Below are 60,948 nucleotides of genomic sequence, written 5' to 3' on the forward strand. Positions count from 1 at the left end.
ACAAAAAGTATGTTTTTTACAGTCTTATTTCAAAGCTGAGTATTATGATGTATATTTTTACTTATTCTCTGAGATATCTCAGTATCTACTGAACAGACTGGCACAAAATCATTCTTGGTTATTAGATGATGAATCGAAAAATTTTCCCTTTCAAGGTTCTGAAGCAAATTTTTTTCAATAATTGTAGACTAGATTGTCATTCAATCTGTCAAACTCATTGAAGCCCCTCTGAGAATACATTCCATCACTTTTAATGTTCCTCTGAATCGCTCCATTCATCACCAAATACCAGCAAAACTAACAAGAATCCAATGAACTTCAGCCAGGTTTTGTTTTTAGAGTTGAATTGAAGATGTAAGCACAGTAAGACGCCTACTGAGATGCTGAACAATGTCCAGATAGAATATCCTGTGTTAGGAGGGCGATTAGCTCAAAGTGCAGCCTTACAGCATCTAAAAATTGGTAGACTAAAAGAAAAAAAAAATCCTCTTTTTAAGTGCAAATATATTGAAATTCACGACGTCACAAAAATACCAGTTTCACCTTTTTGACAAGGCAACAGAATGTAGTTAAACATAGTTTTTTAAAAAAACTGCCGCAGTGATGACAGTTGCAAACGAAGCCACTTTGCTTTGAGAGTGTGGGTGGATATGTGCCTACAGCTAAACAAGGGGAAATGACAAGTGAAAATGGCACATTTCAATGTCCTGGATAAGCAGTTGTTTCTGCTACCAGAGTTATGCTGTGCTTGGCTGTGGGTAGCGAAACATGTGGAGGAGGAGCCGAGTTGAAGGCTGCGGGTCAAAGAGGTGAGAGCGAGAAAACAAAGGAGGTGGGGAGGAGGGGGCTGCACAAATGAGGACAAGGAGAAAACAAGAAAGAGCAAGAGATGGAGTACTGCATGTGGATAACATGATGAGAAAAACAAATGGAAAGGGACTTTTAAAGGAACAGACACAGCCGAGCTGTATTAGACTGAAGGCCGAGGAGTATTGACGAACATCGACAAACGCTGTTTGAACAGAGGATGCTTTCAAAATCAACATTAGACAATTAACAGAGTTCCAGAGAACAAAAAGAAATCATCAATGCCCAAATGACCAAGGATTGATTAATGAAACTGCAAAACCATCCAGCGTGGAGAAGGAGCTGCCTTGACTTCTCAAATGTGCAAATACTGTGACCATGACGACACGAAGAAAATTGCATTAGCAAAGAGGAACAACGATCGGTGACAAATTGCATAATGCCCGCAAAATTGATCCACATTCATCTCTAGCAGCATTTGTGCAAACTGCACTGTACTTGAAGCTCATTTGATTGACGACAAAGTGGTAAGGGGGAAATTATTGGTATCCAAGTTCAGTGCATGCAGGTTCAAAACTAAAATAATCTGATGTCCTGTAAAAGAAAATGATATTTCAAGGGAAACCCGGCGCTGGATCTAGAGTATGTCTAAAATATGTGAGTAGTATGAAGTAAAATGGCTGAGGTGCTTCCTCTAAATTCCTCTCTTCAACACCACCAAATCAAACCTTGCAAAGTTGGACGCTGGCATGGTACCAGGGCTCAGCGGGGTGAACACGATTTGATTACCTTAGCTAATACAGACAGGTCCTGGATTTCTATATGTGCTGTGTTTCTGTCCTGCCGTGTGTTACCGTCTATTTTTTTAAAAACGTGAAGCTGAGAACATCTTTTTGCAGGTAGGGGGATGCAATCACAACAGTGAGTGAGCTAATGCAGCCTTACAGAGTTAATACAGTCAGCTCGAGCTAACTTGGAGTCATGTATGTGGCCACGTGATGAATAAGTCTCCCTTTAACGCTGGTTTAGTCTCCAATAATTCCTGTAAACAAATGTTAGCCAACAAACTTTATCTGCGTTTATCACAAAGACAGTTGCAGACACTGATAGTTTGAAATAATTATTTCTGGCTTAAGCACTACAACCAATCTCAGAGCTGTTAACGAACGCTTTAAAAATACCAAAAACAAAAATGTCTGTCAGGACTTTTTGATTTCCCAGATCTATGTGAGGATCTTATGGTGTTTATGTATACAGCAGCATAATAGTGTATGTGGAACTGACCACAATGAATATGAAAGATAGTAATGCAACAACTGAATGGCTCACATACCCACGATACCTACAACAGTTCATTAGATTGCTTCTAATATATTCATGGACAAAAGGAAATGAAATCATTACTAAGAGAAAACACTCGAGGCTCTCTGATTCATTTTAGAGACCTTGTTAACAAGGATCTTGTTGACCCTGTGCTGCTCTTGTCCATGCCAAAAGGTTCTCTCCTGACAAATACATAATAAATGGACATGTAAGGTGATTAAGATTACGAGTATAATACATTGTTAGTCTCTATACAACCAAAAAGAAATATTTGGGCTTTTAGGCTTATTCTTGTGTGAAAAACAGATTTTTCTGTTATTTTGTCTGTCTACTGTAGATGCACTTACACACACAGCAAGACAGGTTATGTGATTTCAGAAGCTTTTGCCAGACTTGAAGGACAAACAAGCATCAAACTGTGAGGATGGCAGGGGAAAGAGTCAAGCACAGCTATTATTACACACACAAAGAGCGATGAAAGATGTGCATGCCTGTCCATTGGCAATGACAGTGTGAGCCCCACCAGTATGTATGATTCTTCATCCCTTTCGCTCTCTCTGCACACAGGTGTGGAGGGAAATAGACAAATAGAAATAAATTCCTTTTTCATAAATAACTCCCAATGTCAAGTGGCCGCTGTTCACTGATTATCAAAGAGAAATGCTTATTGCAGCAGCAGAGCTACGCTCGCATGCTCTTTGTGGATTACAGCTCAGCGTTCAACACAATCATCCCGGACATTCTCACCACCAAACTGCACACCCTGGGCCTCCCCCCTCTCACATGTTCCTGGATCAAGGACTTCTTAACCAACCGGCCCCAGACTGTGAGACTTGGCCCCCATCTCTCCTCCACCCGCACACTGAGCACTGGCTCCCCACAGGGCTGTGTGCTGAGCCCCCTCCTGTACTGCCTCTACACCCATGACTGCAGTCCGGCCCACAATAACAACCTCATCGTCAAATTTGCTGACGACACCACAGTGGTCGGACTCATCTCAAAGGGAGATGAGGCAGCTTACAGAGAGGAGGTCCTGAAGTTGACAGCCTGGTGTTCAGAGAACAACCTGGTACTGAACACCATCAAAACCAAAGAGATCATCATCGACTTCAGGAAGCACAGGACTGACCCAGCTCCCCTCTACATCAACGGCAAGCGTGTGGAGAGGGTCCACACCTTCAGGTTTCTTGGTGTCCTCATCTCTGCTGATCTCTCTTGGTCAGATAACATCACAGCTGTTATCAAGAAGGCTCAGCAGCGACTTCACTTCCTGAGGGTCCTCAGGAAGAACAACTTGGACTCAAACCTGCTGCTGACCTTCTACCGCTCATCCATTGAGAGCCTGCTGACGTACTGTATCACAGTATGGTACGGCAGCTGCACTGAGGCAGACAGGGTCAGGCTTCAGAGGGTAGTCAAGACAGCACAAAGAATCGTTGGCTGCCCTCTCCCCTCCCTGATGGACATCTACACCTCCCGCTGCATCAGCAGAGCCAGGAACATCATCAAGGACAGCTCACACCCTGGCTTTGACCTGTTTGACCTGCTGCCCTCTGGCAGGTGCTACAGGTGCATCAAAGCCAGAACAAACAGACTCAAGAACAGTTTCTTCGCCAGAGCAATCACCACCCTGAACTCTCACACTCACCCACCGTAACTGTGCAATATTATATTATTCATACTGAACAATATCTAACATTCCTATATTGTGTAATATCCAGTATTCATTCACTAGTGCAATATTCATTCACCAAGTGCAATATTCATCATCTTCATTATTATATGTATACACATATTTACTTTTCTTACAATGTACAGATGCACCAATGTATGTATATATTTTTATACATTCTATTTTTTGTATATTTTACACATTGTTTATTTCTGTATATCTCTTGATTATATTGATCATACTAGATTATAATATTTTTATAATATTTTTATTTTAGAGAGTTTGATTTTCTGTTACATGGCACTGAACAGGAGTGGCCCTCCAATCTCATTGTACATCCTGTATAATGACAATAAAGGCATTCTATTCTATCTATTCTATTCTATTCTATTATTTTTGTCCGGGAACAGTAATCACAGTGTATTTTATCTTACCGCCAGGTGTTCTCCTGAATGTAACCAAACACTTTTGTCTAAACTCCTGTGGGATGGTTATTGATCGATGAAGTGAAGGCTTAATCTAAATTGCAGTTATTGCTTCTTTTTCAAGACCCTGAAAACAGGGCCTTGAAAAAGCATCTTTTTTTTTTTCAAGGATGCTTTTATGTACATCAATCAGCCACAACATAAAAAATACTCAAAGGAGGTGTGAATAACAGCATTGATCATTTTGTTAAAATAAAATGGCTGGCATTCATTTGGATGTAATTTTGACGAGTACCACCGACAGCATTGCAGACCAAGAGTGTGGCAGGGACGCTTCCCAAAGGCAGCGGCCTCCCCGGCAGGACAACGCGCTCCATGAAACCACTACAACTGAGCCGAGCTGCCAAGATCTCGATCTGAGTGCACATCCGTAGGATGCTTGGGGAAAAGCACGATCCACGAAGGACCTACCCCGCAACTCACTGCGGCCATAGGATCTGCCAATATTCCAGTGCCAGACTCCACAGTACATCCCCAGAAGTCCTATGTCACTGTGCCGATGAGTCAGAGCTGTTTTGGTGGCATAAGGAAGACCAACACAATATTAGGCAGGTGGTTACATAAACATAAAAATAGAAAAGCAGAGTTTAAAGCTAAAACTCATGTTAGCATTCTAGCATGCTCAAAGTTACAATGTTAATACGCTGATGCTGTTTATGCCTGACTTCATCATGGTTCAGCAGGTTAGCACGTTAGCAACAGTTTAGGCTGATGGGAATGATACTTAAACAAAAAGACAAACAACAAAACTGGAGAGTGAAATTTTGGCCTGACAATTCTCATGATGTTGCATCATTACAGAAACGCCCACCTGGGGAGCAAAACAAGGCTTTCCTCTGCAGCCTGACAGTTATTTCAGATTTGTTTAGCCAAAATGCTAGATAGCTGTTAAATTGGATGCACTAACAAGCCACTTACTTTGCTCACAAGCAAAGTATGGAGGAAATGGTGCACACAGCTCGCCTAGTCCTGTCATAAAATGCCATCTCCATCCTTTTCCTCAGCAAGCCAGGCTGTTAGTGGTTCTTTAAACTGACTTTGATTAGATTTACAGATGAGGACAAAATTATTAGCCCACCTATGAAATTTAAAGGTTTTTTTTTTCAGCACAGAATTTATAAGCATATTAGTCTTCATTAGAAAAGATAAATTATTTCTATTTGCACATAATAATATAATTATTTCCAGGGAAAAAATGACCAGGAACAATATTATGACCTTGAAAAACTGACCTTTTTAATGAGCACAAACCGCTGCCGTTGAGTGATGTCCTTTCACTTTGTAATGCCCAAAGCTTGTTCAAACTGTCAAGTTCAAACTGAGGGCTATCTTCCAATACACACAGCATAAAAACTTCAGCACAGTTTTGAGCTGTCACTTGAGAAAGCATCATGCCAAAATCAAAAGAGAAAACAAATTGTTGCTGCTCACAAAGCAGGAGATGGCTATGCAAAGTTATCACAGCATTTACAAGTGTCAAGAACTGAAGTGAGAAGTATCATCAAGAAATTCAAAGGGAGCCAAACAGTACAGAACAAGCCTGGCAGAGGTAGGAAGAAAAGGATTTCAAAGACTCTGGAAAGAGAACTAGTGAGAGATGTGTCTGCAGACCCCAGGACTCCTGCCAAGACAGTAGTGAATTAGCCAAATTGGGAATTGTAGTCTCAAAGAAGACAATCACTAGAAGAAAAACTCCACTTGTGCAAAAGAGACATCTTCAAGCCAGACTGAATTATGCTAAGGACAGCCGGGAGAAAGATTATGCATACTGGAAGTACGTCCTTTGGTCAGATGAGACAAAACTAGAGCTCTTTGGGGACAGATGTGCTGCTTATGTTTGGAGAGAGAAGGGAGAGGCGTACAACCCAAAGAAAACACAGCACTGGGAGTATTATGCTGTGGGGACGCTTCAGTGCATCTGGAACTGAGAATCTTGTCAAGGTGGAAGAAATCATGGAGAAAAAAAAGGATATCTGAAGATTCTGAAAGAAAACCTCAAGCAGCAGCAAAACTGGATCTATCTACGCTTTTTTTGGTCAACCTAAAACATACGTCGCTCCTGATGAAGAACTACCGACTGGACTGCACGCAGCCCTGACTTGAATCCCACTGAAATTTTTTTGAGGTAAACTGAAGATAAAGGTTCATGCCAGAAGACTATCAACTCTGGAGAAGCTCGAGAGAGTCGGCAAAGAAGAACGGGCCAAGATTGCTCAGGAGACCTGCATGAGGTGTGTTAAAAACTACAAATGATTTTTGGAAAAGCGACTTTATTAATCTATCGGAACCAAAAATAGAGATGGGAACCAATGGGTAATGTCACTCTGGCTACATCCATCTTTTATATGCAGTCTATGATTGTACCTAATGTCGGTGTAACAATGTAAAGTGTTTAATAAACGGTCCACAAAATTTTCCCCAGCATCCAAGCATCCAATAACTAAATCAAAGATTCAGCTCCTTGCTGAGATTTCTCTGAAATCTTTCATAATGAAGATGGGCTAAGTGAGGAGCATCTTGAAAGCATTCTCTAAATATTTCTGAATACAGACCCTGTTCACACCACTTTAGCAGAAATAAGGAAGAAAAATAGAGCCATGTTCATAGTTGCACTTATTCTTCCACACACAATAAAGTAGAAGGTGGAGTTCATGGTCTTAAATTTACTTCTTAATGGGTTTAGTGAACATACGAGAATAAAAGTTGAAGAATGAAAAACACATCAAACTGCTTTTATGAAACATGAATCATGCTGTGAATCGGGCACACTAGCCTTGCAACATGGCAGCATCCACAGTGCACTCCTTAGCCTGTAAAACACTGAATATTGAAATGATTTGACACAGAAGAGAAAAGATTTTTCTATTTTAATATATAACCATCAGTTCAGCTATGAAGAAGAATTATTAGGTCCAGTCAAACACTACTACTGTTATTGTAACTGTGTAATGTGAGTGACAGTTCCCTTAATATTAGGAATTTTAGACTGGAAAAAAAAACAGAAATTCTTTGTCTTCTTTTTCACACCTTCTTCTGGGATCCTTTCTTGTCTGCTTTTTTTCCTATTTCCTTTGTCTCTGCCTGCTTTGGGAGACATTAACAGGCTCAAGGTAATGAAAGGCTGTAGCTAAAAAACACTCAACAGTGCTGAGTTGCACATGTTACAATTAGCATCATATTAAAAACAGTGGGAGATCGAAAGGCAAGACCAATACAAGACTCGATTGGGAAGCAATATAGTAGAGGCTTCGGTGTGTTTTTGACTTAAATAAAAGGCTCTAAAAAGTGTATTTTATGGTGGAGGTGGCATAGCTTTTCTGGGAAAGCATGAAAGGTTCCTTGGCCTATTGATTTTGTATGATTCAGTATAAAAAAAATTTTTTTTTTTATAAAATTATTTTTTTAAGGAAAGATTAAACAGTTATACCTAAATAAATAAATGGAGATGCATTTTTGCTATAACCTACACCTGGTTCACTTACATGACTATTATGACCTTTTTTTAAGCAGCTCAAAAACTTCATTTTTTGACAACTTAGACATCAAAATACACACTATGCCCTCCAATTGTTCTTTGTCCAAACAGACCCACAATCAACTGAGTGATCATTTATCGGTTCTTGAAAGCCACAAAAAGATCAGATTAGCCAAGCTGCATTCAATCATCCAAGATGCCTGCACACTCGTGGTCACAGACGAGAGGAAACATGGAAACATCAGCAACTCTGGGTTTGCAGTAATGACAAATGGAAGGGCCTAAAGCTTACAGCCGTACAACAGGGGTACAAGTCATTTTACATAGATGCTCTGTACGACTGATTAAATCACAAAAGCAGTAAAACAAAAAACAAAAACAAAAAAGAGTGTTATAAACACTGGCTGGGCAATTATAACTAAAAATGTGCAAGAGAAAAAAAACCTATTACAAGAAATGTTAGGTAACAGTCTATTGCAGCAGAAAAGTTAGTCATATAAAGTGAAGTACAATAATAACATCAAAAAGTACGAGAAATTGAGAAAAACACTCTTTCAAAAACAGAAAGAAATGAAAAGTGACTGATTTGTGTCCTTTACAGTTGAGACAACCTGCAGCAAACTTTGACCACTGCTGTAAAAAGCTTATCATTTTGTGCTCTCGCCATTTATTCATTATTATTTACACAAAGTAGCAGCACACCAAGGCCATGAAAACAAAAATTTAAATACAGAAATATTATTCAAACAGTAGCGAAAACAGTTACTGGAGACTGCAGCACGACTAAAATTGTAACAGCAGGGACCGGGTCTGCGACCACCTGCCTACCACCAGGGGGCCCAGAGGCTGAACAAGTGGCACACTCAACTTCTGAGCTGGTTGTTGCAACTACTTGCGATCGGTTGCCAAGTGCAAAAAGGGGGGTCCCATCCCAGCTATCATAGGGTGAGAGGCAGCAAGAAATCTTGCAGTGTAATTAATTTTGTTCTTAAGCATTTAAAGGCAGGAGATCCCACATTTTTTCCTATATGTGATGTCATTAAATCTTGAGAATTATTCCCTCCCAACTGAAGCACACAAAAAGACCATGACAATATCATCTAATATTGTTTCCACTTGAATGTTCTAAGTGTTAATACTATTATTATTAAAATAAACACTTTTTTTTTTAAATCCAAAGTCATCTTGACAGGATGAGAAAATTTGCTGCAAAAAAAAAAAATCACTCAGTCTTATGATGTCACAGTGCTAGTACAAATAAAGATTTGGTTATAGTTTCAGGTGGTACTTCTTATGTTTAGAGAAACATAATGGTCTCTTCTAACCCTGCGACAGACTGGTGAGATTTCTACCCCACCTCTCCCTGTGACTGCTGGGAAATGCTCCAGCTTCCCCACAACCTTGAATTGGATAAGCAGTTAAGAAAATGGATGAATAGATAATGGTTTGTTTTAAAGTTGCTACTTCATTAAGGTTAGTGAACATTTCCCACCAAAACAAGTGTGGTCATGCTTTAAAAAATTTAAAAAAAAGAGATTTTCCAATATCTCATGGATATCCTGTTAGTACAATTAATCACTCAGCAAGCTTCATCAACTGTCCAATTATTATATTAAAAATACTCCAAAAGGAACCAAAAGCACAAACTGGGGGGCTGGAAGGTCCAGTTCAGTGATTCCTGTCAGCTGAAGTGAAGCTTAGCACACAGCAAGCAGTTACAGCCACCTGTGTCAGCTCCCACTTGTCCCTCAGAGAGTCAACATCCCTAATAATGCAAACCTTAAGCCTTAAAAAAACATATGCAGCTGAAAAGTGGGAAATTAAGTAGCTACAAAGACAAAAAACAGAACTTTTTAAGTGGCTGTAAACATATTTATTTCTGCTGTCAAGTTGGCAGTTTTAACATGGAAACTGATGGGAAAGCCTTATGAGAATCACTCGTTTTTGACGCTAGCCTCAGGCTAGCTTAAGGAACTGAAGGAACTAGTTTGTCACTTTTGCATTGGCTTCATTATTGAGCCCTGGAGGTCATTTGGTGGAGGTTTAGTATCTTTCTTAGCAATACTTTGTACAAGCCTGTAACAAAAAGCTCTGAGTATTCCATGACTGTTCAGAGCTATTCACTCTCTTTCCTTTTATAACCCCCCATAAAAGGCCTTTGTAGGGGTGATTGCGCATATATTATTTCTGACCACTGGATAAACAAAAATGTACTTTATGCTTGAATAAATGAAATACCACTTAACAAAGGTGGTTTAAAAAATATTGGATTACAATTCTTGTGATTTTTTCTTTGGCTCAGAGCAAAACTTCTGTGGAAGGGTGCCAAAATTTCATCTTTCCCAGTATGCTTTCATTTTTAAACCAAATCATGCTTAACAGCATCGGCTCGACGTGGCTTTCTGATGTTGCCAAAGAAAAAGTCAGACAGAGCTACCTTGCACATAGAAAAACAGCCTCCTATTTCTCATAATGCTACCGACTTAGTGAGGCTTATGATTCCCTGAAGGGCCCAGAAAGAGTCTCAAAAGAAGAGGAAAAGTGTCCAAATCAAAGTGGAAAAGAGAACAGGAAACTAAAATTAACATGGCATTGTAGACTTTGTGTGTTTGCTTTTTTTAGTAAACAAACATCTTCAGAAAAAAATGCTTACATCAATTCAATTAAAACAAAACGATGACTCATACAAGACTGACATGCACAGGCAGGAGGTAAATCTTTGCCCAATGTATACAGCAGTGTTTATATATACGGAGCATCCCACACATTAAACAGACTAGTTTCACAATCCCCTTCAAAAGGCAACCACTATCTATTATGCTCACTGCAGATTCAGCTAAGTAAGTATTTCTCAATTACACCTCATAGATAACTTCTCTTGTTATTGGGTTCAAACATCAAAAAGGAAAGATATCATCTGTAGAAAGAAGCACTGCTTTAATCCATATCTTCTCTCTCCGCGCGCGCGCGCGCACGCACGCACACACACACACACACACACACACACACACACACCAGTTCGCACAGAGAAAGAGTTCAGCCTCTGCTAGCTTTTTCCTCACCTTGAAAATAAGATTAAAATGTTATCGGCTGTGCCACCTGCACAGTGCTGCTCTGACTTCACAGATACAACACATCAAGCCTAATCCTGGGCGTAAGATATGTAACACACACAGGCCTGGGCACACAGATCAGCTAAAACAGTGCTTACAGACACTTGTTACCACAGACTGTTACTCTAATGGAGGGGTTTTCTTTAAGAGCACCTCTCTGTTCCATTATTACATTAGAAGCGAGAGAAGAGGACACGAAATCATAAATAAATAAATAAATCCTCATAGCCACAATAAGTTAGGTGAAAGGATGACACCAAGTGTTCAATTAAGATACTACATTATTGTTTAAAAACTTAAAATCAGGGTATTTTTTCAAGCTTTTTTAAAACTTAAATAGATGCACTGAATGAATAATTGTAATCTTGTTGTCACTCAAGACACAAAAGAAACACTTTTCAAACCACCGGCGGAGAAATCTATGCATCTTTAAATAAATCCAATCAGATCATCAATCGCTGCAAAAGCAAAATGGACTCATCTACATTAAAACTGTTGTTACGAGGAGTAACTTCCTAGGTCACATGACCTGGGCCTATATTTATCAAAATTCATAGCAAAACACCGAGCCAAGTTTTTAAGAACAAAACACATTTATCAGGCTACTTAGAAGGCAGTAAACTTATATTTAAAAAAGAAATGTGAAAATTAATCAAATATTTTTCTCTTCTAGATCATGGCAACTGTTTTCTTTATGATGTAATCCATATTGCAGTGGTTAACACATTTCCCTAATATGAAATATCCCTGGTTCAAGACTGGGAGAGGGTTGTGTCAGGAACAGCATCCGGCATAAAAATCAGTGCCAAATCAAATGTGTGGATCCATCCGCTGTGGAAGCCCCTTATAAATAAGGAAGCAGCAAAAAAAATAACCTTTCTTTCTGATGTAAGTTTCCTCTTTTTTTTAAAAAAAAAACTGAGATAAGTGACCAGTATTTGTTTTATATAAAGTTAGTATAACAAGATCTATGCTCACCTCATCTGATGTTGCAAGTATTAGCTACTGCAGCTACTCTTAACCAACTTAAGTGATCTCTGTTTAAAGTTTTACTATTTTGCAAGGGAAAATATATTTTAAAAATTTTATATTTTTAGAAGTATGTTTGCCAGTTTGAATAAATGTTACAGCTGATAAATATAGGCTCTGCCCCATGGCTGACACATGCTTGTGTGCTCACAGGTAAACTGCAGTTGACATACGATAATATGCATATTCACTGATCCAACATATCAATTAATCTATCATTGCAGATGGTAAATGTCACAACACATTCTTGCTTTTCATCCTTTAATAACACTAAAACACCTTTTACATGTTAATAACCTTTCTGGAATGCACAGAATAATTTGGGACGATCACTTTAAAAGACAAATATACAAAAAAGAAGTCTTGCAAAGCCTCACAAATTGTATTGCAACACAACATAACTCTGTAGCATCTTAATTTTAAAGAAATACACATATTTAAGCTGTCTTTTTATGGAGATGTATGTTGGGTGTCTATCAACATACATCCAGGTGGATCCTCTGGTGGCGTTTGAGGTTACATTTCTGGGTGAAGCGCTTGCCACAGGCCAAGCAGCAGTACGGTCTCTCTCCAGTGTGGACGCGTCGGTGAGCTTTAAGGTTGCTCAGCTTAGTGAAACTACGGCCACAGAGCGAACAGCAGAAAGGCCGCTCACCTGTGTGAGTCTGCAGGTGGGCCTTCAGGTTACTGGGATGGGGGAAGCACTTCCCACACTGCCCACAGCGCAAGAGGTGCCTTGTAGCAGCGTGAGACTGAGAGTCTGGATGGGAGGCAGGGCTGATGTGATGAGAGTTAGCAGGATGGTGCTGGGACCCGTTGCTGACCCAGGAGTCTCCAGCTCGGTTAAGTGTTGAAGTCTGTTTGTCACCCAGGTGAACTCGCTGGGCCGAGGATATAGGAGGTGGTGCTTTGGATGTGGAGGGAATTCTGTGAAGGTTACTTAAGTTTATAACCTGAGAGTGAGCGACAGACAGTGCCGCAGCGGTACTGTTCGAGAGAATATGAGAGGGCTTTTTCATTGGTCGGTGGAGATGTTGTAAAGCAGCTTGCAATCTCAGACCTGCACCAGCTTTGGAATGCAGCTTCATAACCTCTTGCACAGCAGCTTTTTGAGAAATATGGTTTGGCCTGTGTGCTTCTGAACTCACCCTGTGTTGTTTTACTGAACATGAAAAAGATGACATACCTGAGTTTATTTTCTTTTCTATATTCTTGCTTCCCTCGCACCCATCAGAATCAAGAATGACTTCCTTCTTGATAGTCAGGCCTAAAATATCACTGTGTTTTAGTCTTGCCTTAGGGGACCCTGAGGATGAAATCTTATCTCTGCCTGGGGTAGCCTGAATGTCTGCTCTGACAGAGTCGGACAGCTCATGTTCTGCTTTAGTTTTGACTGGATCATGTTCCTTTTCAGCTCCAAGTCTCTGATTCTGCAACAACTCAGCGGCTGCAACAGTCAGACCTGCCCAACTAGTATCTATGTCCAAAGTTGAAACATGTGGCCGATCTGTAGACAGGTGCGTTTCCTCCCTGTCTTCAGGAAATCCATACCCAGCAGTTATCTGCGGGTCTTTCTTCACAACATTTCTCAATAATTCCTCACTGTTTTCTTCAGTCTGTTTTGGTTGTACCTCAACTGTCCCACTCTCGTCTGATCCAGGTCCATCTACAAAATAAATTGAATTATTTTATTAAACAAAAGAAAAAAAAATATCAGGGTGTATCTGCTAAAAAAAGGGCCTTTTGGAAATTAAAAAAAAAAAAAATGTATAAACTTCTTGCGTAACATTGCCGGAGCTGACTGACAAATTTGATTGTTTCTTTCTGAGCCTGAATTCATTTTAGACGCACTGAGGTGAAATGTCACGTGGACTGACCAACCAAAATTCTAAATTCTTTTCGAAGATCATGGACATTGCATCATCCAAGCTGCAGAGAAGAGACCCCAGCCACTTTAATGCCATCTGATATTTGCTTTGGCATTTGCTTTGTTTTTGTGCACTTTTCTAAATGTGAAAAATAATTTTATTATGTTTCAATTTATTTTATTTATTGAGCCACCTTATTGTATTATAGTCAACTTTTTGCATGACAGTGAATTGCATTTTATTTAGATTTTTACTGTATTGACCTATATTCTTTTATCATATTACATGTTATTTTATTGAGGTATAATACTTTAAGCTATTTTGTTATAGGTTATGTTTAATGTTTTGCCTGCTGTAACACAGGAATATCCCAACTTTTCAGATAAATACAGTATATTTTATCTTATCTTAACATGCACATCAGTGAAGATACCATTAATGCTGAACAGCATGAACAACACACACTAATCCAGATGACATCTTTTTTAGGGAACATCTTGCTTAATTCAACATTCTGCATGTATTGCCAAAGCTATTACATAGAATGGTTCTGTTTTTTCACAGTTGTGACATGAATCATTTAAAGGGGTCAAGGGTCAGCAATTAATTTTTCCCTGTGGCCACATGGGAAACTTGTGGAGAGCCACACCAATAGGCTTATAAAGAGATAAAATGAATATTGAGCAGAACTGAGCTCAGCTTAGCAAGTCAAGCTCCCGTCAACCATGAGTATAAAAAAGCAACGGTAAAGCAATGTGTCATAAATAACACCTGTTCAAAGGGGAAGGCACTTTACTCGAGCTGATGACAAATAATTTACAGTGGGTAAAATAATTATTTGATCACCGCTGAATTTGTAAGTTTGCTCACAAAGAAATGAAGTCTCTAATTTTTATAGTAGTTTCATTTTAATTGACAGAGAAAGAATATCAACCAAAAATTCAGAAAAAATAACATTACATGAAAATTACATTTTCATTGAGTGAAATAAGTATTGGATGTCAAAGGATGCCAGGGACAAGATTGAAGACCTGCACAAGGCTGTAATGGGCTACAAGACCATCATCAGCAAGTTTGGTGAAAAAGGTGACATCTGTGGGTGCAATTATTCAGAAGTTATTTTGGAAGAAATATAAAATAAGCATCAGTCACCCTGAGTCTGGAGCTCCATGCAAGATCTTGCCTCATGGGGTCAAGATGATCATGAGAAAGGTGGTGGATCAGTCCAAAACTACACAGGCAGAGCTTGTTAATGATCTCAAGGCAGTTGGGACCACAGTCACTGAAAACACCATTGGTAACACACTACCCCATAATGGACTGAAATCTTGCAGCGCCCACAAGGTCCCCCTGCTCAAGAAGGCACATGTCCCGTATTTTTCGGACTATAAGGCGCACTGCAGCGATATGGCCTCCGATCTGGCAGATCAGTTCAAAGACCTCATTGAATTCTCTAAAACAGTCCATCATCGATTCACAAAATGACTCTACTGACGATATTAGACAGGAACAAGCTGTGAGTGCATCGCAGCAGGTGTGGGAAGCAACCAAAGCCGCCAGAGATAAATTCAACAAGAAGTGGAAGCATTGTTCCAAAAATAGAAACCATACGCAGTAAACCGCAGAAAATGATGATGGATTTGGCCTATTTTCATCTATGCTGGCCGGTATATTTGTGCGTAATCTGGTGATTGGCGGCCGGCACTGTTGCCAGCTTTTGTGCAACAAAACTGTGGGCTGTCTCAAAAATCACTAGAATTTGCTAAAGGCCAAATCGAGGTCCGGGGGTGTGTGCGCGGTCCGCCTCGGTGCCAAAGAGAGGTCCGGGCGATGTCTCAGCTTATGAAGGGACGCAGTACGAGTGCTGAATATTTTCTTTGCTTATATCGGTAAATATACAGGTGCACAGGATTTATGACGGGCTTATATGAAGAAAGGACTCTCATTAATAAAGAATATATTGTAGGGTCTGTTAAGATGTTGAAGAAGATGGCGAAAGATTGCCAGCAAAAGTTGCCCTTTTATTAACAATTAAATGGATGCTGTGGGCCGCAACCAAAACAAAACAGTAACAACAACGAGACTGACTCGGATGATGACGAGAGGGAACCCGGCATGCTTGATGCCGAAATCGCCCAACTGTTCAACTCAGACACTGAAGATGAGGAATTTGATGGATTTGTGGAAGATGAATGATTTAAAATGTGAGTGTATTTTTCTATATTTGTTACAACTGAACAATATTCTGAGTTATTGTGAATGAGTTGAATAAAGTTCGATTTACCTGACGCTTTTGTTTCGTTCTACATAATGTTTTATCATGCGCCTTATAACCCGGTGCGCCTTATGTATGAAAATAGACCGGTTCATTGATAGTGCGCCTTATAATGCGGTGCGCCTGATGGTCCACAAAATACTGTACAGGCCCGTCTTAAGTTTGCCAGCGAACATCTAAATGATTCAAAGAAGGCTTGGGAGAAAGTGTCGTGGTCAGATGAAACCAAACTCGAGCTCTTTGGCATAAACTCCACCCGCCATGTTTAAAGGAACAGAAATGAATGACGCAAAGAACACCATCCCCACAGTTAACCACGGTGGTGGAAACAGTATGCTTGAGGCTGCTTTCTGCTAAGGGGACAGGACGACTTCATCTTGGACAAGGACCTCCTTCCCTCAGCCAGATTATTGAAGGTGGGTCATGGATGGGTCGTCTAGCATGATAAAGACTCAAAAAATACCACCAAGGCAACAAAAGAGTAGCTAAGAAGAAGCACATTAAGGATACGGAGTGGCCTAGCCAGTCTCCAGACATCAGTCCTATACTAAATCTGTGAAGGAAAGGATTTAGAGAGTTTCTAAAGAAGATTTGGCCACAATCCCTCTTGAGATGTGTGCAAACCTGGTGACCAGCTACAAGAAGCATCTTCCTGCTGTGCTTGCTAACAAGGGTTTCTCCACCAAGTATTAAGTCATGTTTTGCTTGGGGATCAAATACTTATTTCACTCAATGACATGCAATCAATTTATAATTTTTATGTAATGTGTTTTTTCTGGGTTTTTGGTTGATATTCTGCCTCTCGCCATTAAAGAATAAGAATAAGAATAACTTTATCGATGCCAGACAGAAATTCATATGTCTGACATGGCTCATCTGCTTTTTGTATGAGAATTAAAAAGCCTAATGGCTGTGGGTGCAAATGATTTTCTGAGAGGAGTCTTCCAGTACTGACGTTCTCTTGTTCCATAAAGATGTTATAAAGTGGGTGATCAGAGTTGCTCAGGATGGCTTCTAGCGTCTTTAGTGTGCTTTTTTTTTCCACCACCTTTCCCAGTGTGTCCATACTTGCTTCAATTACAGATCCAGCTTTCCTCACTAGTTTTTCCAGTATACATATATATTTATTAGGGATGTTCCTGGCACCTAATTCCTTAGTTGACTAAACAAGGAAAAAAATTATACTAATCAACTAGTGTAAAACTAAGAAACACTTGGATATTAAGTTAAATTTTAGGACTATTTAATGGACAATGTCAAAAATTGTCTAAACAAAGTCATTTGAAACCACTAATCGCATTCTTCAATGATGAATCGCACTTTAAATGTTGCACCACGCACACTGCACATTATACTCCAAACAGACAATGAAAAAAAACAACTTAAAACAATGATATTAACTATATGAAAATGCATTACTGTAAACGATGTTTACGCATGATTAAAAAAATGAGAAAATAACATCCAAAAAATGCATAAATTGGGACTTAAAAATGTGGCCATAAAAAAAATTTGAGATTGTTCATTTCTTTGTGAGTGAGGCAACTTACAAGTTCAGGAGGGGATCTGATCTTTATTCCCCAACTGTATGTGCAATAAATAATGCTCAGTGTTCCTTTACTATGGACAGACTGACAGATAAGATACTTAACAATACTTACCATCAAGACTACAGTTCCACCCTCCCATATGCACAGAAGAACAAGACGGCTTACTCAGTTCTTCCTCCTTCGTAGCAACAGCTAACCTCACATCCTTTTCTTGTGCTGCCTGAAGACATACAGTACATAACATACTGTGAATTTCACCGTTTTAAAGAGACATTTTCTGAATTTTTGCCTCTCTTAGAACAATACAGATCTTATAGCACTTGAAAGGTTTCCAGCAACATCCAATAGAATATGAATGCATAAAGAAGATGATGATTTCATGTCAGTGCAACATATTTTTGCTCTGGTAGACATGTATTGTGGCTCACCTCTGACTCCTTTTCAGGACTCTGTGCAGCTGCAGCATTGCTGTCTGTCTCTTGTGGTGGCTCTGATGTGATTTCTGGTCTGCAGCTTGCTGTCCATCTTTCAAAAGTGTCACTTTCTCTCTTCACATTAAGGCCCCTCACTTGTTCTTGGAAAATAGAGAAACACCACAGTGTTTAAAATGTAGTGCATCATGTGACCTACATTTAAACTCATCTTATGCCTGTTTCTTCTTACCATCCTGATGGTCTTCAGGCCTTTCTTCTGTAGTGTCAGTGGACAGTTCCACACCATGCCTTGCACAGTCAACACACATTCCAGTCTGTCCTCCTTCTTTCCCTGCTTGGTCACTGAATTTCCTCTCAGTCCACTGCAGCTGCATCCTCAGGGACTCTATCTCCTGGTTCCTGCGCTTCACCTCCACCAAAAACACGTCTTCCACCAACCTGGTGACCTCAAACATAGCTGTTTTAACCACAGTCTCCATCACATCTGAAAGCTGGGTCTGAAAGGTGACTATGAGGGTGTCCATGTCCGACACAGTGTAACTCTGACAGCCTCCCGTGTCTATAAACTGTTGCTCTTCGGACTTCTGTTCGTTTGTGAAGGAATACAAAGGAGAGTGACGATGTTTCTTAAACACTGTATTTGGAAAATTCGGCTACATGTTGTAAACTGAAGGCCATAATCGCACTCTCTATTCAACAATGTACCAATTTGCCGCTGTCGGTATCGCTGGTAAGGAGGAATAAGCCGTTATTAATAGCATTATTAATGATAAAAAGCTGCCTTAACGCGATGTTTACTGATGTGAAATGTCAATCACAACTGTTAGCTAGCTGATGCTTAGCGGTAGCATTCGTATGCTATCGTATCAGATACTTCGTACTACGACACTATGAACGAAGTGGAATCTAAATTGTCGAGGTATGTCACGCGCGGTTTTTGCTTTCGAGTCTACCGACTGTTTTGATAAGGAAATGAATCTGACCTAAACGGAGCTAGCTACTCATCACTCGTCTGTGGTCCTTGTTTTTGCTCGTGGCGTCACACACAACGCAATACGGTGGCCTGGTGACGAGTGAAAAAACCAAACGCGTTTTACTAAAGTGAAACCAGCAGGCTGCGCCCAGCAGTCGTTTTCAACTTCCATCGTTGTTCAGAATTTTTTTTTTAAAAAGCTGTATGGTCCTACATATGTACCACGCAACCCTGCGAGTTTATTTATAAAAAAAAAAAAAAAGGATGCAAAAGAGTGTCAGTGCTTGATTTTCCTATTTTTTAATATTTAACTTTTTTTTTTTTTAACTTTCCACTTAAAGCTGGGCTAATTTTATACTTGCTTAAGATCACATACACACACACACACACTTTAATTTTATTATCTGATGTGTGAGAGAAAACCTATAAATGAAGCAAACTTCCTGAGCAATGTGCAGTCAGAGCATGATATCAGGAGACAAACTTCCATTCTCAGGTCATAATCTTAACTTGGAAAAAAGCATTTGACAAAGAGGAACAGGCATACTTTTCTTTTACTAAGATCCGTGATAAGAGATAATTCCATGTTAAAGTCTCTTTAGGCCCGTCCCTGAGTCCAGATCTTTGATTGCACTTCACTGAGTTTCTGAGCATCAGAAACTTCATTTCCAGCATTCTTGTGAAGATTATATGCACCAATTTGTATATTTTCTGTAGAATGAATATGTTTTCTTAAGAAGGAAAAAAAAACAGCTCCCAGCATACATTGGATTACAAGTTTCTCTTGTAACTCTTTATATTGCTTTCAAACAATATTTTAATACATCAGGACTTCCATTTTCTTAGCAAACTGGCAACAGGACTTCTAAACTAGAAAAATAGTATCTCAACTTGTTTTGAGGGAAACTGTCCTATTAGGTAGCCTCCTCCTTTTCCAGCTTGCCTGTGTTCACAGACACTGTCAAAATCACAATGCTGTTTGGTGCACATGTGCAGCAGGGATGGTTATGTTTACAATGAAAGATTCATAAGTTGTATGAATGCAATTTATATTCATATATCAGGAGCAAAATGCCCCCATTAGAAGCAAATTTTTTTGAGTTATCTGCTTCTTTTATGCTTTTATTGGAGGAGACAAATGCATGTATTCTACAAAACTTTATTTTTTTAAAAAGTCTTATTTTATCATGCAGGATTCACTTTACAGACTTGCTTTAGAATTTTAAAAATTAAAACCCACACAAAGGCATTGCATCTTTTCCTATTTCAACCTTTTCTCTACTCTCTGTGCATGTAGAAGCTCTTACTGACATTTCCAATCAATGCCATATCTTTCGGTGTTAAGTGTTCATAGAAGCTGAGGTCAGGCTTATGCCAGGTTTAAACTGCAAACTGATATACCTGACTTGATATAAATCTTTGCTTTGAATAGACCAAGACAAGCACAACAAAGTACACATTGGTACCCAAAGCAATACAAGCTTTCGGTCTTCTTTCTTTTACTTCCTGTGTGATGTCACTAGAAAGTGTGTGCCAAGAACGAACTTCAGGAAACAAGAATATAAACAATGGCATCTGAAGCCAGTTTTATTTTGAATCAGCTGTGTAATCACAAGGATATTGTCACTCAAGTTTTTCAGTTATACTCAAAGGCAGTATATTTTGTTCAGTATAAAATATGCAGCAGTAATAGAGTAAAAATAAGACTTACTTAACTGAACATGACAGATATGACATTACGTGCTATTTTGTCCCCTTAGAATTATAAGGTTCTATCTGCATTCTGACCAGTTTTGAGATATTAAGCTTTAAATGTTTTGCACTCTGTATAGCAAAAATGACACATGGAATAAGTCTTGTTCACACATGATTATGAAACACAACCTGTATGTATTCTAAATCAGTAATATCAAAATCCTATTAAATGTGCAAATGTTTTTTTTTTGGTTTTTTTTTTGAACAAGTGAAATGCAGATAGAACCTTATAATTCTAAAAACTCGTTTTTTGTTTGGAATTAGGTTCTATCTGCAAAATGTGACAACTACTACTGATTTTCAAGGAATGAAAAATACTTAACTTATAATATGTATTAAACTATAAGCAGACAACCATTCACATCTATGGGCAATTTAGAGTGACCAAATACCCTAACCCCAGTAAGTGCATGTCTTTGGACTGTGGGAGGAACCGGAGTACCCAGAAAAAACCCACACAAACACAGGGAAAACATGCAAATTCCACACAGAGAGAGGCCTGGGCCAAGGTGGAATCGAACCCAGACCTAGATGTCAATCTAGCTGTGAGGCAGTAGTGCTAACCACCATGCTGTACAACATCTATTACACAATTTTAAAATTGTACAATTTAGAAAAAAATAAATAAATAAAAAAAATAAAAAATCAAATATTTCATTAAACCCATGTTGGCAGACTGAGCCCTCTTTTTTTTTCCTCCATCCTTTCTTTTTCCCAAGTTTTCTTAACATAACTCAACATAGAATTATATGAAAACAAACAAGTAAAAAAATAAAAGTAAGATAAAAAAAGGTGAAATAGAATAAACATTTGATGAAAAATTTCAGAGGCGTATACTTTGACATATAAATAAACTCAAATTTCAGTAAAATTTGTACAGAGTCAATTCTGGATGTTTTGCCACAAAGATTTTCTCCCCATTTAGCCCAGATCTTTTTAAATTTTACAAGCTACAATCTACCTGAAAAAGTCAATTTTTTCATTCTTTAAAACACCAAATAAACATTAAGACTCTGAGTTCATGTCGACTGAGTACAAAAATCCAACTCAAAACTCATCCCACTTAAAAGGTAGACTTTTAGACTTGGATCTTCAATAAAAATCATTCTGCTATAAAAAATGTCAGTGACAGCTATAAAAAATGTCAGTGACAATCGCCCAGGCCTTCCAGATGGTATTCTAACTGTGAGGCAGCAATGCTAACCACTGCGCCAACGTGCTGAATTTTTGTTTTGGTTCTATTTATTCAGGAAAAATGTAACAGTTTGTTTGCTGTCCCTTTTCTGGAGTTTTTTTTCCGTTTAATTGCTCTTCTGGCGTTTGATGACAGAAATAAAAATAGACAGAGCTCATTAACATGGTAGCACTGCTAAGTCATAAAATGTATTAAAATCTAAAGTCACTCTTCAATCAATAATATTTTATACATGAGGTAACTTATATTACAACCTTTGACTATTCAATATGGCCAACTACATTGTTTGTTTCTTTATGTTAGCACTGACCACAGACAGACAATACAAAACTAGTTTTAGCTCACTAGCTTGATAGTTAACAGTGCAATAAAACAGCTCAGTGTGATCTAAAATTATTAAAAGTTGAGAACTTGCCTGCCATTAGTACTTCTGTCCGTTTTCAATTCATTTTTGAAATCCTCAACCTTTTGATGTCTTGTAAACAGCCCCAGCTTCCCACAAAACATTTTCTCTTGCATCTCCTCTGCTCCTTTGCTTGACATTGTGCCAGGCACCAATATTACAAAAAAAGAAGCAACCTGATTGGCTCTCTTGTCAACATTTCAAGTGCCTATTGGTTTACAGATAAAACCTTATAATGCCAAGTTAAAGCTTGATTTTGCAGATAGAACCTTTTTGTTTTGTGAATAAAATGGCCAAAGTTGTATATAATTGAAAAAATCTCTTACATATTGTTGATAAGTGGTCAGAGAATATGACAACGTCAATTTCGTCAAAAATGTCAGATAAAACCTTATAATTCTAAGGGGATGATTTATGTCCGAGGAGACTATCTATCCATGGCTCATAAATATATTCACTTAAACATTCTGATACCAAAAACAATAATAAATAATTTTACACTTCTTCCCTTTAAGAATTACAGATCTGTCATGTGCTTGCGTTGATGGGATTTCAGATGATCCAGGCGTTTGAAGCTGAGGCCACACACAGTGCAGCAATATGGTCTTTCCCCTGTATGGGTACGCTGGTGTACCTTCAGTATGTCTGCCCTTGTGAAGCTCTTGTCGCACATGGTGCACCGATGAGGTTTTTCCTGTGTGTGAATTCTCTGGTGCAGCTTGAGATTCCATAGACGACTGAACTTATTCCCACATACAGTGCAGCAATATGGTTTGTCCCCCATCTGACCACATTTGTGTGCCTTTAGGTCAGAAAATGAAGGGAAACCTTTACCACAATGGCTGCAGAGGTGGAGTCCCTGCCCCAAATGAATCCTCTGGTGGACTTTGAGGTTACAAGCTTGAGTGAAGGTCTTTCCACACTGGTTGCAGGAATATGGGGGCCCTTGTCCAGTGCCTTTGTGTGTCTGTTTGTGGGCTTTGAGGGAAACAGAATCAGGGAAGGACATGGAGCACTGGTTACAGCTGTGTCTCCTCACTCCTCTCACTGCTGCCTGATACTGCAACTGTTCTCCCAAGTTTAATGTATCACTGTATGCATCTGAGGGCTCATACATATCCTCAGTGCTGTCTAGAGCATGGCCAATACGAATACCCTGGCCCCGGAAGCTGAATCTACTACCTGAATCACCGGACACTTGTTCAGGGTACAAGACATTTGGTTCCTGCAGATACCCCTCCTCATTAATTAGTAAACAGCTGAACTCTCCACTTACATCAATGTTAGTCCTAGAGGGTGAACCTGCAGGAGAACCCTCCTGATCCTTTCTATTCTGCGGCGTGCCTGTTTGGTAAGTATGATGATCAGCTCCTTTTGGTGCTTCTGAATCGCCATCATAGTGGGCCACATAGCTCAGATCTTTGCCCAGGTGAGATGGTGAACTGTGTATCCCATCAAAGTTGCCCACACCCATCATACCAGTGTCTCCATAGCCAGACTTGTCAATGCCACCCAAGTCTTCCATTCCATACCTGTTTGGGAACAGAGGTTCAGATGGTTCCCCCGAATGTCCATCCTGATTTGATTCTGGTCTTTGCTCAAATCCTGTTTCCCAATTTACTTGGCACTTTGGGATCTTTTGGTCATTGAAACGTTTACTGGGCCCTGGCAGAGCTGACACTTCTGTTTCTGAGACACGAGTGGTGAGAAACAGAATAGTGAATTGCATCCAATGTACACCATACATTGTCTTGTCTCTATATGTACATCAGATGAAAAATTAACAAGAATTGAATATGATAAATAGTTTTCTATATCAGCTTGCATAGAGACTTACCATTTAAACTGATGCCCCACCCTTGGGACTCATCATTTTCTGGTGGGATCTGAAGAGCTTCTTCCTTGAACAGTCCATCACCTGGAACACCTGATGACTGGCAAAAAAGCAGAAAGGCATTCTTGGCATTGCCCACATCAAAAGCCACAAAGAGCTCATGCCCCACACGCCACAAAACTTGGTTTATGACAATGTATAATGTAACAAAACTACCATACCTGTGTTGCTTTTGTGGTATTGTGGGGCTCTGTTTTTTCCTCTCCTTCCATCTCATGCCTTGATGCATATCCATCAGTGCCCTGGGAACTATTTATCTCTTCGTGCAGCACATTCTCCTGCTTCAGGCTTTTCTCTGTTGTCGAAAATAGTAAAAAAATATTATTTTCATATTTTTAAACCTTAGAGGACATGGCTCTTCTTGAATTTCTTGAAAGATTTAGAAACCAAAGTGGGGCAAAGGTCAGCTGGGTCACTCAATGTCTCTGCACTATCATTTTGAGATATTTAAATACAAGCTTGCCATCTTCTGTAAGCAGCAAAAAAAGAGAAAAAAATTAAATTAATAGTAATAAGCAATCTTTTGTTTACTGTCTCACATCAGGGATACAAATCCATAAGCCATATCTTGTTGTGCTTGGCCTTCTACCATATTGGAGTGACTGGAAGAGGTTACAGTGCTGTGAAATTAGTATTTGTATTTGCCCCCTTCCTGATTTGTTAGGTTTTTTTTTGCATATTTGTCACACCTAAATATTTCAGATGATCAAACAAATTTTAATATTAGACAAAGATAACCCAAGGAAATACAAAAGTTTTTAAATGATAATTTTATTTATTAAGGGGAAAAAAGCTATCCAAACCTACATGGCCCTGTGTGAAAAAAATCATTGCCCCCTAAACCTAATAACTGGTTGTGCCACCCTTGGCAACAAGAACTGCAATCAAGCAATTCTGATAACTGGCAATCAGTCTTTCAAATCACTGTGGAGAACTTTTGGCCCACTGTTCTTTGCATAATTGGTCTAATTCAGCCACATTGGAGGGTTTTCAAACATGAATGTGGTGAAAAAAATAAGTTGAGCTCTGATATTTATTGAAAGAAACCTTTGCAAAGGGATCAATACAGCACAAACAGTCTTCGTGCCAGCACTGAACAAAGAACAAAATAATAACAGCTCTTTTATACTCATTGTGTGGTGTTACGCCCCTCTGCAATCCCTACTCTCTTTGTAGTGGCAGTGAGATAGTTTCAGGTGCTGCCTCTGCTAATTGCTGATTGACTACACCTGATCAGGTGTGGATTAAGGCATGCCTGAGGTCAGCTTTGCAGACTGGCCACTACTGTTTTGCTCTTCTGCATTGCAACTGTTTTTAGCAGTGTTTATCAAGGACTTTAAAATAAAACTCATTTTTCCTCAAAACTCTGGCGTCAGTCTCCACCTTATGTTGTGTTTTTTGAGCCAGGTCGTAACATGTGGATACAATCTTGTTCTGTTATCTTTGGGGGGTTCCAGTTTCCACCACCATGTAGGCATCAGCATGATGACCTAGGACACAGCTTACATTTTAGCTGTTTTCTGATCTGAATACACTCAGTCTTTGTACAAGAAAGTTACAATTACATATCCAAGAGGTACACAGAGGTTATTGGAAAAACAAATTTACCATTACAATGAACAGCCTGTTTAAGCTTGTGCCAAAGTATGTCAATAGCATTTGAATCTGGAGTTTGACTAGGCCTGAATCAGGATAGCTGAGGGAATACACCACACACACACACACAGACACCACTCACCATTCACTGACTCTCCCACTGATCTGGACATCATGTCATGCTATTTGCACTGCATTATTTTGCACATGCAGTTGCACCTTACAATCCCTCCCACAACACACCCTGTTTTAGTGTATTTTTTAAATTACATTTTGATGTATTTCATATTATATTTTTGATTATATTTTGTAAATTATTCTATTTCTTTTTATATCTCCCTTTTATATTTTTCATCTTTGTGTTAATGTGTAAGAGAAATCGTCAGAGCATTTCACTAGTAGTTGTACCTTGCATCACCATGTATGTGACAAACTTTGCATTGAACTGAATTGAATCAGGTCTGGGTGAAATTGAACTCAGTTTTGCTTTTGTTATTGCTTTTTCTAAAATAACTGTGTATTTTAGCAGTCTGAGCAACAAGGGGGAAAATGGTAAAACTGGTACAAAAAGGCCAACAGTTTACCAAGAAAATATCCCCTACCCCATTACACCACTACCACCAGTCTGAACAGCTGATATAAGGCAGGATGGAGCCAAGCTTTCACATTGCTTATGCTAAATTCTGACCCTACTATCCAAATGTTGCAGCAGAAACTGAGACTCATCAGATGAGACAACATTCTTCAAATCTTCTATTGTCCAATTTTGGTGAGCCTGTGCAAATTGTGGCCTGCTCTGCCACAGACGTGGCACCTGGTGAGGTCTTCTTCTCCTGTAGCCCATCTGCTTCAGTGTTCAACATGTTCTCCATTCAGAAATGCTCTTTTACATACATACTAGGGCTGCAACCAACGACTATCAAAATAGTCATTAGTTGCATCCCTAATACATACCCAGTCTCTGTAAACCCTATAGATGATTATACAGGAAAATCACAGTAGATCAGCAGTCTCTGAAATACAGACCAGCCCATCTGGCATCAACAAACATGACAGGTCTGTGACTTAAATGACCTTTCTTCCCCATTCTGGTGCGTGGTTTGAATTCCAGCATGTCATCTTGACCATATGTACACACCTAAATGCACAGAGCCATGTTATTGGCTGATTAGATATTTGTGTATATGAGCAGCTGAGCTGGGGTAGCTAAGGATGTGACCGGGGCAACCGTGAACCCTCCCTTAATTGTGCTGTCTCTCTGTGTTTATAAACCACTCTGCATTTAATCATTAGTCATTATTAATCTCTGGCTCTCTTCCACAGCATGTCTTATGTCCTGTCTCTCTTCCCTCAGCCCCAACCGGTCACGACAGGTGTCTGCCCCTCCCTGAGCCTGGTTCTGCTGAAGATTTCTTCCTGTTAAAAGTGAGTTTTTCCTTCCCACTGTCGCCAAATGCTTGCTCATAGGGGGGGGTCGTCTGATTGTTGGGGTTTTCTCTGTATTATTGTATTGTATAAAGTGCCTGAGGTGACTGTTGTTGTGATTTGGTGTAATATAAATAAAACTGAATTTTCAAGCCTGGCTTTATAGTTAACAGCTACTCAAGTGAGATATACAAAAGTCCAGCATCACAGTGTGAATAATGCTGATTAAAGAATATGTAATGCAGGAATATGCATTACACTTTAAAGTACAAAATTACCATATATACTGCATTTAGACTGCTGTGGCCTGACATTGTGTATTCTAACCCTGAATATGTAAATAATGTAACATTTTATTAACTCATTAACAGAAATTTCTATCATTTATATACATCACTTTGGTCTTAATGGAAATTGTACAAGTAATGTTATTTTTAACAAAACAATACATTTTGAGTAGCCTTAACAAAATGAGTCCAGGCACAATGTGAATAAGTAACCTCAGACAGACCCACCTGAGGCTCTGGGTTGGTCTTCACCGGCTGCTCCGACTCTTCCACAGTCGGTGCATCTTCCCCTCCAATCTCCCTCTCGTTCTTTGCGTCGACTCTCCGACCACTTCAGTCGCCTCTTTAGGGACTCAACCTGCTCCCGGCACCGTGTTACCTCTTCCAAAAAGCTGTCCTCCACCAAGCGGGTGATCTCATACATAGCAGCCTTGAACACAGTCTCCATAACGCCAGAAAGCTGTGACTGAAACGTTATTATAGTCTCCGCCATTATAACAGTGATGTAGGTTGAAGTATTTTAAGTAAACTGAAAGAGGGGGGGCCAAAATGACTGGCACTTCACAGCCTGAAGTTGAGCAACCACAGCTAACTAACGTCGGTGTCTCTGAGGTCGATGTGTCGCTTTCTTACACGTGTTTTTTTTTTGTGTGTACTTAATTTTTTATGGGCTGTCCGCGTTTACAGTTTGGATGTTTCCATCCCCGTTATTTACACAAAGTGTCGTGCTAACATTAGCTGCAACTAGCTTGCTGCATTAGTTCTGATTTAAGTTTGACGTTACAGATGATGGCCACTATTTAATAAAAACAAACGTAAGCTCGCTTGAAATCTTGAGCATAAAGTGTCGCATTCATTACGCACATATCGTCTATTTACTGATAAATCGGATTCGTAGAAAAAGTAATTCAGTAGCTTAGCTGTACTCCAGCGTTATGACAGTCGCCCTGATTCCGTAAACAACGACACTTCCGGTACTTAAATACAAGTCGTAGTTCGGGACAATCTTCAAACTGCGGAAGAAAGAAAAACGAAAATGGGCATCAATGCGAAATGTGCTGAAAAAGCACAAAATGACAGCACTGGAGGAAGTATTGTCATGTTAGGAAGAAATAGACGATTAGTGGGTATGATTAAAAAAATGATATGCAGTAGGAAACATGTTTGGACGATAATGATTCACATGCATAATTAAGAACAATGGACACACACTGGCATAAAGGAACATTAAATTACAAAGTACAGAAAACGTTATTGAGCAAAACGTGGAAATTAAAGGAACATTAGCCAAAAATAGTGAAACACTTGAGAGTGGGTGACTGTGGAAATACAGCTAATGGCACTTTTCTTCAATCTTTTATTAATAAACCTGTCAAAATACAAAAAAATGGGGCGCTTTCATTATTCACTGAATTAGAATAGGTAGGTAGTTTCAGCTGCTCCCTTATTTCCTAACAGCTCACTACAGAGGATGGATTTGGATTTGGTACACTGGATGTCCTTCCTGATGTAACTCTCCCGTTTATTTTGGACACTATGGCTACAGTTTCTTCTGTGCAGAGCTGAGAAATCTTAAAATACAAGATATCTTCTATAACCACAAGTTTCAAAGAGGCTGGTATATAATCAACAGGATGCTACACGTAAATGTGAACAGGAAGTGGAGCACACTTTTATACACCCCTAAATTCAGAGTATTTACTTAAGCAACAGAGAAAAAAAATACAGAGGAGTTTGACTGATAGAGAGGGCTATTTTAGAATTTTTTTTTAGACAGCAAAGGGATCAGAAAAATGAATTACTATACTGGCATATAAATATATGGTATGGGGGCCAGAACCAGTCCATCAAAGGGTCCAGTTTGGCTTGATGAAAGGCTTCGCAAAATTTGAAAATTGCAGTGCAGTCAACAATATTTTTTTTTTTCCTTTTTTTGTCAATGTTCCTGGTCTGGTGAGACTGACACAGGAGTAAAATATCTAGAGAATTTAATAGTATTCATTAATTAATCATACAGAACCGGGAAGTGTAATCCTAGCCTGTCCCACACCCAGATAAATGGGGAGGGTTGTGCCCACAGACTGAGGAGGAGCAAAGAGCGAAGTCATGTTTGGGGCAGCAAAAAAGAAAGAAGGAAAAGTGGCAAGAGTATAGGGACTTTAAATGTAGAGACTATGACTGGTAAAGGGAGAGAGCTGGTGGAAGGAGGGTTTGGACATGTACAGAGGAGGGATAGTGAATATACTGGACAAAAGATGTTGAATATAGAGCTGCCAGACAGGAAGACCACAGAGATGGTACCTGAATGTAGTGAAGCAGGACACCCAGAGGGTTGGTATGACAGAAGAGGATGCTACAGATAGGGTGAATGGAGGCAGATGATCCGCTGTGGCGACCAGTTTAAAGGAGAAAAAGAATAAATAAGTAATAAGATTTTTAAGGTCATTTGAAGGTCAAGATAAAGGGCAACGTTTGAGAAGTAATACTGTAAGGTACATTGCATTTGACTATGGAAAAACATTTTTAGAAAAAGAAAGGTAAAGGCAATGATAAAAAATGGAAGTTATGTCCAGCATTAAAATTTATGTGGATTTCCTAAGTCCAGAATAGGGGGTAATTTTGTCAGAATGCATGACAGAGTTATGGTCTTTGGTCAGCGTGTAGCCCCTGTGATAGAGAACAATTATGCAAAGTTTGAGTGGACTAGCTTGGGCATTATTATAATTTATGAAATACGTTACAGGTTGTGTGAAACAGACGCCGCTGTGACAGCAGCTCGACTTTTTCTTCAAAAGAGCCGAGCGTGTAAGTCTGACACCACGGAAACGGCTCTTATTAACCCTCCAATCCAGACGGTGGCGGTAATGCTCTTAAAAGCTGTTCAAGGTAAATGGAGAACAAGAACGCGTAATCTCAGCTGCAAGGGGAGAGGTTGAGGTTTCCTGGTGTTGTGTGCGAATATACAACACCGACAGTAAATCAGCACTGCCAGAGCCACCAATTTATTTCTTCCTTACTGACTTAACTTATGCAAAAGCAAACTTTGGGGGCTGAAGTGAAACACCGGATGCTTACGCAAGTCAGTCAGCCAGTGTGCGTCACACAAAGCGGAGACCGCGTCCGTCCATGCAAAGAAGCCATGTTGGTGGAGCTCCTAACACCGCGTTTTTAAAAGGAACGCTAGAGTAAAGACACTTTGCAAGGTGGACTTTGTATTGAAACCCAAGAGGAGCACGAAAGCAGAGCAAGATGTCTTCGAGTGATTTTCAGACCCAGTATTCGTCTTTCATGGAGAACATGCTGAAAAGCGCTGTTGCAGAAACCACGAAACTTTACGAAACTATGGTTGACGAGTTGAAGGAAGAAATAGCCAGAATTAAGAAGGAGAACGAGGACCTCAGAACAAAATGCAGCCAGTTTGAAAACGCGAAAAACCTGGCGGCCGTTCGCTACAGAGAAAACGAGCCTCTTCCTGAGCAAAGTGACGACTCCGAGAAATGCGACACAGCAGTGCAGTGTGGTGAGTAATGTTTCCCGTTAGCAAACCTCAGCTAACTCATTAACAGTTATAGTTTCCTTACAACTGTGTTTTTAAAGCAACATTTTACGTGCATTCATGTTATCTGGAACACACTAAAGCTTCTGTCTCTTATTGTCCGCTTATCAGCTTAGTCACCAAGAGCGTGGGATCCAAAATGAGAGGGAAACCATACGAGTTTCTCCTGTTAGAGAGTGCAGTGAACATTGGTCCCAACTTTAAAATACTAGCGCGCTGTGGCTACAGAAAACTCTTAACTTATAAATTTTTCAATGACACAAAATTTACACCAAAAAAAGGATAGTTATGCACTCCGTATTTCCAATGACTGCAAAAACTGCTGTGCTGAAAGTGATTCTGAGCAGCCCATTTAGATGAGCTAAATGGATTGCTCAGAATCACTTTCTGCATGTATATTGATTAGTTATAAAATACCCTTCAGAATAGCAATGGGAAGTGTGAACCAGTCCCAAATTGCCCAGATCTGTGCCCCAGACCTTATAATTTTCTTTTGTCAGTGTTGCTGTGTCTTACTGGCAGCTGCACTTTGCAAATGAGTTATGTCAAACTCGTGACAGTGAGGCTTTTGCACACCCAAGTCATATGCAAACCTGTTTCTGTTTGTACACTATGTTCCAATGCAGAGATAATAGTTTTCCCACACAGGAAACTAAGGCATGAATGAGGGGACTGATAATGAACCTGCTCAGCAATGGTCTTGTTTTTTATTTTTTTATTTTGTGGGAGTATGGAGAGCTGTGGGAGTCCAGGCCATTCGGTTCCTGTACAGCTGCAGCGAGTGCTTGGTCCGCATTGCCAGCAAGAAGTCAGGCTTGTTCCCCGTAGGTGTTGAACTACGCCGGGGCTGCCGTTGCCACTGACTCTGCTCCTAATTTCTTGGCATAGCCAAGTGGCGGATGGCTTCTGCTTTGGTGGCCTCAGAATGGCCCTTTATCCACCGCCCGGTTGCTGGTGCCGGTATTTGAATTGTTCAAGCCTCTTTCCCACCAACAGGGTTCCGGAGCCGGTGCCTTTATTTGAACTGTTAGACGGGTTTTCCACTGTGGAAGCATTCGGTGCTTGGCCGAAAAACGGGTTCAACTCCGGCCCCGCAAACTAGCTGGTCTCGAACCAAGAACGTGTGACGAAAGCGGCAGAAGGGCGGGACTCTGTCATCTCGACATCAAGTTTTCTACCATATTACATGAGAAAAGCGAAGCGTTTTTCACAGCTGTGTAGGGCTGCAACGAAAGATTATTTTGGTTGTCGAATAATCTGTCATTTTTGTTATCGATTAGTCAACGATTATTTCAATCTCAACTCACCTGTTCAAGCCTGCCCACCTGTTAACACCACCTTGTTCTCTTCTCACAATTAAAATAATGACCCATAAAAATACGAGTTTGAAACTAATCAAATATACTTTTAACATTAATGTGACCATCACAATAAATATCAAATAAAAAATGCATATTAAAGTAAATGCAATTTTTATTTTTAAATGAAAATATAATGTCCAAATAAATACAAATGGCTTCTGTTCAAAAGTTCAAATACGGCTTCAAATTAAATCAAAAAGCTTTTTCTGTCCAAAACAGCTGAAAAGTTTACAGATGATTCAGTTCCTACAGAGGTTTATTGTTCAGAATGAATGCTGATATTGATATGAGGAAAAAAAATAGGAGCCAACGTTGCTGCTCCTATTGTCCTTCACTCGTTGGCTAACATCACTGTAATGGCGATGCTTATCAAACATCATCCATGAGAGCTTGTTTCCGACAGGTAGACTAACAGAAACATTACTATACAAACATTAACAGGTAACAACGATGCACTAACGTACCCATCCAGAGCTGACGTCACAGCTCCAGGGTGCCGGCGTTTTAAACGCTCAGCACTGCAGTGATGCTTCCATGGAAGGAAAGATCTGCTCTGCACAGTCTGCATTCAGCTTTATTTTAGTTTCTGTCAAATGCTGCCACACCTTTGACAGTCTGTCTCCATTTTCTTTAATTTTCTCCACCCTCCTCTCTGTTCCACTAGCGTTAGGCTGTTCTGTTACTTTCTTCTTCGTTGGTATTGTTGTTGCTGGCAGACAATGGAGGCAATACTGCCCCCATATCTTCCTGTAGTGTACAAAATCACACGATAAGCGGAACAAAATAGATGGATGGGTTTAAAAATACGAGGCTTTGACGATGAAATTCCACGTCAACAAATTTTTTGTAGTCGACGTCATCGACTACGTCGATGAATCGTTGCACCCCTACAGCTGTGAATTAGGTTGGGTTTTAAGACTGAACTTTCTGTTTTGTATCTGTTCATATCACAGATAAAAAGACGCAAAGTGCATAATTGTCTTCCTCGTAATCGCTGTCTGCGTTTAATTATGTGCTGCACATAGATGCTGTGGTAGTTGTGTTTGGACCGTAAAATGTGTTTGTAGCACAAGAAAGACAGTGTATTCTCTAGGGCAGTGTTTTTCAACAACTGTGCTGCGGCACACTAGTGTACCGTGGGAGATCATCAGGTGTGCCGTGGGAAATTATCATATTTCACCTAATATGCCATGAGTGTCTGTGCTGTAATAGTGACTGGGAGCATAATCATGTATTACTCTTCCATATCGCTAGACTAGATAGCAGCAGGTAGCGAATTGCATTGTACATAGAAACAAGAGAATTAAGCCACTTTTCCATAGGGAACGACTCGCCGCGATTTGACAGCATTTCCATTAGAATCAGGTACACTTTGCCGGTCCTTTTTCCGTACTCATTCACCCGAGGTTCTAAAGATGCGTTTCCATACGGGATGACTCGGTGCGGGTCGCCTCAACTCGCTGCGGTTTGACGGCGTTTCCATTAGTAACTGGTACAAGTTTGGAGGTACTTTTTCGTACCCACTCACCTGAGGTTCTGAGCGATCCGAGGCGATAGAAAAATGTGACGCAGAGGACAGCATGCCACTGATTGGCCAGGGAGTGTCATCACTAGTGGAGTTATGAGAGTGACTCCTTCACCAGAATCAAGCCTGCCATTTTTAAAACCCCACAGCAAGAAACTGGAGGCACACAAGGCACCGGTTGAATGCCCAGACCGACAGTTTTTACCGGTAGTTCTGCAACATGAGAGCCATCTGAAACGCACACAAAGCATACATATTATAACCCTATACTGCCAGGCGAAGCACCGTTACCTGCCCCTACTAGCCGAACAGCTGGTTTATTTGATTCCTATTCTAGACACTTTGATAAGAATGACTATATTGTTAATATAGGTTACAAAGTATCATTTTTTTATGATTTTTTGACTGGTGGTGTGCCTCGTGATTTTTTTCAATGAAAAAATGTACCTTGGCTCAAAAAAGGTTGAAAAACACTGCTCTAGGGATGGGAATCGAGAACCGGTTCTTGTAGAGAACCGGTTCCCAGTAATTCAGTTCCTTGGAATCGTCAGTCTTCTTGCTTAACGATTCTGCTTATCAATTCCATTGATATGAGGACGGCATTTCAGGGCTTTCAAATTGTTTTAGAGTAGCAGGGGGGCATGCCAAAGTAGCAGGCACCTTATGACCGAGACCAAAGCCATGACGGCAGCAGACGATATGAATAGTCACATGGCAGCCGTGAACCAATCAAATGCCTCAGATTGAAAGAACGTAAATATTGCCACGTGTGTTCACATGGTGCTGGAAATGGAGATGGCGGACGGTGCTAAAAAATTTTTTTAGGAAAATTAAAAAGTAGACGGCGCAGAGGGGTGAAGTAGGTGGAAAATGCAACCTGCCGCCAGCATAATTTGAAAGCCCTGCATTATGTGATTACATAATACACGGGCCTTATTTGGTTCGGTATATATCCAACAGCGTCAAGACAGAAGCGCCGAGATAAAAAGCATTACAAACTTACCTTCACTGTGTTTCAGCAACAGCAGCAGCTGTTTTACGTGCAGTCTGTGCACATGCAGCAAGTGCAAAAAGGCGGAGCCGTTACCGAGACGGTGAGCTCAGGTAGAGTGATAGGAAACGTTTTTCTGGCGTCCGAAGCAGCAGCGCTTTTACCTGTAACCACCATTAAAACCTTTACTTTGAAACAGCTGGAGGTCCTTCATCAACCACCTGATCAGTCAGTGCCAACGTGAAGAAAAGAGAACTTTATTGCTGCTCCATCCACCGCTGCTTGTTTCACACAGCAAAGAAAAACTGCAGTATGGAAGTTCAAATATGCAGATGGGTTGTTAATACGAAAAAAGTATTTCTAATCACATAACTCGATTAACCAATGGAATAATCAATATTTGCAACCCTATTTTGCTGTACTACTTTCACTATACCATATGAATAATCTCCATCTCCTGTAACATTTAGTTGATGAGGACTGACGGTCTGGCTAGCTCAGAGGTTCTCGCACACCTTGCAGTTGTATTTTATGTTAAAATATTAATATTAGTTTAGAAAGAGAAATTCAATTTTTTTTTCATACCAGTTTTAATTTTGTTCTACTTTACATTAAAAGTAGAACAATTCATGCCTCCTGCTCGTCTCCACTGGCATCCCCTCCCCTACCCACCCTAGTGCTCTCCAGGCTTTAAATGTGCTGCTGCTTTGCTGAGGTGTTTTTTTTGGAACCTCGTAAGGTGTTCATAATGAACACAGTACCAGATGATTTTTTTTTTTTTTGAACCTACCTATCCCAGTGTATCTCTTTCTGTTTTCCTGCTAAAGGTAGCACCGGTAAAATGGCTGCATGACCTCAGACACCTGTCCCCCCTGTTTGTGTTTGTCTCTATGTATTTCTTGGATGGGTGTTCTGTTAACTGTAATTTCCCCATTGTGGGACTAATAAAGGAGTTCGTATTCGTAAAAAAAAGAATTAATGTGATATATTATATTCACTACCCCAATGAGAATCGAGAAGGAATTGAATCGATAAGCGATCTCGATAATGGGGATCCTCTCAAGAGGGGTTCAGAGTAGAGCTGTTACTCCTCCACAGGAAAGGAGCCAGTTGAGGTGGTCCGGTAAATGGTTGTCGTAAATGATATGTAACTATCTGCAGCCCTGATATCATTATCCACAGTCTTCCTGTCTTCGCGCCATTACCCATAATTCATAGCGGAAGCTGGTATTTTACTTACGTTTGTGCTGTTGTTTATGGTTGAGGGGTTACACACTTGCATTTTAAACATTTTGACCCTGCAGTTTCTTTTACCTGGTGTAAATGGTACAACATCAGAGGTGGATAATTGCAAGGATGTTTTAAAAAGCAGCGAGGTAACAGTGCCTCACCCGTCACTTGTGTAAATGACAAATTACGGCCCGAAGTCAGCTACATTGACATTATCAATTACCTTGTTTTTTCTGAAGGTGTTGATGGTCAGAAATCATGTAATTATAAGAGCACCAATGCATATAATTACCTTTTAAAGCAATAAAATCAGTAAAGTAATGCTGAACAAACAAGGCAACTTTATTTTCCTTAATGCAGCTGTGGAGCCGAGCCAGAGCATCGGCCAAGCTAAGCACTTAGCATGGGTGATGCTAAGGGAAAGTGGAGTGGTGGAGACAGTCAGCTGTTCCTGTATCAGGGATTAGAGAAATCATGTAATCAAGTGGCAGCTATCCTGTGGAAGGTATATCAATTATCTGGATATCAGAATTTTCAGATCACTGAAACAAACACTGGACTGGCCGAAGGCTGTGATCGGGGAGACACGCAGCTGTCATCTTGCTAACTGCTACGTGTTTACATGTGGAAGGCACAGCGTTAAAGCTTTGTGTAGGCTGTATGCTGTAGTGTCACACTATAAAATAATGTAAAAAATGAGGCTGTACATTAAAGGAAATCTTAAAACATAAGGAAAAAATACAGTAATAGTATGCGCAACAGGGTAGTATAATTTTGGAGAAAAAGAACAAATTTACAGAATAAAATAATTTGAAAAAATGTACAGACTGATGTAGTGACAACAACAGCAGAAGTTGAACCCGAGCTCATGTTCCAACTAATAAAGCTGCCTGTTACAGCACAAAGTAAACAAATTTTGTCATTAACTCTGGCTCTGACTTTGGGTAACCGGAAGTATAAAACCGTACAGCAGAAGTAGCAGTCTGTCATGGCAGCCTACGTGTGCTCTTCCAGAAACCCGTGGATAGATAAATGCCGTAACTCTTAATCTTGTCCTGAAATTTTTATTAGGCCTGATCGTGGATACATTGGAGACAGCCTTTCTCCACAGGATGGCTGAGCTGTCCCTTTGAGACAGGGTGATGAGTTCAGTTATGCACATGCGCGCGCACACACACAGAGTTTATGCAAAGAAGCAAAAAAAAAAAACTAAGCCAGAAATTGTCCTTTTGAGCTCCCCTTTCCCTTTCCCCTCATATTCATGCTGGTTCCCATTTTTGCTTTCTGTAGCGTCACAAAATCAAATGCGAACAGGACCGTAGCAGGATCACGCATGCACATTGTGAACAAAACTGTCCCTGTGGTAGATTACAAATTGCTGTCAAATTATACTAGTGCAGGGGTCGGCAACCTGTAAAGAGCCATTTGAACCCGGTTTCCACGGAAAACAAAACACTGAGAGCTGCAAATACTCATATATTGGGAAATGAAAATAAATAAATAGATAAATAAAATGATTTTATTTTAATATTTCAAGATCACAATAATGTTCCAATTTAAAACTACAACAAAAACCGAACTGACAAAAATAAAATGCACTTCGATTGGATACTTATAATTTACTTCCGCGAGCTGCACAGAGCCGCAGATTAAGCCTGAATGAGCCATGGGTTGCCGACTCCTGTACTAGTGCAACGATCTAGCGAGGGAAAAAAAATCTTGAGTCTGTTTTATTTTTCTTAATTTTTGCTGGCTTATTTAAATCAGTCACCAAACTTCACTCTAGCTGTTACCTCAAGGTTTAAGACTGCATTCTTGAACAATTAGTTATTTTTGCTTTGTTTTTTGTGTTTTTGTTTACAGACATTGTTTCTTTCCGCACAATGTTGGTCGAGCAGTGTCAGCCACTGGGGCATTCATCATTAAAAAACCAACAACTGTTATTTGCTGGTGAGAGCTTTGGATATGGTTTGCAGGAGCAAGGAGGAACTTCTCAGATGGCATTAATACTTGTCAAACAAGAGGTGCGTGTTTATCCTAGCAGCATTACAAAAATTAATAAATAAAATTAAAAAAATCGAATGTTCTTATTTTCGCATTTTCTCAAAATTGAAATTTTTGTTATCTTACAGGAATCTGAAAATGATATTTCTCTGCCGTCTGCGGTGAAACAAGAGGAAGTTGAGTCTGCAATAGGCTCTGAACAAGTCTTTAATGATTCAAGTGAGTTTTTAAATTTTACGCATGCTGAATCAAAACATCTAGCAAACTTGAAAAAAGTTTAATATGTACATTGTTACATCACAATTTCTGTAAAAGGATTTTATGCGCTCTAAAAAGTTTAAGGGAAAAAAAACGTTAGTTTGCATTCAAACCTAAAGGTTTAGTGCCCAGTGATTTTTCACTGTTTATCTTTTTCCTTCATTTCTTCTGACATTTTTGCTGTGCCTAGGTTCTTTACACATCTCTTTAAATGGAACGGAAAATAAAGGGACCCTTATTAACCAGGATGGTTCAACAGTAGAAACAACATCGGCTCAAAAAGATGGAGAGATCCTGGAACTACCCTGTCTGGGAGTACATGGCACCTCAGAGGGAGCTCAGAGCCACACCTCTGATCCAATAGTTATTTCACTCGCTGTACTGAAGGATGATATCAAAGAAGAGTCTGAAGTTCATCAGGAGATATCAGAAGGAGTAATACAAGTTCCTCAGCAGTGTCAAACAGATGGTGAAACAGTAGCTAATGAACAAACTGTTGTTACTGTACAACCCTGTGCAGAGGAACAGTTAGCAGAGTCCATGCTAATCAACAAAGAAGTTGCTTGTGAAGAATTAAAAAATAGCTTGGCAGAAGATGAAGCTACTTCTGGAACAAACTTGTCAGTACGCTGTAGAAGAGTACAGCCAGCAGAGAAAGTGAAACAAAAAGAAATACTTAAAACATCAAGAGTTGATGACTCAAAAGACCAGGAAGGGTTAAACGCCCCTTCAGTAAGAGAAGAGGGGGTTAATGCATTATCTGCAGTTGATACGGTCAAGATTTCTTCTACAGTTCCACGATCATCTTCAGTTCAGCCTGATGAAACTTCATCTATTGTCTCTTCATCTGTACAGGAGATGGCAAAAATTGCTTTGCAAGACAAGAACAATGGAAAGGGTGGTTCTCTGCCTCCTTCCGTTGTGTCTTTGAGTGGTGGCAGTTCTTCTGAAAAGCCTAAAAACCCTGAAACTCAACAGCTTCCCACAAGTGTAGAAAAAGAGGCAATTCAGGCTCCATCCATTGAAGTTTCATCTGCAAGCAAATCATTGAAAACTCCTGCACGGGAATCAACACAAGTGACACCAGGTCAGCACAAACAACGCCGCACTTCTGTAACGCTTCAGGATGCAATGCTGCTAGTTGAAGCAATGAATCAATCGACACTGGAAAGTACTTTTCCAGGTTTCCATAAAATGTCACCACCTCAGACACACTGTGCTCCATGTGCAGATGCCTTACAAACAGAGGACGCAATCACAGCTGAGCCACAGACACTTCCTGTCAAGTCTCAGTTCACTGTAGAGACCAGTGAAGCCCCCTTAGCATTTGTTACACCAAAACAACAGCATGTTTCTTCAAATGCTGTAGCTCAAACTCTCTATCCATTAACACCCAGAAAACTGAGTATAAACAAAGCTAAAATAATTGTTGTGCCAAGAGTAGGATCATCTCATAATAAAACGTCATTGTCTACAGAAAAGGGTTCTACTACAGAGTCAATAGCTGCACACAACAGTCTTCTCACAACTTCATCAGTTGCAGGGTTACCTCTGGAAACACCTTCCCTTTCCTGTATTCCTCAAAAAACAAATACAGCCTCCATGAAATCACTCCCTGATTCACAATTGAGCAAACCTTCAGCAAATCAGCAGTCAGGTGATCCACCACGCAAAAAAATAACAATTATAGTTTCAAGACGATTGGTGGTGGAGAGGCCAAGTAAACATCAGTCAGAGACAACAGTTTTGACAGCAATGCGAGAAGCAACAGTGCCTCATGATGTTCCTGTTACAGGGACATCAGCACAGTCAGCTTCCACCTCACAGGAGTTAAGTGTTTTATCTTCCAATGACACAGCATTGCATCGAAAAAGTGAAAATGCAACTGAGAAATCTGAATGTCCAAAACAAACTTCCTGTGTTTTGGAAAGCGCTCCTACAGACACCTGCACCAGTTCAGAACAGCCAGTCAAGATAATGCCAACATCTGTCTTTCCAGCAGTACAACCAACTACTGAACAGAGGTGCCCTGCAGTGGTCAAAGTAACCGAAATCCCATTTTCAGAATCCCCCAAGGAATCAGGTACTATGCAAGATAAGTCTTCAAAACCAGCACTCCCAGAGATGCCCGTTTCATCTTCCAATGTTAGTTTAAATTTAACAGAAACACCTATTGCTGTGTCTCTGAATACACTTCAGAAGTCAGAAGAGTCAAATAATAATCAAGAGAGGGCTCCTTTGACATCTGAAACATTCACTCTCAGAGAGGCACCCGTCAGTGTAAATGTGCAGCCTTCTGCACCGGTCACATCTGTTGAGCCCACCCCTAATTTGGACAGCAGTGAAATGCAGGAGAATGCTATCGTACAGCTTACCTCCATGGCTGAAGAGGCATCTGACCCTCACTTACAGATGACTAAAACACAGTTCTTGGCACAGCTGGCAGTTTCACCAATAGTTCAAGAACCAGCAAAAACGGTAAATGCAATTCAGTACATTGGGATCAAATAATAATTTCCCTGGTTACACATTGAAACAGTTAACAGTGGGTACCTAAAGAATAAATAATTAGCATGGGCCATGATAGCACTGTCTATATTTTATATTATGTCTAAACTGAATGACAGTCTGCAACTTTTACAAAATGTATTGAATATGATTATATTTTCATCATATTAGACAACCTGCTAAATGGGATGTGATTCTATTTATATCACTTTGTTTTGTTTTGTTTTGTTTTTTTTGGTTATTTGTTTTCTAAATTTGTTTTTCTTTACATTTTGGTACAGGCAAACTCTGGCTCATTGGTCACCCGTCTGCGAAGACATCTGAAAACTTACCTTGAAGCTAGAAGAGCTGAAACAAAACCGGAAGGAAATTCAGAAAGTGAAATTACCACTGTAAGCTCTAAGAAGCATGGAGTAGAGAATGGCAGTCTTAATGATCAAACCTCAACTGAGGAAACTAGTCCCGTTAACCCGAAAAAGACTGATGATCGCAATGATGACGACGATCGCAATGATGACGATCGCAATGATGACGACGATCGCAATGATGACGACGATCGCAATGATGACGACGATCGCAATGATGATCACGATGATGATGATGCTATATCTCTAAGAATGATTGCTAATGCCCCCTCTTCCGTTAGTCCTGTAGCATCTGGACTGTGTAATGGTGGTGATTTACATGAGATGACTGAAAATGAACCAACTTCTGTCACTTCTAGGAGTTGTAAGACTACTAGTGATTCTACCCTCACGTGTCCTAGGAGGGACCGTACACATGGAGACGGTGTAGGTACAGAACACACAAAATCCACATCTGAGAGTCCTAAAGAGTGTAACTCACGAAAAGAAACTGCTAGCCCTGAAAATATTTCAGTGAGTCCTAGGAGGTCTTCAGGTAGACATGGTCACTCCCCTGAAAGTAAGAAATCCACATCTATGAGTCTGAGGAGGTCTGCTTCAGGCAGAGATGGTGATTGTCCTAAAAATAAGAAATCCAGGTCTATGAGTCTGAGGAGGTCTGCTTCAGGTAGAGATGGTGATTGTCTTAAAAATAAGAAATCCAGGTCTATGAGTCTGAGGAGGTCTGCTTCAGGTAGAAATGGCGATTGTCCTAGAAATAAGAAATCCAGATCTATGAGTCTGAGGAGATCTGCTTCACGTGGAGGTGTGGACGCTAATAATAAGACATCAGGTTCTTTGAGTTCTAGAAGTCCTAGTTCAACTAAAGAAACTGGTAGCCCAAAAATGACTCAAAATACTGCAAGCCCTAGAAATGTAAAATCCAGCGCTATAAGCCCTGTACGGTCAGCGAGAGAAGCTGTTAGTCCAAGAACATCTAGTTTAAGCCAGTCTGGCACCTGTAGGAGTTCAGATTTCAACAAGGATGACTCTGAGAAAAAACAGATTAAATGCGAATCCAGTTCTTCCAGAAGAAGTGAATTTAGTTCCCCAAGTGTTGAATCCCCTGCAATAGCTAAAAATGGAATCGATCCTGAAGGGACTGAAAAATCAACGCCTGCTAAGAAGCCCAGACTTATTCAAGATGTTATTGGTCCTAAAAAGGTGTTTAAAGTTGTTAGTGCTATGAAGTTGGCTAAAGCATCTAATGCTAAGAAAATAGCTAAAATGAGAAAGTCTAACAGGTCTAAATTGCAGACAAGTAGGTTATCAAAGATCCAGACCAGCTGTGAGGTGAAAAAATGTAAAGCTAAAGTATGGATGCCTCCTGTAATGACAGAAAGTGAAATGCCCCCAGCAGGGAAAAAGAAGTCATCTCTGTCGCCTGATCCTTCTTCCCAAATCAAATTTGTTAAATCACCCATTGTATCACCTTTACAGCCTTTGGCAGTCATTGGTAGGTTTCTGTTACGGAACCAGTGTGGGGAATGTGGTCGAATTCTGAGCAGCAGCGCTGCATTGGAGAGCCATGTCAGTCTTCATACAGGAGACCGGCCCTTCTCATGCACATTCTGTGGGAAGCGTTTCCCTGACGAAAAGTGCTTTAAACGGCACAGCCGGGTGCACCGCAATGGTCCAATACATATCTGCCAGCAATGCGGGAAGGGTTTTGTCTACCGCTTTGGCCTTACTAAACACATCCAAATGGTGCACAGCAAGATAAAACCTTTTATTTGCCAGTTCTGCAAAAAAGGATTCTTCACAAAACAGGATTTAGAAGCACATATTCGAATCCACACGGGAGAGAAACCATTCCAATGCACCCTCTGTGAAAGAAGGTTCACAAGGAAAGTAGAACTAAATGTGCATTTGCGATGGCATAATGGAGAGAAAAGACACTGGTGTTCATACTGCGGGAAGGGATTTTTAGATTACAATAACCTAAAAAGGCACACATATACTCATACAGGGGAGAAACCACATTCCTGTGAAGTCTGCCAAAAAAAATTCACACAAAAAGCCCACCTGAAAAAGCATCTTCAAAATGTGCATCACATTCAGTGAGAGATGGATATTTAAGAAACCACTCTGTTCACCTGGGAACATTGGTGTGTTTTATAATAGTAAATTAAGTTCTTGTAATATATATATAAATGCATGCTGTGCTGAGTTTCCTTTTCTTTTATGCAATATATATATTCAACACATGCAAATGGAGAATTGTAATTGGCTTATTTTGCCTTTCTGAGAGGATTATTTTATGTTATTTCAAAGGCTTAAAGCAATGGTTTGTGAAATCTCATTTGTTTGCAGAGGGCTGTGTTGGAAATCTTACTGTCATGTTGATACATCTAACATGAAGCTGTATTTGATAAGCCATTAGAATAATGACTGAAAGCAACTTATCTAAAGCTGACGGATTAAAATGCAGGCCACTTGGTAAAATTGGAATTAAAATCCATGTGATATAGACAGGGTAGACTAATCTCTTTAAAATTAAAAATTTTACTTCAGAAACATGAAACATAATGATTAGTGACATAGGTGTATCGCCCTTGCAACACTTAAAATACATTTATTTTTTCTTCCCAAAATGTGAACCTTTGTTTTAAAAAGTTTTGTATGGCACTGTGTGCGCTTTGCAAAGTAGAATATAGTGTAGAGATGGATGGTGAGTTATGAGAAAAATAATTGCTTAAACTGGATTTGGTTTGTAAGAATATGCAAGTACCTTTTTATCATACTTCTTGATTCAACGGGTGATGTCACAAGATCTGTGAGATCATAACTCCAGTTTAAAAAGCACCTGCCTATTGTTAATAGAAGTATTTGACTCCCTTTCCACTGTTTTCACAATTTTAACTGTGGAAAGCACGTCTTGTGACCGTGTTGAATTTTGGAATAAACACCAAGAGAAAAATGTTTTAATTGAAATTTGAAAGTATCACAAATGTAATTTGTTGATTCAATTTACATTTATATTGCAAATGATGTCAGTACATGACATTTCATTGCTATCTAAATCGCAGTGGAGGCTTATAATATTTCTTGCACAGTAACTAACCACCTCATTCAAGGAGGTGAGTGAATTTTCTTGTCTGACTAAAGAGGAAATTGTTCTTATACTTTTGTTCTGTTTAAGATTGTGCTGTAATGCAAAAAGAGGGCTTTGCTTTGTTGTATTATTTGTTGTTCTTCTCAGAAGCTAGCTTTCCAAAAAATATTTAAAATGACTTTGACCCATTCTTTTGTAGCCCTAAACCTCTTTGTACATACTGTGAATTTACACTGATTTGATTTTTACCGAAATGTATATTTTGTTGGTCCTGGCATTTGAGAAAAGGAAAAAATTGTGAATAAACATTTTTGTATTTAATATTTTATGATTCATCACTTAAAATGTATAGCATGAATAAGCCCCCCACCCCCAATATCTTTGTTGTGCTAGATTTTAATGACTACCACTTAATATCAGTTATGCTGCACAGTTTCAACTGATCCAAACCAATGTACATTTGGTTCTCCAATGGGACTAACATATACAGGTGCTGGTCATAAAATTAGAATATCATGAAAAAGTTTATTTCATTCAAAACGTGAACCTTGTATATTATATTCATTCATTACACACAGAATGATTTATATCAAATGTTTATTTCTTTTAATTTTTGATCATTATAACTGACAATTTATGAAAACCCCAAATTGAGTATTTCAGAAAATTAGAATATTGTGCAAAGGTTCAATATTGAAGACACCTGGTGCCATATTCTAATCAGCTAATTAACTCAAAACACCTGCAAAGGCTTTTAAATGGTCTCTTAGTCTAGTTCTGTAGGCTACACAATCATGGGGAAGACTAGAGATGGGAATTGATAAGAATTTAGCGATTCTGATTCCATTATTGATATCACTTACCGATTTGATTCCTTCTCGATTCTCTTATCAATTCTCATTGGGTTGGTGAATAAACTATACCACCAACGAGTTGGTTTATATTAACTCTTTTTAATGTAAAATAGAACAAAATTAAAACTGGTATGAAAAAATAAGAATTCCTCTTTCAAGATTAATAATATTAATATTTTAACAAAAAATACAACTGTAAGGTGTGCGGGAACCAGCCTCTGAGCCAGCCAGACTCTGTCAGTCCTCATCAACTAAATGTTACAGGAGATGGAGATTATTCAACTATCGATTATTTCATTGATTAATTGAGTTATCTAATTAGAAATATGTTTTTTGTATTAACAATTCATCTGCATATTTTAACTTCCATACTGCAGTTTTTTTGCTGTGTGAAACAAACAGCGGCGGATGGAGCAGCAACAAAGTTCTCTTTTCTTCACGTTGGCACTGACTGATCAGGTGGTTGATAAAGGACCTCCAGCTGTTTCAAAGTAAAGGTTTTAACGGTGTTTAAAGGAAAAAGCGCAGCTGCTTTGGACACCAGAAAAATGTTTCCTTTCACTCCATCCGAGCTCACCGTCTCGGTAATGGCTCCGCCTTTTTGCACTTGCTGCGTGTGCACGGACTGCACGTAAAACAGCTGCTGTTGTTTCTGAAACACAGTGAAGGTAATTTTGTAATTCTTTTTATCTTGACACTTCTGTCTTCATGACGCTGTTGGATATATTCCGAAACAAATAAGGCGCGTGTGTGATGTAATCACGTAAATGCGTCCTCACATCAATGGAATTGATAAGCGAAATCGTTAAGCAAGCAGACTGATTCCAAGGAATTGAATAACTGGGAACCGGTTCTCTACAAGATCCAGTTCTCGATTCCCATCCCTAGGGAAGACTGCAGACTTGAAGTTGTCCAAAAGACGACCACTGACAACTTGCACAAGGAGGGCAAGACACAAAAGGTCATTGCTAAAGAGGCTGGCTGTTCACAGAGCTCTGTGTCCAAGCACATTAATAGAGAGGGGAAGGGAAGGAACAGATGTAGAAAAAAGTGTACAAGCAATAGGGATTACTGCGCCCTGGAGAGGATTGTGAAACAAAAGCCATTCAAAAATGTGGGGGAGATTCACAAAGAGTGGACTGCTGCTGGAGTCAGTGCTTCAAGAACCACCATGCACAGACGTATGCAAGACATGGGTTTCGTCTGTCACGGTCCTCGTGTCAAGCCACTCTTGAACAACAGACGGCGTCAGAAGCGTCTCGCCTGGGCTAAAGACAAAAAGGACTGGACTGCTGCTGAGTGCTCCAAAGTTATGTTCTCTGATCAAAGTCAATGTTGCATTTCCTTTGGAAATCAAGGTCCCAGAGTCTGGAGGAAGAGAGGAGAGGCACAGAATCCATGTTGGCTGAGGTCCAGTGTAAAGTTTCCGCAGTCAGTGATGGTTTGGGGTGCCACGTCATCTGCTGGTGTTGGTCCACTGTGTTTTCTGAGGTCCAAGGTCAACACAGCCGTCTACCAGGAAGTTTTAGAGCACTTCATGCTTCCTGCTGCTGACCAACTTTATGGACTTGGCACCTGCACACAGTGCCAAAGCTACCAGTACCTGGTTTAAGGACCATGGTATCCCTGTTCTTAATTGGCCAGCAAACTGGCCTGATGTTAACCCCATAAAAAAATCTATGGGGTAGACCAAATGCTAGACCTAGACCGAACAATTCAAAAGAGCTGAAGGCCACTATCAGAGCAACCTGGGCTCTCGTAACACCTGAGCAGTGCCACAGACTGATCGACTCCATGCCACGCCGCATTGTTGCAGTAATCCAGGCAAAAGGAGCCCCAACTAAGTATTGAGTGCTGTACATGCTCATACTTTTCATGTTCATACTTTTCAGTTGGCCAGTATTTCTAAAAATCCTTTTTTTTGAATATTACTTTTCATTAGTTGTCATTTATAATTATCAAAATTAAAAGAAACAAACATTTGAAATATATCAGTCTGTGTGTAATGAATGAATATAATATACAAGTTTCACTTTTTGAATGAAATTGCTGAAATGCATCAACTTTTTCATGATATTCTAATTTTATGACCAGCACCTATACAGATGATTTTTTTCTGTATAAGAGCTGAATGATTGTCTGCCACAGGATAATTGTTTTTATCTCTGGCTATGACCTTTCTTATGTATCTAAATCGCAGTGGAGGCTGATAATTTTTCTCGCACAGTAACTAAACACCTCATCCAAGGAGGTGAGTGAATTTTCTTGCCTGACTAAAGGGGAAATTAAGTTTTTATATTTACATTCTGTTTAACAGAATGCACTTAATGTGCGTAATCCAGCTCTCCACATTATGAACATAACTTTTCAAAGATCCATATACCCATAGAACCTGCAGTAGGTCATCATGAATATTTCAGAAACCAAGAAAGTAGTGATATTTAGGTGAATAACAAAACCACCAATGGATACGTTTTGGGGATGCATCATTTTATTTACAACATGTACAACTTATCTTTTATCATCCATGCATCTATTTTCTACTTATCACGGGTCAAGACGTGGGGACAGCAGCCTAAGCAGAGAAACCCAGACCTCCCTCTCCCCAGCCAGCTCATCCAGGAGGACCCCAAGGTGTTCCCAGGTCAGCCGAGAGATATAATCTCTCCACTGCATCCTGGGTCTACCCCGGGGCCTCCTCCCAATAGGATATGCCCAGAACACCTCACCCAAGAGGTGCCCAGGAGGCATCCTAGTCAGATGCCCAAACCACCTCAACTGGCTCTTTTCAAAGTAGATTGACTGATAAATGGACAGTTTCACTTTCGTGCTCAACTCCCTTTTTACCACAACAGACTGGTGTAGCATCTCCATCACTTCTGACGCAGCCCCAATCCATTTGTCAATCTCCTGCTCCCTTCTCCCATCACTTGTGTAAAAGCCCCGAGAAGACCTCCTCCATGAACCGCCACCTTATTGTGGTGGAGGGGTTTGTGTGTCCCTGTGATCCCTGGTGCTATGTTGTCTGGGTACTTCTTGCCCTGGTAGGATCCCTCATGGCTAAGGGGCCAGACAAAAAGTGTTTCCAACAACTCCTATGGAAGAGTCATCAAGGGAACTGTTTACCCTGCCTGGAATAGGGTTACCAGGGCCCCACCCTGGAGCCAGGCTTGGGAAGGGGTCTCGAGGGGCAGCATCTGGTCGCCAGGCATTAGCCCGTGGTGCCCAGCCAGGCACAGCCTGAAGAGGAGACATGGGCCTGCCCTCCTCTAGGCCCAACACCCGCAGGAGGCATTGTAGGGATCGGGTACAATGTGTGTTGGGTGGAGGCCCTGGCAGACCAATCCCTGGCTATTGGGACTGGCTTATTTTTTACCCCCAGCAATTATAACCTAATGCAAAATTATTCCTTTAAGGCAGTGTGCATGCATATTTCACCACATTACATGTCTGATTTGAACAGAAATGTAATTTCTTGTATGTTTGCTAGCATTAAGCGTTAGAGAAAAAAAAAAGTGTACAAATTTTAATGTCACATGATTAAAATGGTAAAAAGGTTTGTCTACGCCCATAGATTTTAAGGTGATAATAACTCAAAATACCAGAAACGCTGAGGAAGCTGACTTTTATTTGATCACACAACTCAAGTACAGAGTCAATATTTTATTTCAGTGTTTTATTTATACCTGGTGAATCCAGATTATAGCTGTCATCTCATTTGACTAACACTTAAAAGATCCCTGGTTCAATACCAGAAGGAGATGCAAATATCAGGAAAGGGAACTGGCATTAAACTGTGCCAAATTAAATGTGGATTCATCTTTTATGGTGATCCCTTGTGGATAAGGGTGTGGCTGAAAAAGAAAACTTTATGTAAGCTGAGAACCAGCAGACAAAATAGACTTCATAGCAAAGGCACATTATTTAAAATATTTTAAACTCAGTGCAGATTAAAGACCTGAAGATTAGCATAATGTAACCTGAGCCCTTCAAGGCCTTAGCAAGAAGGTAGATACCAGCAGGTAAATCCACAGTGGCAGTGACAGAGTTAGAGTGGGAGGGCCACCTGATCGAGCAATTGAATGGTAGCATTTTCCCACATTGCCAACTTTATCTACAGCTACTATTTCAACAATCTGTGAGCAGCAGGAGGCATTGTAGCTTGCCCGAATGATGGGGGCACTCAGTGAGGTGTATATGAGGGTTCCATTCCCCTGATGGAGAGAAATGCTCTCAATCCCGGTGCCGTTTCCATCTGTAATGTTAGCTGAGAGTTCCCACTGGAAAGGGCCACATTGGGCCAGATTATGAGGGCAGTCATTAGCCTGCACACTAACCCCTTCACATGACGGCTGAACAAAATCTGTAATCTGGGCAAAGAAAAGAAGAAAGATATGCTGAACATGTATGAAAGGACTGACATGTTGCTTTTGAGCAGGAGGACATGTCTGTAGAGCAATTTTTGTAGCTATGTTTAAATGTGCTTCTGGTGATTTGACCGGCTTACCTTGGTAACAACAGACAATCTCAAAACAACATAATTGGAGTCAACACCATCGGATGACTTTGCTTCTACAGTCAGCGTGACATCAGTGCCTGATTCCGTGCTGGCAGGTGGTGTTATAGTCAGTGTAGCATTGGCATATTGTCCAGTTGTCAAGGTGAGTCTGTAGAGATGAGAGCAAAAGATGTGGTAAAAGCTTGCTGATGTAGAACACATTTTGATGGAGTCATAACAGATCTTACTCACCCTAAACTTCTATACCAAATGGTTTGTGGGGTAACACAAGGTACTCCACCCTTTTATAGTTTTAGAGGATCTGACAAATTAAGATTAGACTGAAACAGGACACAGGCTAGCTGTGAACCCATTTTATATGCTTTGGTCTGAGCTAAGTTAACCTGCTTCAAAAAAATAAAAATGCCATATAAACTAAAGAGTAAGGAAATGGATTATTCTTTCATTTTCACGATGCTTCTCGGCAATAAATCTTATGCTGTTGGAAAATCTATTTAATTTTAAAATTGCCAATATGTCTCATTTCTTCAGACTTCAATCACTGAATCCCATAAATGGCACCAAAGAAGAAGCAATAGCTGAATAAGCTGTTTGGTACTTGCAGAGACCATTTGGAAAGTTTTTCATGGGCACAACCCACATACTGAACTCTGCTGCTCGACCAACAAATGCATTTTCCTTAAAAATGTTCTTCCACTTAAGGGGAAATGAACAGGCTTTCCAACAGTATGAGATTTATTGCCAAGAAACATATTTATAACAAAGAAATAACTCACCAAACACAAATTTCTAAGATTATATTATCAGACTGTCAGTGTTGATAAAATTTCACTAAGATATTATTTTAGCAGTTTCCTCTTACTCATTTGGGAAGGACATGGGGAAGTTTCTGTCATTTCTCACACCGATGGAGTACTTTCCACCAGAGCCCTGAGTCATCACACTGAAAGGAAGCTTAAAGTCCTCTCCTGGCTCCACACTGCTGCCCACCACAGCCTACAGGGAACACGGAGAAGAAACAGGTAAAAAGGCCTGATATCATTCTTAAATATTTTCTATCTATTTCTGCAATGAACTGGATTTGAATTATCCCCATTCTACCTGTTATTATTGTCACACAACAGCTGTGTAACAGTAAAAGGGAAATTAAAATGACAAACCTGGATCTTCACTTTGGAGACAGACACTTGAGTGGTCGACTGCCTCTGAAATACACTGTTTGACACTTTGTCAGTTCCTTTCACAGTGACCACAAACTCCCCCTCAGGGACTGCATCAACAGTCACCAGAATATCTCCATTGCCCATGTCAGTTATTACACCGTTGCTAACACCTTCAGAACCTGACACTTTTGCCAAACCGATGTGTTCAGTAGTTATCGAAGACGGACCTCTTCTACCCATAACTGAGAGCATCAGAGTGGCTGGCTGGCCTGGGTTTTCACATAAAAAGAAAAGAATCAAGATGTGTAGAAAAGCAAATGGAAAATAAAATTATCCATTGTGCAATAAAAAATATTTATTAAAAGAGCTTTACAAATCTGATTGCCAGAGCCAAAGTACCACTGGTGACATGTATATTTTTTACCACTAGATGATGCTGTTGTAGTACAGAAACTAGACATTTGCAGCCCCGAACTGATAAAATTTGATGGAATCTGATAGAATTTGAATACTTTCCAAATCTACTCTATGATTAGCAATAAAAAAAAAGACAGACAAGGGGAGAACATAAAATAAAAATCTCTGAAAAATAAAAAAAATTCTACAAGTAAATAGGGTCATAAGGACCAAACAATCTTCAGTTATAAAACAATAAACAGGCTTTACTGAAGATGTTGTACCTGCTTGCGGAAGTCCAGTGAGCACTGCATAACCTGGGTGAGGTCCAGCAAAGCTTTCCACAAAGTTATAGATAAAGGTAATTGTACTCTGGCCTGGAAACACAAGCAGACTTACTGTAAATGCAGATTTACAGTAAATGTACATACACGGCAAGAACTCACTGAACCAGATGTACTTCTGATACTTTTATATAAAGGACATTTTTAATAAATAAATATGTACCCTATTTTACCTGTGATTTGAAGTGTGTATGGTTGGTTGGAGTTGATGTTGATCTGCCAGGGTCCCGTCTGCTTGTCAGAGTTGAGACGAATTCTCCACAAGTTGCCCACAGCCTTTATGGTCCCCAGTTTACCACTGGCCTCGTTTTGGCTCTGAGTTACACCTGGAAATGTTTAACACCCATTATCAGTCATGGATACATCACAGTTCCTTTTGCAACAATGATGACAGATACTTGTTTTGTTTTTGCTTCCACTCAATAAATATTGCTTTTGTCCTTGCTTCCATTGGAAATGATAAGGTACCAGCAGGGTCCGTCAGCATGAAAGTAATGGCTGTTCCCGTGATGTAGATAGTGATATTTTTCAGTGATTCATCCAAAACAAAGGAGAATGTCTCTTGCTTTCCAGGGTTTCTTGCTCGCTGAAGAACTGTCACCTGAGCAAAAGCAAGGAAAGGGAAAATTGTTTGACTTACTCAGTTATCTCAAATCTTCACATTAGTCCAGTCATTTAAGGCTTTTTACAAGCTTCACATAAGTTAAACTTATTGAACTGCAGAATCATACCAGAGCTGAAGTCGAGGTGTCAAGGATAATGTCTGTGGCTTGAGGAAGCTCTGATTTTGAGACCTGGATGGCCTGGCCTCCAGAGACCAGAGCTATCTCCCTGTAGTCACCAAAGGCAGCAGCTCTGAGAGAACGACGGCGCCTGCCAAATATTTCAGTAATGAAGAATGACACCTGTGGAGATCAATTAATGTCAAGATTATACCCACAGCCTCCATGCCAAAGTAGCCCGAGTGAACACTGGTCATATTTAAGTGCCATTCTGTATTTACCTTTGACTGGGTGCTCCTAATGAGAGCTATAATTGAGTCTTTGAGCTCAATGTCTTTTGCTTTAGCATCAGTGAATACATAGATGTAGGATGAGGAAGGGGCGCCAGTCAGAGCCAGCTGGAGAAATAAAATAACTTTATATTTCTGAAAAAATTCCCATCCTATCCAATCATAATCCCAGTTACAAGTGAAGATGTCACAGCTGATGGTAGTACCTGAAGTCCTGACAGGCACATCTCAGGAGCATCACCTCCACCATCTGCATTGAGCTTAGAGATTTCTTCTTTTATCTTATTAGCATCTGTTGTTCTGATTATGGGGCCAAAGTCTACATAAAAGAACAAATAAGAGCTCTAAGCATCAAACCTGTGGTTAAAAGTATTTTGGACCAAATATAAGCAGTTTCCTACAGACACACTGTGACTACATGCATATTTACAGTAGGCACCACAAATGGACTTTACATTTGATAATATAGAAAATAAATATAACTGTTATTGGTAGTTTAAACACCACTAAGCACTAATATTACTAATGGGTTCCTAAAAAGGATCAATAAAGTAGAAGGGTTCATACCAGGGTCATTGAAAGGCACCAGGATGTACTCTGAGGGCTCATCTTGAGTTCCTTTGTAACTGTCAATAATTTCATAAGCAACTGATCTTGCTTCTTCAATGTCATCTGACATACTGCCGGTGGTGTCAATTACAAAGCACACAACAGATGAGCGAGCAATCCCCATCATTCTGTGAGAAAGGAAAATACACTTTTCATTTTAATCCTGGAGTAAAACTTTTGAAATATTTTCTGTTCTTTCAAACTCAGGATATTGTTCACATCTCACTACAGTACCTCAGGAAGTCATCGTCCCCTACAGCTAAACGGACGTCCTCCAACAGCTGGAGGGTGGCGGTTGTGGCTGCATTCACAGCAGCATTGTGTAAAGCCAAGTTGTCTTGGCGACGCTCATCTTTGCTGATGCCTCCTCGAGGAGATTCTGTGCTAGTGAGATCAGCTGCACCACCATGGCTGCATTTACCTTACAGAGGACAGGTGGGAGAGGTTAAACTTTATTAAACCACAGATGAAACCAAAAATAAATCATATCAGCATAACCTGATTTAAACTACAGTAAGTGAAATCTTACTGTCTTGTTTTTTTTAATTTATTATGGCAGCCTTGTCAAAGCATATTTAAATGACACCTTAATTATTTAAGGTGTATATGAATGTAATTTATGGATATGTGTGTGATACCTTTAGGCTTAAAAGAAGAATAGATTCCCATATAGCCAGATGTGAGTTTCTTCTCTTTTAGGATGTTGGGGAGCAGCTGATTAGAGCAAGTTCCACTGGCACAGTCACTGCAGGTAGCAGTGTTCATGTCTACACCAACAAAAAAAAGAAAAAGAAACTGTAGGAGTTTGTTTGCTTGAGAAATATGCAAGTATCTTGTTAATAATAAAACATGTAGATTTTAAATAAAACAATTTTAACAACTAGTGAGACTCTAAGAAACAAATTTATTTAATTTATTATGTGCAGTGTTTGGACTTGTGCGTGATGACCTGACAATGACAAATAGCTACAAGCCAATCAGAATTGACCACCGTCCATTCCCTTAGCAAGACTCCAATCTCTGCTCTTTGGTCTATTCTATAAAGATTACTTGGATATTATCTTTTTTATGACAAAGAAATGGGATGGGTGAATGATGGCTGATGATAATTACACACTTACCTGCCAGGTTATCTAGGGGAAGGCCTGGGGTTATGAGGTTGATATATGGTTCTGTGTAACCCAGCTCGACCCAGTTACTGTGGCTGTAAAAGTCCTGAGAGTGCACAAAAACACGTTATGCATACCACACAGAACCTCCATGCTTCTACTTTCCATTGCATGGCTGTTCCAATTTATTACATCCTTCTTACCTGTAGTGTGTGAAGGACTCTACCCAGTGTTTGCCTTGCAGTGGGAAAGTTCTGATTGCGAATATTAGCCTTAATGGCCAACATGCCCTGAGTGATCAGGCCACGTCCTTCCAAGAAGGCCTCAGAATTGAAGTGATGTGGAGGACTGGAAGATTTTTTTGTCATATAAATGAAATTCTTGTCTGACAATTTGTAAAATAAAAAATTAATTTATATTTTTCTTTATTATTCCTTGAGAATTTTTTTCTTGCTTTACCTGTTGGCAAAGTCGCGGTCTACCAGTCCGTTCTGAGTGTAAATGTCTTGAAGAGCAGAATGAAACTTGGCACCAGACACGTCTCCTGTTGCTGTGGGACCTAAACAGGCCTGGACCAGCTCTTCAGGAGAGGAGCCCTGATGAAGGGCAACAATACAAAGTTGTAAGTAGGTAACGGCTGAAAGAGGGGGCTAGAGAGCCACAAATGAGTGAAGGCTTCAATATTATTTTCAAAATCTGTTAAAACGCTCAAAAGAGTTCATTGAACTCACTTTCTCGCAAACTTTCAAACCGCTGTCTTTGGAGCATTTCCGACAATGATTATGCCTAAAACTAAGAAGAATGAGATGACCGATACGGGACTAGGAACCTCCTCGGGCTCACCTAATACAGACTCACCGACTCTGCCACCAGAGAAAGACAGAGGCGAACCCTCGAACAAAGCACTGCTAACCGCAATAAATGGCTTGAAATGACTCTATCAAGACTGAGCTGTGTGCCACACTGGACACATGTATATTGGAGATTTCTACCACCATAAGAGGTGGGATTCAATTCAATTCAATTTTATTTATATAGCACCAAATCACAACAAACAGTTGCCTCAAGGCGCTTTGTATTGTGGGTAAAGACCCTACAAAAATACAGAGAAAACCCAACAGTCAAAACAACCCCCTATGAGCAGCACTTGGCGACAGTGGGAAGGAAAAACTCCCTTTTAACAGGAAGAAACCTCCAGCAGAACCAGGCTCAGGGAGGGGCAGTCATCTGCTGCGACCGGTTGGGCTGAGGGGAGAGAAAAGACATGCTGTGGAAGAGAGCCAGAGATTAATATCAATTAATGATTAAATGCAGAGTGGAGTATAAACAAAGTAAATAAGGTCAATGAAAAGAAACAGTGCATTATGGGAATCCCCCAGCAGACTAGGCCTATAGCAGCATAACTAAAGGATGGTTCAGGGTCACCTGATCCAGCCCTAACTATAAGCTTGATCAAAAAGTTAAGTTTTAAGCCTAATCTTAAAAATAGAGAGGGTGTCTGACTCCTGAATCCAACCTGGAAGCTGGTTCCACAGAAGAGGGGCCTGAAAGCTGAAGGCTCTGCCTCCCATTCTACTCTTAAGTATCCTAGGAACCACAAGTAAGCCAGCAGTCTGACAGCGAAGTGCTCTGTTGGGGTGATATGGGACTATAAGGTCTTTGAAATAAGATGGGGCCTGATTATTCAAGGGATCTCATCCTGAAATCAGAGTATCCAGGCTTCAATCTTATATATAAAAACCGACTTGACCAGACATGATAATATCCTGACAGAGTTACAGAATTGTTCCTCAAGTCATTTCGATACCATCACTGTGCTCGAGGCTACGGGGGACCACTTGTCTGCCGACTTAAAAAAGTTGGATGAGAAATGTGAAGATCTCGAGGCTCGCTCAAGGAGAAATAATGTCAGAATTTAAAGCATTCCAGAAGAGACAGAGGGGCCCAAGATGTCCGAATTAATTTCACAATTCCTGGCCAAAGCATTGTCTTCAAGACACTTATTGATCGAGCACAAAACAAGGTGATCCCCTGAGACCCATTATCTTCTGACTTTATTACTTCCATGTCCATGAGGAAATATTGCAGAAGGCTACAGAGAACAGAGATCTGATGAGTTTAAAAATTTAAACCCTTTATACACCAGACATCTTTCCGGACTTCTTTCCCTCCATTGCTAAATGCAGAGCCACATTTACACAGAATTTGATGATAAACCACATAAAATATTGGCAAGACAACTCAGAAAACAGGACCAAAATTGCATAATACACAAAATTAAAAATAACAGAGGTGAGATTTTAAAAACATTAACAGCCAATTTTTTTAAATTTTACAAAGCTCCGGGGTCAGATGGTATTCCAAGTGAATTTTATAAGAAATTTAGTGAGACTTTATGTCCATTTCTGCATTAAAACATACACCCAAGCTTTAGTCGATGAAGCCCTCTCTCCTAAAGTCCCTTCTTAACACGGTAAGTGCACCTGGACCAGACCGGGTTTATACCCCAGAGAAATTCATTTTATAATCTTAGACGGTTTTTTGCTCTACTGACAGACCTAAAGAAGAAATGCGGTTCTATCACTTGATGCCGAAAAGGCGTTTGACCAGGCTGAATGGCCCAATTAGTTGAAGCTACTAGGAAGGTTTAAATTAGGTGAAAACGTTATCTCGATGGTCAAATTGGGAGTGGCACAGCGGGTAGGCACTTGCCTTACAATCGGAAGGTTGCAGGTTCGAGCCCCTGCACTGCGTTGTGTCCTTGCCTAACTCTGGCTGCAGGACTGCAGATGCTCGTCTCTGGATGAGTGATCTGGAACGATCATTTCGTTGTGTGCCTTGCGCACAATGACAATGAGTTGAATCTAACAAATTACACTATGTCAATCCTCGGGCTTGCATTCTTACCAACCAGATCCTGTCACCACGCTTTCAGCTACATAGAGGGACAAAACAGGGATGACAAAACTCTCTCCCTTGATATTTGCCTTACCAATAGAGCCTCTTGTATGAACAAAGTATAAACAAAAATCCAACCATTTCGGGTTATAGCACCAACAAAACATCTAATAAGATTTTGCTTTATGCGGATGATGTTTTGTTGTATAATACCAAGCCAGAAACAACACTTCCAGCCATATTAGATAAATTTAAAATGTTTGACTCCTTCTCCGGATATAGAATAAATTTGAATAAAAGTTAATTAATGCCTCTACAGGTGAATGATCTGTCAGGGCTACAAAACCTCCCATTTAATATAGCTCAGAAGATGTTCATGTATCTGGGAATTCAAGTTACAAAGTTCTTTACATCTTTAGAGTTAATGCTTTAAAAATGATTATACTGCCCAAGTTTTTATATTTATTTCAAAATCTCCCAGTGTTTATTCCTAAATCATATTTTTTTTAAAATACACTCATTTGTCCTGCCTTTTATGTGCATGGGGAAATAAGACACATAGGATTGCTAGGCACTTCCTAACTTTCTGTTCTGTTACATCACACGTGAAATTCATGACCTATTGGCTGACTGACTTTACTAAACTCCCTACGTGGTTGCAATTGGAACAAGAAGCATGTCAGCCCGATTGCTTTGGAGCTATATTGTTGTCTCCCCTGAGCATTGACAAACCTATATATAATTGCAATTTGTTGTTTCACAACACTGTATGTATTTTTAAGTGGATTTAATCTGTCATGCCCATAACAAACAACCGATCCTTCATACCATCTATTCTGGATAATTCATTTAAACGTTGGAGACAAATGGGACTTTCTAAGATATGTGACTTATACCAGGAGGGTGTTCTTGCTTCTTCCAAACAGTTACAAGAGATGTATAAGCTTCCAGGGAGAGACTTTTTTAGATACCTGCACATAAGAGATTATGTTAGAAGACATACACAGGTCTTTGAAACCATCAACAGTTCCAGTCTTGATAAATGTCTTGAAATTTCACCTCACAGTGAGAAATTTATCTCTCGCACTTAGGAGAGTTTGATGTCAATTAATCCTGTAAAATCATCCTTTATTAAATCTAAATGGAAAGAGGAATTGATATCACAATAACTGATGCTAAATGGGAAAAAAGCCTAAAGAATATTGATAAATGTTCTTAAAATGCAAGACACTGTTCTCTGCATCCTTTAGTGTTATTATTATTAGTATTATTAAGGTTAATCTTGTTTGTTGATTTTATATATATATATATATATATATATATATATATATATATATATATATATATATATATATATATATATATATATATATATATATATATATATATATATATATATATATATATATATATATATTCTCATTAGTGTAAATTATTATATTTATATTTATAATAACTGCGGCTGCTGTTACACCCAAATTTCCCCTCTGTGGGACAATAAAGGATGTTTCTTCTTCTTCTTCTTTACATTTCTGTAGAGAATGGTTACATAGAATCTACCCTGAGGTCTCTCCCATCTGCGAGAAATGTTCTCTAGCTGAAGATACATTAAGCTACAGTTTTGTTTCCTGCATTAGAGTTCAAAGGTACTGGACAGACATCTTTGATCTAATATCTCAAATTCTCCACATACAGCTGAAACCTGACCCATTAGCAATTATTTTGGGCACTTTTGTTGATATTGTGGGATTAAACAATGCAAAGAAACATTTTGTATCCTATTCCATTATTATCGCGAAGAAACTTCTCCTAAATCACTGGAAGAAGACAGAAGCCCCTCCTATAACACTTTGGCTTAATGACCTTGTAAGTACATTACATCTCAGAAGAATGCGATATACTCTTTCCAAAGAGCTTTCCTTTTTCAGTAAAGTCTGGACACCTCTCTATACATTTCTACACTTGTAACTGGGAGTTACAGCTCTGGCTTCTTATTTTGGTGAATTATAGCTGGTAGCTGGGTCCGGGTATGTGGGAGGGGTATTTTGTTGTGTTATGATGTGTTTTTTGATATATTGTGTTTGACTTAGTAACATATGAAACGTTATTAACAGTATTTGGATACTGTTAATAACATTAATGTTAAATCTTGCAAAATGCTCAATAAAGTATATCTTATAAGAAGTAACTGTTTAAAATGAGCAGGTGAGTAAGAGATATGCTTTACTTTATGAATGGAGCTACATTTGTCATAAAGAGTATCTTAACATAGTTAAAAAGCTACCTGGGGAACCTATCAGTTTACTTCATCCCCTGCTATTAACTTTAATACAATAATACAAAGTATCTTTATTGCTTTTTATCATTCGTATTAAAATGGAGATGAGTGTGTGTGTTTGTTTAAGTGTGAATGTTTCTAAATGTGGCAGGTGACTACGTCTGTGCTGTCTTGTACATTTTGTATCTCCATCCTACCGTGGGGTTGAACTCATAACCATTCTTCTCAGCCACCGCCCGACATGTCTCTGTCACTTTCTGCAATAGAGCCGTTCCTGTAATGGTGACATGAGTGGATGCTCCACCCCCAATGGAGACAAAGGCCGTGGCTGGCCCTGACACAGCCAAAGCCAGCAGAGCTATGACCAGCAATGAATACATGACAAATCTGCAAAAAGAAAGTAAATGTATTTGTTAATTTAGTGGCTTCAGTTAGTTTTGATTATGATTCCTATGTTGCCAGTTAGAATCAAATCATTTTAACCTACTATAATGTATTTTGGTGTACATCACATAGTGACAATTTTCAGAACAGTGTCACAAAGTCTTATTTAATATTATATTTCACTAATGATGATTACAAATAATCATGGAGAATGTTTGACAAAAATAATACATTACAACCACAAGCTGTTGCATTCTTTACTGTTGTGTAAGAATGCAGCAGTCTCCTGTATCTTTTATTGCCATTGTTGCTATTTGTCAACTATAAAAAAAAAAAAATCAAATAAATGAGCAAGACATACTTAGCATGCAAAGTATGAACAAAAAACTACTAAATATCTGAAAAAAAAAAAAATACCCCTAAAAAACTTTAACCCAAAACATATTCTACTCATCTGATTTATAAATGAAAAAACAATAATGAACACTTTAAAATTAGGTTAAAGAGAACACAGTTTAAAAGCTACACACAATAGCAGGAGGAAAAAGTGATTTAATTTACATAAATAAACTTAAACTGTAAAATAAAGTCATACCTTAATGTTTCCTAGCTGTGATGTCTCAAGTGAGCTCAAACTGTGCAGGCACACTGAAACTCTATAGACCTTTGTACTTAATGGGGGGAGGGGACTGACATTATCAGCTGTAATCTATGTTAACTGGAAGGCATTCCCTTTTAACAAGGAACACGTCATATTACATCAAATTGAGAAATACATTATTTACTGCGGTACTTTGCAATGACACATACTAAAATAAAATATGAACCTTGAACTTATACTCATTGGTTAACTAAAAACAAATGACATTATGAGTAATAAAGTTTGCCTACAGAATCTCACATAAATTCAGTTCAATTCAATTTTATTTAT

The 60,948-nt window shown here is 39.6% G+C and overlaps 4 protein-coding genes across 6 annotated transcripts; 1 reads left to right on the plus strand and 3 right to left on the minus strand.

Moving 5' to 3' along the window:
- Positions 1-11,508: 11,508 nt before the first annotated feature.
- Positions 11,509-19,084, minus strand: LOC115788010 (zinc finger protein 497). 2 transcript variants are annotated; one of them, XM_030740869.1, is made up of 4 exons: positions 18,261-19,084; positions 18,026-18,171; positions 17,763-17,817; positions 11,509-13,570 (listed from the first exon to the last, which is right to left on the minus strand). In XM_030740869.1, exons 1-4 carry the CDS (start codon positions 18,553-18,555, stop codon positions 12,381-12,383), a joined length of 1,686 nt encoding a protein of 561 aa, XP_030596729.1. In that variant the 5' UTR covers positions 18,556-19,084; the 3' UTR covers positions 11,509-12,380. The 2 variants fall into 2 exon arrangements, with proteins under 2 accessions (XP_030596729.1, XP_030596721.1); XM_030740861.1 differs by having other exon boundaries at positions 11,510-13,570; positions 17,709-17,817.
- Positions 19,085-21,360: 2,276 nt separating this feature from the next.
- Positions 21,361-28,505, minus strand: LOC115788025 (zinc finger protein 329). The gene is made up of 4 exons (XM_030740880.1): positions 27,788-28,505; positions 24,413-24,546; positions 24,195-24,291; positions 21,361-24,046 (listed from the first exon to the last, which is right to left on the minus strand). Exons 1-4 carry the CDS (start codon positions 28,050-28,052, stop codon positions 22,875-22,877), a joined length of 1,668 nt encoding a protein of 555 aa, XP_030596740.1. The 5' UTR covers positions 28,053-28,505; the 3' UTR covers positions 21,361-22,874.
- Positions 28,506-30,464: 1,959 nt separating this feature from the next.
- LOC115786202 (mucin-17-like) lies at positions 30,465-44,772 on the plus strand. 2 transcript variants are annotated; one of them, XM_030738267.1, is made up of 6 exons: positions 30,465-31,079; positions 38,086-38,246; positions 38,355-38,445; positions 38,675-39,294; positions 39,512-40,962; positions 41,274-44,772. In XM_030738267.1, the coding sequence occupies exons 1-5, from the start codon at positions 30,809-30,811 to the stop codon at positions 39,533-39,535; spliced, it is 1,167 nt and encodes a 388-aa protein (XP_030594127.1). In that variant the 5' UTR covers positions 30,465-30,808; the 3' UTR covers positions 39,536-40,962; positions 41,274-44,772. The 2 variants fall into 2 exon arrangements, with proteins under 2 accessions (XP_030594127.1, XP_030594120.1); XM_030738260.1 differs by having other exon boundaries at positions 38,675-40,962.
- Positions 44,773-48,984: 4,212 nt separating this feature from the next.
- On the minus strand, positions 48,985-60,658 carry LOC115786425 (von Willebrand factor A domain-containing protein 7-like). The gene is made up of 18 exons (XM_030738565.1): positions 60,613-60,658; positions 59,831-60,020; positions 54,917-55,053; positions 54,661-54,805; positions 54,470-54,563; positions 53,987-54,115; positions 53,583-53,769; positions 53,307-53,476; positions 52,946-53,058; positions 52,731-52,847; positions 52,459-52,632; positions 52,196-52,328; positions 51,901-52,053; positions 51,668-51,760; positions 50,985-51,256; positions 50,687-50,820; positions 49,813-49,972; positions 48,985-49,675 (listed from the first exon to the last, which is right to left on the minus strand). Exons 2-18 carry the CDS (start codon positions 60,011-60,013, stop codon positions 49,295-49,297), a joined length of 2,775 nt encoding a protein of 924 aa, XP_030594425.1. The 5' UTR covers positions 60,014-60,020; positions 60,613-60,658; the 3' UTR covers positions 48,985-49,294.
- Between the last annotated feature and the right edge of the window lie 290 nt (positions 60,659-60,948).

The sequence above is a fragment of the Archocentrus centrarchus genome, chromosome 1 (assembly GCF_007364275.1).
Source record: "Archocentrus centrarchus isolate MPI-CPG fArcCen1 chromosome 1, fArcCen1, whole genome shotgun sequence".
In the NCBI taxonomy this organism is placed as follows: Eukaryota; Metazoa; Chordata; class Actinopteri; order Cichliformes; family Cichlidae; genus Archocentrus; species Archocentrus centrarchus.

What these genes read in the sequence shown, in the direction of transcription:
- LOC115786425 (XM_030738565.1), bottom strand. Translation starts at nt 60,013, where the DNA reads ATGTATTCATTGCTGGTCATAGCTCTGCTGGCTTTGGCTGTGTCAGGG. An exon ending in GACCGCGACTTTGCCAACAG is followed by an intron (nt 54,806 to 54,916) that starts GTAAAGCAAGAA and finishes AAAATCTTCCAG; the next exon opens with TCCTCCACATCACTTCAATT. An exon ending in GGGGACGATGACTTCCTGAG is followed by an intron (nt 53,477 to 53,582) that starts GTACTGTAGTGA and finishes CCTTTCTCACAG; the next exon opens with AATGATGGGGATTGCTCGCT.
- LOC115788025 (XM_030740880.1), bottom strand. Translation starts at nt 28,052, where the DNA reads ATGGCGGAGACTATAATAACGTTTCAGTCACAGCTTTCTGGCGTTATG. An exon ending in ATACCACAAAAGCAACACAG is followed by an intron (nt 24,292 to 24,412) that starts GTATGGTAGTTT and finishes CTTTTTTGCCAG; the next exon opens with TCATCAGGTGTTCCAGGTGA. An exon ending in GTGGGGCATCAGTTTAAATG is followed by an intron (nt 24,047 to 24,194) that starts GTAAGTCTCTAT and finishes CTCGTGTCTCAG; the next exon opens with AAACAGAAGTGTCAGCTCTG.
- LOC115788010 (XM_030740861.1), bottom strand. Translation starts at nt 18,555, where the DNA reads ATGGACACCCTCATAGTCACCTTTCAGACCCAGCTTTCAGATGTGATG. An exon ending in GCCTGAAGACCATCAGGATG is followed by an intron (nt 18,172 to 18,260) that starts GTAAGAAGAAAC and finishes CTATTTTCCAAG; the next exon opens with AACAAGTGAGGGGCCTTAAT. An exon ending in GTGGAACTGTAGTCTTGATG is followed by an intron (nt 13,571 to 17,708) that starts GTAAGTATTGTT and finishes TTTATTTTGTAG; the next exon opens with ATGGACCTGGATCAGACGAG.
- LOC115786202 (XM_030738260.1), top strand. Translation starts at nt 30,809, where the DNA reads ATGTCTTCGAGTGATTTTCAGACCCAGTATTCGTCTTTCATGGAGAAC. An exon ending in ACAAGTCTTTAATGATTCAA is followed by an intron (nt 38,446 to 38,674) that starts GTGAGTTTTTAA and finishes TGCTGTGCCTAG; the next exon opens with GTTCTTTACACATCTCTTTA. An exon ending in TTCAAGAACCAGCAAAAACG is followed by an intron (nt 40,963 to 41,273) that starts GTAAATGCAATT and finishes ATTTTGGTACAG; the next exon opens with GCAAACTCTGGCTCATTGGT.